Source organism: Nymphaea colorata, chromosome 1 (genome assembly GCF_008831285.2).
Source record: "Nymphaea colorata isolate Beijing-Zhang1983 chromosome 1, ASM883128v2, whole genome shotgun sequence".
Lineage (NCBI taxonomy): Eukaryota > Viridiplantae > Streptophyta > Magnoliopsida > Nymphaeales > Nymphaeaceae > Nymphaea > Nymphaea colorata.
In genome coordinates, this window is record NC_045138.2 from 25,101,209 (window position 1) to 25,171,392 (window position 70,184).

At 38.9% G+C, this 70,184-nt stretch overlaps 5 protein-coding genes and 1 long non-coding RNA gene across 6 annotated transcripts; 2 read left to right on the top strand and 4 right to left on the bottom strand.

Moving 5' to 3' along the window:
- Positions 1-10,336: 10,336 nt before the first annotated feature.
- On the top strand, positions 10,337-12,916 carry LOC116246142 (tryptamine hydroxycinnamoyltransferase 2-like). Its single transcript, XM_031617855.2, has 2 exons — positions 10,337-11,309; positions 12,184-12,916. Exons 1-2 carry the CDS (start codon positions 10,410-10,412, stop codon positions 12,574-12,576), a joined length of 1,293 nt encoding a protein of 430 aa, XP_031473715.1. The 5' UTR covers positions 10,337-10,409; the 3' UTR covers positions 12,577-12,916.
- LOC126409718 (uncharacterized) lies at positions 11,671-12,249 on the bottom strand. The gene is made up of 2 exons (XR_007572329.1): positions 12,124-12,249; positions 11,671-11,936 (listed from the first exon to the last, which is right to left on the bottom strand). It is a non-coding gene; the product is annotated as an uncharacterized LOC126409718 (long non-coding RNA).
- Positions 12,917-20,731: 7,815 nt separating the features above from the next.
- Positions 20,732-23,632, top strand: LOC116251074 (tryptamine hydroxycinnamoyltransferase 2-like). Its single transcript, XM_031625148.2, has 2 exons — positions 20,732-21,808; positions 22,997-23,632. The coding sequence occupies exons 1-2, from the start codon at positions 20,906-20,908 to the stop codon at positions 23,387-23,389; spliced, it is 1,296 nt and encodes a 431-aa protein (XP_031481008.1). The 5' UTR covers positions 20,732-20,905; the 3' UTR covers positions 23,390-23,632.
- Positions 23,633-45,108: 21,476 nt separating this feature from the next.
- LOC116245866 (tryptamine hydroxycinnamoyltransferase 1-like) lies at positions 45,109-47,815 on the bottom strand. The gene is made up of 2 exons (XM_031617458.2): positions 46,594-47,815; positions 45,109-45,663 (listed from the first exon to the last, which is right to left on the bottom strand). The coding sequence occupies exons 1-2, from the start codon at positions 47,488-47,490 to the stop codon at positions 45,292-45,294; spliced, it is 1,269 nt and encodes a 422-aa protein (XP_031473318.1). The 5' UTR covers positions 47,491-47,815; the 3' UTR covers positions 45,109-45,291.
- Positions 47,816-58,973: 11,158 nt separating this feature from the next.
- Positions 58,974-60,523, bottom strand: LOC116267928 (CASP-like protein 2D1). Its single transcript, XM_031649839.2, has 3 exons — positions 60,257-60,523; positions 59,648-59,756; positions 58,974-59,289 (listed from the first exon to the last, which is right to left on the bottom strand). The coding sequence occupies exons 1-3, from the start codon at positions 60,436-60,438 to the stop codon at positions 59,038-59,040; spliced, it is 543 nt and encodes a 180-aa protein (XP_031505699.1). The 5' UTR covers positions 60,439-60,523; the 3' UTR covers positions 58,974-59,037.
- A 2,939-nt stretch (positions 60,524-63,462) lies between these two features.
- LOC116264808 (probable beta-1,3-galactosyltransferase 3) lies at positions 63,463-69,199 on the bottom strand. The gene is made up of 11 exons (XM_031645220.2): positions 68,542-69,199; positions 67,018-67,108; positions 66,790-66,854; positions 66,463-66,674; positions 66,306-66,369; positions 65,549-65,621; positions 65,124-65,244; positions 64,956-65,043; positions 64,747-64,872; positions 64,558-64,667; positions 63,463-63,857 (listed from the first exon to the last, which is right to left on the bottom strand). Exons 1-11 carry the CDS (start codon positions 68,655-68,657, stop codon positions 63,709-63,711), a joined length of 1,215 nt encoding a protein of 404 aa, XP_031501080.1. The 5' UTR covers positions 68,658-69,199; the 3' UTR covers positions 63,463-63,708.
- Between the last annotated feature and the right edge of the window lie 985 nt (positions 69,200-70,184).

Sequence of the window (70,184 nt, forward strand, 5' to 3'; positions counted from 1 at the left end):
ATTTTTCGCGCTTTTGAGGTCATGTAGCTACAAGTTGCCAACATTTTCATTTAAATTTTCATTTTATGGCATAGAAAACAACTTAAAAAACAAAGAAAAAGAATTTTTTTTCTTTAGGAGTCATTTCAAGGGCTTCCTATCTTATGAATGACTTGGCAGAATAGTTCTCTCCTTCCCCTTCCTTCGCCCTCCGCAGTGTTGTTCATACCCAAAAGCCGTCAGCCTAATTTGGTGTTAATTAGAAAACAAGTAAATAAACTTATCCTTATGAAAAGTCTTTCTCTAAAAGATGGAAATTTGCTATAAAAATCTTCAAGTGAATTTCAAAATCGGAGTTGTATGCACATCATCATCCTGTTAAAAGCCGAGTTTACATTTCAGTTATATGGATATGATTTCATGTTCAATACAACACAAACTCAAGAAGTTTTGGTTCTGCGGGTTGGATTTTATAAGCCGAGGAAACAGATACTTCATTTTAAAATTATTTTAAAATATACTGAAAACCCATGTGCTTTGGCGGATTCTTTTAAGTTTTTGAACAAGAAAATCACACTCACACACACACACTCTCTCTCTCTCTCACTCACACACACACATACATACACACATACACACACACACATATATATATATATATGTGTGTGTGTTCTTTGGCGGATTCTTTTAAGTTTTTGAACATGAAAATCACACACACACACACACATACATACATACACACACACACACATATATATATATATATATGTGTGTGTGTTCTTTGGCTGATTCGTTTTAAGTTTTTGAACATGAAAATCACACTCACACTCATACACACACACACACACATATATATGTGTGTGTGTTTAATAAGATACAATCTCAAAACTTGAATTTGGATTGAGGATTGTCCACTCATGAGTACAAAAACCATTTCCTTTGAGAAACAAAAACTAATTGTCTTTCATGTACCTATTGAATAGAAGGGATCGTTAACCATAATCAGTTTTACGCTTTTTAGTAAGAAGTATAGCAAAGCAATAACAGATCAAATGACAGAAGCAAATTTTGCGTAGAATCAACTACGGTGCAATGTCATTGTAACATCCTCAGCGAAGCTCCTTCTTACAACTTGGCCCAGCTAGTCCACATGCATTTGATTTCCGGGCGACTCCCTAATTGACAGACATTTAGCATTTAAATGAGAATTTCGTAAAAGGTTGATAACGCTAAACCATTTCCTTCTCCCAGCAAGTTCTCATATTCGTGGTTTTGCTAAGATCAACGACATCAATGCAGAGCCAAAAAAGTCTAAACGAGGATAAGCACGAAGACTTGGTAGAATAAAAATCATAGTTGACGAACCCAGAGATTGGACTCCGATCGATAGGCGACCGGGTCAATGGGTCAGCGAGTTGACTAAGCAATGCGGCTGGGTTAAGCTATAAATTTTTGTAGTGTATTTTTAATGTAATCTTGTTGCGTAATCTAATGGGACTCCGCCCAGCATGGATCAACATAATCCTGGTTATAGTTGCTCAACAATTATAACTATGAATGAGGTCATGAATCTAAAAGCACTTGCTTAACTTGATATTTCTCTATCTTTCTCTTTGTACCAACCACCTGATTCTCCATGGGCCCCTGAATGTTTAGAGATTGATGGTGAAAATATATTTGCAAATGATTTTAATAATTTTCGTCTCCTAATGAAATTTTTTTTGGCTCTGCCCTACACCACAAGGCTCTAAAATGAAGTTGGTTTCGTTGAAATTGGATCTCAACCATTATGTGAACATGCTGACGAAAGTTTGTTGATAATAACTCAGAGGTGGACTTTAATTTTGCCTTGGAAAAGAAAGTCCACCGAGAAAATGATGTGAAGTGAGGTCATGACTGCACACAACAGCGACGATGTGGTCATCCTTTTACTTAGTCAAGTGCACCAAATGCTAGCCACAAATCATGGCAGTAATTCCAAAGTGGAGATGTTTTAATTTCAAATAAGATAGGGATAGGGCCGGCAACGCTAGGGGACCTAATTTTTCTACATAGCCTTCCCTTTCACACTATGTATTCCTCATTCTTGTACAAATCAGATTCAGTCTTGTATAGGAAATTTATGCGACGCTGTGTATCGGAGAGAATCAGTCATTATTAAGATATTATTTTCTTATTTCTTGACTTTTTCCATTGTTAAAATATTATTATTTTAATGGGTTGTTTGACAAAGAGAATAATTTTTTTTGTAGCTCTTTAACCCGGATTAGATTCATGGAACACTATGCTACATTATGGTTCAATCTTTGAATCAAATTCATAGACCATAAAAGACAATTTCTATTGTCAAACGACCCCTAAGATACAGTTTTTTTTTTTTCCTACCAAACCCTTGATGATGCTTCTGACACAGATGTGTGCTTACCACCACTTTTTTAAGTTTCTAACAAGAATTAATTGGATTGCCATAGTTGTTTTTATCATTCTTTGTAAATGGTTCATCTAGGTAGTAGCGGAATTACTGTGTGATTGGTGTGAGCCACTGCCCACGCCAGCCCATGAAATCATGTATCTTGGACTAATGCTCAGCTAGGTCCAGCCACATATGGTATCTACACCAAACCTAAGTTAGTGCCCTGCAAGCATTCATCCTCCTAAACTGGAGATCGGTTAGTGCTCCTCAACCAAAATTTTCGCCTCAAGGGTGCACTTCCTTTTACAAAACCAAGTTTTATCAATACTCAGATTTTCTCAAACACAGTTTTGATGACACCAGAAGACCCCCCAAAAACCTAATTTTGAAGGCAAAACCTGGTTTTTCTGTATCATTCAATTTCAGACACCCTATCTTTCCACATTGAAACTAGTTTCATGAATGAACGTATACAATGTCACTTTCTCTTTACATCACAACGATGAGACCTTGTTGAGGTCCCATAGGATGAAGACGATGTGTCTGATAGCGTTCCTCTCAGCAGACAGAATCGTTGATTAATAGACTCAATTTCACTTTTCTTGGTTCCGACCCAACTTGACTGCTCAAATTTAACTAGAATAACTTTCAAACTGTAAATATGAACTCCCTCTTCCACCAACATCAAATGGTCAAGTTGTTTTACTGATCGCTCTTGTTCAAAAAGATCTGTATCCTAGCTTTCGCGGTCCTTAATAGACTCAATTTCACTTTTTTCGTGGTTCCGACACAACTTGACAGTTCAAATTCAACCAGAATAACTTTCAAATTGTAAATATGAACTCCCTCTTCCACCAACGTCAAATGTTCAAGTTGTTTTACTGATCGCTCTTATTCAAAAAGATTTGCCTCTTAGCCTTCGCAAAAGTCTACTTTTTATTTTCTATTTCTCCTTGTAAGGAGGGCTCTATAAATCGAAATCGGATTCAGATGTGAATTTAAAAGTTCGAATGGGAATTCCTAGTGGGTTATCAACTTTTTATATATGCTAAAAAGGGCAGTGCACCCTTACTGGTTTCATAAGAGTCCATAGGAATATAGCTCTCTAGCAGGGGCAGAGTTAGGATTTTTTTCAGGGGCAGGCCAAACAGTTCATCGAAGGGGGCAGGCCAAACAGTTCATCGAACTTATCTGGGTCAAGCCAAACTAAATCCGGATAGGGCCAAACTAAATCCGAATATAAAAATACATCACCCAACCAAAATTTTTCAATTTTTGTAATGTAATTTTTTTTTTTTCAAGTAGTTGGAGGGGGCCACGTTCTAGGCAGGTCCCCTCCTCCCTCCGTCCTTGCTCACTAGATGGTAAGGCAGTCTATTTCAAGTGTAGTTTGTGTTAGGAAACCTGAGGTATCTGTCATGAGTCAGTCCACTAGTCTTTTGGACCATAAATAATTCAGAAGCATGCTTCATCAATCCCGAGAAGCAAGGGGGGCACACTAGGGCTACGGCCTCTCTTTGAGGCAGTGGAAAAATAACTACTTGCTCTAAATTCAATAACAAAAGTTTGGTTGAATAGTTTTAGATCGAGAACATCCAATTGAAGAAGTTACAAATTACGCATTTGTTACTGTTATAGATATCAATCGATTGGATTTGGACTAGGTATTAATCGACTAAACTGCTACACAACAGTCGGATATGGAAAAAGAATTCGACATTCATTCGGATTTGAATAAGGATTCAATTTTAAATAAATAGCCAATCAGTTTCCAATCTAAAATCGGGTTTAATTGAGTATGATGTAGACTTGGATTCATTTATATTCAGATCCAATTTGATCAGAATATGTGAACATCCAATAGATCGATTATGGTGAAAAATACATCCAATTTGAATCTGAATCATCCATCTCTAACTACCACCAATGGTTCATAAGCAACTTAATTATATGGAGTTGTTAGGTTAAACTCGGATTTCTTTCGCCATGAATTCTATTATCACCATGACGGCCATGATAACGTCATGACGCTTAGTTTTAATATCAAAATTATTGTTTCCCAGAACCAAAATATAAGTATATATGCGCCCTTTCAGAGCTCAAAACGTAGCGTGAATGATCACCTCATGAGAAAGCTGCAGCTGGTTGCCTCTCGATGCCGACAATGAGAGTGTCACTCTCGGTGCACACAACACATACACTTCAAAAGAAAAAGGCAATAATGAGTTGAGATATTTTAGAAATTATTTAAAAAAGTAATGTCGTTATTAGTCTTTTTACTTTTTTCGATTTAAAAAAAATTTCTTTCAAGAACATTTTTTGTCATTAACCATGGTCGCCAAGAGCAACCAAGTCTCACTCTGCTTCAACAAGCAAGAAAGAATTTATGCATACAATTCATAACGAACACATCTGCAACTGTTATCCCCAAGTAAAATAAATGCAGACAAGGTTTTTTGATCATTTCCCATTTAGCAAGTATAGAGTCATAGACTATTGAAAAAAAAAAAAAAAGCAGGCTTGGTGTTTGATACGGCAAAACCTGGTTTTCCGGTATCATTCACTTTCGAACACCCCATCTTTCCACATTGAAACTACTGTCGTGAATGAACGTATACAGTGTCACTTTCTGTTTCCATGTGACCTTGTTGAGGTCCCACAGTATGAAGACGATGCGCCTGATAGCGTTCCCCTCAGCAGACAGAATCGTTGATTAATAGACTCAATTTCACTTTTTTCGTGGCTCCGATCCAACTTGACTGCTCAAATTTAACCAGAGTAACTTTCAAATTGTAAATATGAACTCCCTCTTCCACCAACATCAAATGTTCAAGTTGTTTTACCGATCGCACTTATTCAAAAAGATTTGTCTCTTAGCCTTCGCAAAAGGCACGTAATTGATCCATTTTTTGTTTTTTTTTTGCTGCCTGTTCCCCCCAAAACAAAGTCCTTCAACCTTGCTAGTGGGTTATAAACTTTTTATATATGCTCAAAATCCATCATAAGAGTTCTTAGGAATATAGCTTACTGGACGGCAAGGCGGTCTATTTCAAGTAGTTTGTGTTAGAAAACCTGTGGAGTCAGTCCACTAGACTTTTGGACCATAAATGATTCCGAAGCATGCTTTGTCAATCCCGATAAGAGGGCACACTAGGGCTGTGGCCTCTCTTTGAGGCCCTGGAATAATAACTACTTGCTTTGGTTGAATAGTTTTAGATCGAGAACATCCAATTTAAGAAGTTGCAACTTAGGCTTTTGTTACTGTTATAGATATCAATCGATTTGATTTGGACTAGTACTAATCGACCAAACTGCTACACAACAGTCGGATACGGAAAAAGAATTCGACATTCATTCAGATTTGAATAAGGATTCAATTTTAAATAAATAGCCAGTCAGTTTCGAAAATTCTCATCCGAATAAATTCAGTTTCAAATAAATTATTTTTTATCCAATATCTATACATTTGTACAGAGTTGGTTCTTAACATGTCATAATCTAATCTAATTTCGGTTGTATATTTAAAAGTTTTAAACAGATTCAAACGTCAACAAAAAAAAAGTCAGATTAATGGTACCAGATTCAGATTTATGAATTTAAAATCGGGTTTAATTCAGTATGATATGGACTTGGCTTCATTTATATTCAGATCCAATTTGATCAGAATATGTGGACGTCCAATAGATCGATTATGGTGAAAAATACATCCAATTTGAATCTGAACCATCCATCCCTAACTACCACGAATGGTTCATATGCAACTTAATTATATGGAGTTGTTAACTACCACGAATGGTTCATATGCAACTTAATTATATGGAGTTGTTAGGTTAAACTAGGATTTCTTTCGCCATGAATTCTATTATCACCATGACGGTCATGACACCGTGATGACGTTTAGTTTGAATATCAAAATTATTGTTTCCCAGAATATATGCGCCCTTTCAGAGCTCAAAACGTAGCATGAATGATCACCTCATGAGAAAGCTGTAGCTGGTTGCCTCTCGATGCCGACAGTGAGAGTGTCATTAACCATACTGGTGTAGGAGAGTAAGACATACATGACCCGCTTCGCTTGATGGGTACTTGGGCGGTAGCCATAGGTTTTAATATCGCCAAGAGTGTGCAACCAAGTCTCACTCTGCCTTAACAACCAAGAAAGAATTGGTGCATATAATTCACAACTAACACATCTGCAACTGTTATCCCCAAGTAAAATAAATGCAGACAAGATTTTGACCATTTCCCAGTTAGCAAGTATAGAGTCATAGAGTATTGAAAAAAGAAAAAAAAAAAAGGCTTGGTGTTTGAATTTAACTTTCCTATACTCTAAACGTCTATTATGGCGAAAGCTATGGTTGGGAGTTGTTGTCAATGGCTTCAGCAGTGATGTAAGTTAGTCGCTTCCACCTTGTCTAGCCATCTGGGAAAAGAAGAAGAAACTTAAAGAAAAAGTGAAGTAGGTTTTAAGTGGGAGAGGACTAATGAAGAGGGGTGGGTGGGGAAGGTCCACAACGTTCCACATCATTCATATAAGAATTTCTTTTGGAGGTCTTTCCAGGATCCTGACTTTGTTTTTCAAATATTATCATGTAGGACTCATTCTTCATGCCGGCAAAGGGCCATTTAAATGCATGAATGCCAAAGTTTCTTGACCCTTACGGCATGTAGCTTTCACTGTAGTTGGTAATCTTAGTTTAATGTAAAAGATGACTTGGCTTTTGGTTTATTCATCAATCTATTGTAATTTTTTTATTGTGTATGATGCCATTGTTGAGCCCTCTTCGACGAATTGGACCGGCAGGGGATTAGAAAATCAATATGACAAATCATAGCAAAAGGAAAAGTTTAGTGCTTTCTAAAATTGAAAAATGGCATATCTTGATCTTAGGACCTACCACTTTCACTTGCAAGTTGGATCATGGTCGACCTGCTTCATCATTAGCCGTATGACCCACTTCTACATGATCCAGTAGATTGCTTGATTTGGTCCAAAGAGACAATGTTGAGGGAAAACCCATTTCGGATCCTCATCTGATTCAGGCGGCAAACCAATCAGATATGAAATCTGAACTCGATAGCAATTGGATTTGGTTTGCAGTTGAAAAAAGGAATTTAAAAGAAAACCCAACTCGATTACCATGCTATACTTGCTTGTTCTTATAAAATCCGATTAGGTGGATTCAGATTAGACCAGGATTACTGTTCAAATATAAATTAATTACCCGCAGCTAAACTCTCGATGGTGAACATGTTGGAGTCCATATAGCTACATAAAATAATGAGCCCTACCTTCCCCAGAAAAATGTCTTCATTTCCTCATATTTTAATTTGTTGCTTCAATCTCAGCTTTATATATACGATACGCGACTAGAGGATTGGGGGATGGGTGAAGGCTTCGGCTTTGGAAGTAGGACGGTAGAATGAAATTTTTTTTTTGTCCTAACTTATCTGAAGCAGTGAACTGTTGAGACCTTTTCTAAATGAAAATAGAAAACAAGGAAAAGCAAATTGATTGTGATACAAAACATCAAACAGTGCGGAGAAATTGACAGATCCGACAATAATTGCTTTTGCATAAAATTCAAAATTGCACAGCTAAGAGGATTGGTAGCATCTCGCAGCCATGGAAGGTCTGCTTTCACAGCGCTTTCTGTCTTCACTTGCCGAGTGAGGCGCCATCTCCACTCATTCTCTCTTTGGCCTTATGCTTCATTGACGCGAAGTTCAACTCCCCGGAGAACCGGCGCTTTCACTTCACTTACTGGGGCCATGAAAATTCTACTTTCTCCAAGCGTTTCATTAAATGTTTCACTGTAAATTCTGGGGCGGCTCTACCTGGTTGGACCGAGGGGCAGAGACAGGAAAGCCGATTTGGACCAAGGAGCGGAGACAGGAAAGCCGGCGGCTGGGTTCATGACCTACCCACTTTTGTTTTTCTTTTAATTCACACGTAAATTTTAAAACATTTCATCTATCCTAAATAAAATTTTTTAAAAAATTATATTTCATACAAATTTTGAAACTATAATTCAACCCCTTTATAAAAATTCTCGGTCACAACTAATTTAAGCAACTGTACACCTAACCCTATTAAAGCTCTATAGCGTCTGCTTTTGGGAAACAATGGATATGTTGTTGGAGCTGTTTTTTTGCATTTAAGAAATGAAGGAAAGAGCAACTAAAGAAAGAGAGCCACGCGCAAGGTTTAGTCTCAACTAATTTAAACACTCTACACCTAACCCTACTAAAACTCTGTGGCGTCGGGTTTTGGGAAAAAATTGGATATGTTGTTGGAGAAGTTTTTGGGGTTTAAGAAAATGAGGGAAAGAGCAATAAAAGAAAAGGTAGTGGCAGCTGCGAAGTCAAGGGTTTTACACCATTCATGTCAAAGTGCGCCACCAGCCAGTGTCTCTCCCAAGTCTACGTGGTGCTCTCAAAATTCCACTAGGCGTTCACTTGCAAGAATCTCCACTCTGAATGTTTTGGTGAGATGAGATTTTTCCTTTTCTAATCCAACTCTATGGGTAACCAATTTCTAAAGTATGACCAAACATGAAATAATCATGTCGTAATAAGTCTCATCGACATTTTAGACATTGCATATATATATATATATATATCTTGGTCATTCATCTTTCCAAGATGACAGGCCAAAAGAAAATGAAGAAGAAAAATGAGATAATATATTTTAGTCATCTAACATTAACTAACAATTGTTTTTCTATATGATTTTATCTCAGCCATCCATCTTGAAAAAATCAATGGCCAATATGATTCCACATGAATCAGGCGCCTAATGGTCAGGTACCCACAAATTGAATGGTAACAACACATTTAGTGGACATCAAACCTAAGTCCTTTGATCTGCAATCAAACAATGCGTTGGGTGGACTAGAATGGGTCCATTCTGGTTCATTTACGTATGGGTTGTTGGGATCCTTGGCAGCTTATGTGAACCAATCGACACCCTTTGTTTCTTTCCTTCATTGTTGATTCTATAATCTTCATCACTTTTACATCTTTCGTTCTTGGCAAACCAGTAGCTATCAAACCCTCAAACTAGTTGGATTTTCGACGACTTCTGAAATGAGGAAGCTTAATCAAAACTCATTGCCTCTTTTGAAAAGTATCTCAGTCTTGTAAAAGTACAACTATATTTTTATTTTTTTTTTACTTAATATCTACCATATGATCTCCTTTAAAAGGGGACATCTCAAATATACATATAAAAGAGAGAGAGAGAAAAGATATTTACTTTTTGTAACTGGAACTATCATGGCCAGCAGGAAATTGAACATGAGCAAAACTGCAACGAAAGACGTTTTTATTTACCAAAAGAAAGAAAAGAATTACATGTAAGTGTCAATCTTATGCTACTCACATCAAATTTCGGTATTAATGAAATCCAATCCTCGGGAAGGGGGATTTAGAACAAAAATCTCCATGATTTTCGCCGATCCACTTCATGACAAAACGCTTGAGGAACGGCTCCGATTGTTTTGGCCAATTCCCCTGTCTCTATCGTATAAGACGTTGCGGGAGAAACCTACTGCACATATGACGTCAAGCTTAAGTGGGGAGGGAAAGGAGAAGAGGGTGAGAATCACTGCCCTACCCATTCACGTTACTACTATTAGTATTTTAAGAGCTTTGCCAAGCACTGGTCCCATGGAAAGGCAGCAGAACTCCACATCTTAACTAGAAAGTACTGCAATCTTACTCTTTCCCACAGAATTAGAAGATTACTGAGTCTAAAGCTCAGCCATGTAATTCCTTGATTACTTCCTGAAAAAAAAAGTGTTCCTTGTGCTCCAATACGATGGGACTCTGCACAGTGCAAGCCTTCCACGTAAAGCAACTGGTTCAAATGCAGGTCCCATCCACCTACTCCGAGAAAGGTCTCTCTCTCTCTCTCTCTCTCTCTCTCTCTCTCTGATCTTCCATTATCCGAGCACTATATATATGACCATTGAGAAAGGAAACCAAAGCAAAGAGGGCTATAACGGGTGGAGCAATGGTAGCCATGGAAGTGAAGCATCTGAACACCACATGGGTCAAGCCAGAAACGAGGCTTCATGGAAAAATACCCCTAACCATCTTCGACAGAGCGTCCGCAGATATGCACATAGCGTCGATCCTGGTCTACGACGCCCCCACAGCCAGCAACACCAAGATCAAGCTTGCTCTTGCAAAGGCTCTCACCTATTACCCAGTGCTAGCTGGGAAGTTGTCCGGCCAGCCCCCGGTCGTCGTCCTCGATGACGAAGCCGGAGCGCCGGTCTCCGAGATGTCGGTGGAGGGGAATCTCGAAGACTTCCTTCCGTTCAAGCCTACCCCGGAGCTCTCCATCCTCCATCCTTACACCCAAGAGACTAACCCACTGCTCATGGTCCAGCTTACTAGGTTCGCTTGCGGCGGCCTGGTGCTCGGACTTAGCGCTAACCATGCGGTCGCTGATGGCCAGTCAATGAGCAACTTCTATGTCACCTGGTCTCAATTGATCATGGAAAAGGAGGTCAGCCCCATTCCTACACATGGTCGGTCGGTGCTCAGGCCCAGGGACCCACCCATGCCGGAGTACCCACACCAAAATATGGAGTTCTCCATGTCGCCGCCGAGTGATGATCAACCGCCTGAGATCTACGAGGGCGCCATAGAAAATGTACAGGTCCATTACTCGTATGACTTCATTATGAAGCTCAAGGAGAGGCCGGAGACGAAGCACAGCACCTTTGAGTGCCTGCTGTCTCACCTGTGGAAGAAAGTAACCGCTGCCCGTGGCCTGGACGACCAAGTCATCACCCGTGCCCGCGTGTCCGTGAACGGGCGACCGAGGCTGGGGGTCTCCGGCGATTATTTCGGAAATTTGGTTCTCACTGCATTTCCGGCCGCTAAAGTGAAGGATCTGGTTCAGGTAAGCTTGCATATGGAAAAGTAAAGCGTGTTGGCCACTAGGAAGTAGGAACTTTGGAGTTCATGAAATTGGATATCGTTTCTTCTTCTATTTTTCTTTTATCTTTGAAGCAAAGAGTTGGCGTTGACGAGGTGCGTAGAAAGAAAGTGCACGTACTTCTAGATGCTTCACTCACATGAAAAGAGGAAAGAACGTCACATATTTTAAAGAATATATTATATATACATTCTTGGTGCTAGCCGCCGTGGTGCTTCTAGAAATTTGGCCATCTCTGAATAGTCCTCCAACAATCCCCCCCACTAGGCTTGTTGCATATTGCTTTTTGGTTTTATATTGAAAAGTAAAGCAGCCAATAGCCAAGGATCGCCAAATTAGCTGTAGATCTATTAAACCACTACACGTAAAACTCTAATGCTAGGGTTCTTTTACAAGTTACATGACATTCCAAGTCCCCAAAATAAATGATCTTGTCCATGTTCTATATCCACCGAGACAAGAAGAAAGAAAAGTTCTTGCAATAATTCAAGCACGAAAGTGTCGTCGACGGCCATGTCCAAGTCCAAATTATACCAAACGGCTGCTGAGGTCAGAAGATGGGTACCGGTTCATGAATCTGGTTTCAGTCTGCTGAATAATGAAAAACATCCAATATCATGAGATTCACAGATTGGCAAAGATATTTCTACATTAAGCTGCTGTCTTTCTTTCTTTCGCTATATATTTCCCCATCACTTGTATTCTTCTTTTGCATATATATAGGCGGGGAAAACATATATACATATATTGCAATTAAAAAAAAAAAAAAAAATCTAACCTTTCAGATGAGTGGACAATTCGGTGCATTACATTAATTTTTTGGATTTTCTGGTTGCAGGAGGATGTAGGTTATGGTGCAAGGTTGATCAAGGAAGCTGTGGGGCAAACTGGGAGCGAGTATTTCCAGTCTTTCGTCGACTTTGGGGAACTTTACAAAGACAAGGCACTCTACCCTTCAGCAGGTCCAGACGGCGCCACTTTGTCGACTGACTTGGAGGTGGATAGCTGGCTGGGCTTCCAATTTCACCAAGTGGACATGGGTGGAGGTGCACCCCGCCTCTTCATGCCTTCCTGGATACCCGTTGAAGGTCTCGCCATAATCGCCCCCACGCCCTCGCCGGAAAAAGCTGCCGGCCCCAGTGACAGATGGAGAAGCGGCGTCGACATCACTGTGACCCTCCTTCCAGAGCATGCTGCCGCCTTCGAAAAGATTGCTTACTCCATAGACTGAATATGATATATCTTCATGTTTCATGTTTCGTGTTTCTTTTCTAATCTTTTCCAGTGTCATCTTGGCTTTAGCCAGTGAAGTCCGCAGAAGCTTTCATAATCCGTCCCATATGAACATTGACCTGAGGATGACAGAGCAAACGCAACTTTAATTCTCAGAAGATGATAGTGTAATTTTTACTATTATCTTCTTTCTATCTCTTTGTCTTCTAATCCAATCCCCAAAACCCCAATGAATCAAGTAGAAAAGAGAAAAAATATCTCACCTGATAAGAAAGAATTGATGGAATTGATGAGTGTTGACTTTGATTGAGAGTTACTGCTTGAGCTTGATGTTGGTAGCAGTTGTCCTATCTTCTCTCTCTCTTTCTCCCTGGTTGTGGTTGCGCGTCTCTCTCTCTCTCTCGCCATCTCTTTCTTGTCTGTTTTTTTCTGTGACTTAAGTCAATAATTGAGAAGCAAAAGGAAAAGCGAGTGAGAATGAAAGCAAGTAGAAATAAGTCACAAGGTGATAAAAGAATATTCAAATAAAAAAAGCCATCATTTCTCACCGCGGAGGGTCGATCTATGCAAATGTCACGTCTCGTGTTTGCGTGAATTTTAGATCGACGCTGCAACTGTCCGATCAATTGGGATGTGGGATTTGTATAGCTGACTATTTTGCAGTCTGTTCCTGCTTTCTGGCAGTTAATTTTCTTAGAACATTTTTGTAATTTTCAAACAAGCAAATTTTCCTTTTTTTTTGGTTTTCTGACTTCATCCTTATCCTTATAAGGATGGCTCTTTTGTTTTTGTTTTTGTTTTTTAACTGGTGCTATTTTAGGTTAAGGAGGTGGTGGCATTTATTATTATTTTTTGAAAGCTATGTACATTTTAGTTTTTTTAATATTTTCATAATTCACTTTCTCAAAAATCATTTTTATTCGTTTTTATGAAGATATTTTAGTCGTTAAACACTCTATGCATACAAGGAGTTATAGTGCTCCTTAATTTAGTCCTTCGGCCCTAAAACTTTTTTAAAGATACTTTCAAGTTTTTCAAAAGATTAACTTGTCAATTTACAATTTTGTCTTTACAAGAGAGAGTGAGGCAAGTGGTACATAGGGATAAAAAATGACCAAAATACTTTTTATAAAAATAATAAAAAGAAATTTTTAAAAAAGGTAAAAAAATTGTAAAAAAGTAAAAATGTCTAAATTGTTCACTCTTTTATAAAAAATTTTACATATGCTCCCTCTCCTTTTTTTTATACATATTTGTTGCGTGCACTCTTCTGTGCACCCACAACTCAAATCTCCTAATTCATTGTTTGGCCCCGCCCCGGCCTGTTTGTGATGTGTGTTTTTTTTTTTTTTTAATGTTCCGGTGACTATGAGTTTGCCGGACCTTTCACGGGTCGGGTAAGGACCGAAACAGTCCTAATCAAGGATGAGCAAATACTTTATGAGCTAATTTTAAATGGCCACGCGGCGTCGCATTTTGTCTCCAAACTTTTAAAATATCATTTACATGCGGTTTGAGAAACATGCGTCTCTAACTAAAGATAAAATAAAATAAAATTTTCAACTTCAGAATATGACAAGAATTTAATTGTTCAATTTTGATTCAAGTCGACTCAACCATGAACAATTGCACCTGCACGACCAAATCTGATATTTTAAAGATGCTTGTGTACAAGCTTGCCCTATTGGATTCTAAAAAAGAAGTTTTGCTTTCAAAACTTAGGTAGGAAAAACGTATAAATCCTAGCTAAGTGCGTTGCAGACGAAAACCTGACAAAAACAATGGCAGATTATGCAAAGGGACGCCATCAAATAAAGAAGCCTAGATTAATATTGCTATATATTTTGAAACTATCTTAAAAAATTTTAGCAGTATTTGCGCCTATCGGATCATCTTTGGATCAAACCCTTTTTTTTTTGAAGGGTAGCGACAACTAAAGGTGAACAACGGACTGGGTACTCCATGGGTAGTTGAGTACTCAACCAGGCCAGGCTTGGGTTGGTTGGTTGGCACCTACTCTCGCCCGATAATAAAAGTTGCCGGGCCGGGCAGTCCCAAATCGACTATTGGAGAACCGACTGGGCTGTATATACTAGAAATCGGCTCACTTAATTGGTAAATTGTCAATGAGTAAGAGTCGAAATATAATTTTTCAAAATTTTCATATAAAACAAGTGAAATTTTATAAAATTTACATGTATTTTTTTTTTTCATTTTTTTGAAGGGAGGCCGGCACCCCTGCGGGCCCCTGGTTCCACCCCTGGCAATGACTATCTTAAAAACTCTTCATGTGCTGTTAATGACACACTTAAAAGCTATTTGTGTGTCACCAATGACACCTTTATACATCACTCAGGGTTTTTAAATATTAAAATATGACATGTAGGTTTCAAGTGAGTGGACATTGAATTGGGTACCCCATGGGGATAAAGTCTATGTTGGCCCAATAACTAAGTGAACCGTGCTTGGGTTGCCTGCAAGGACTTTGGGCCACCCCGAGCCCAACTTTGTAGAGCTTTGGGATGAGCCATCCTGACCCCGTGCCAAGCCTTAGCGACAACTCTTCGGATTCGCGACCTCTCTCACTCTTTTTCACTCGAACATCTCACCTGCAATTTCAGTCGCCCATGGGATCTCAGGGATTGAATTTTTGATCTCCCAAAAAAAAAAAAAACTTGAAACTTAGTTTTGCTAATGTTTCACAGAAATACTAATTAACATTCATCTCCATTCATTATCTTTCTCTATTTTTTGTTAAACAAGCTTAGAATTGAGTTCATTTTCAGCCACATATGTGTGCCATAATAAGCCAAATTTGTGCCCGTCATGATTGACCCATTTAACCTAAAGGCCATTCAACCACAGCGGCTTTGCCACTATTAAGTTGTCGAGTCTGCCATGGATTGGTGGTGACTTAAATGGAGTTTTGTGAGTTGGAAGGCAGATGGGTAGCTCTTGAAAAGGCATATTCCTGGGGGTGCTCAGATAAAGAATGCTTCGTCTAGCCAAGTATTTTCCGCAATGAACAGACAATGTCCTTTATCTTTGGTTTAGAAATAGTTCCCAAACTAGCTAAAGCTTGGTGATGAGGAGTAGGGTGTTAGAGTGCCATGAATGAATGAATGAAGAATAAGCATCAACTTGCAAAAATAGAGAGAAATTAATAAAAATTCAGAAAAAAATCATGACTAATGTGTTCTGTGTATAAAAACACATTACACATAATCAACATTCATGATCCATAAGCCATAATATGTTACCAGCACATTAAGAATAAATTAATAAGGTGTACTTGATTTTAGAACGCTTCTCTTATTAGGGCTGGGCATCGGGCCGGGGCAAGCTAGCCCGGCCCATTAAAAAATCCAAAGATGAGCCCGATTACTGTATTGGACCAGCCCGATACCCGGCCTGTTAATAATCGGGCCGGGCCGGGCCGAGAATTAATCGGGCCCGGCCTGGCCCGATTGGCCAGCCTGATCTCTTATCTTAATGAGAATGGGAGCTTCCACTGAGATTTATGTTCAATCAGTACATGGGTCCACTTTTAGCGGAGGATATATATATTTTTCATATTTTATTGTTAGCTATTTACTTTCAACAAGGTCTGGTGAGGACACTCATTCAATATCTTTAATTTGTATAATAGTTAAATATATCAATATATATATATATATATATATATATATATATATATAAACTAATTTTGTGAGGCTGGTGTGGCGTGGACAAACACCAGCTGGCTCCAACACTGGCTGCTTGGATTACGGTGTCCTTGTTGACATACTCCGTCAACCTAACCTCATTAACGTTCAGCTTCTTTTTGAATTTATTTAACAAATTTGGCGTCAAATGCTTGACCTGCAATCAGTTCTCTACATGTTTTTGGTGCGAGCATAAAGATTGGTTCACTGCAAAAAATGTTGCTTCAATTAGGGGTGGAGAGCTGCAAATTTGTTTTTATAGGGCACTAAATATATAATTAACAAATTTTCAATTGATTTTGGGTAACAACCCTGGTCTCGGTCTCGTAGAGCTTTTCCATATAATTGGACCCAAGTCCACTGAAATCCAATATATAAATTCAAAGTTTCATATCGACCCCTATCCGAAAATGGTTTTTCTTTTTTCTTGGGCTCCTTTTAAGTTCTTTGAGAAGCATTTTCAGCCCTGACAATTTTGAGGCAGCTCCTGCAAGCGCTTTTGTCCGTTTCAAAGCCGAAGATATAACGTTCGGACCTGTGCCCATCAATCATGTAGGCATCTTGGCCAGTCTACGTCAGAATACTTTGAGAGAAAGTTGCTAGACTTTGAGATGTGGAGACAAATGTTTAAAGAGTACCCTTTCATGTGTGATCTTAGTATATGTTTCACATTGATCCAGTAGACATTTCTCGGTTTACGCATGAACTTGGATGCTTTATTGACCAAAAGTTTGGATCCTCATGCTTAGACGATGTGACATTTGTTGCAGTAGGCATGATTGTGGGTTTAAAGACAATCAAATTGGCCAAAAGATCTTGCATGCAGGTACCCATTTGAAGATCAGCCAAAATTCCATCTTGGGGATGCTTAATTAAACTAGTTCATAGCACCGGAGTTTCAGTTTTATTTAATCCAATCTAATTTATATATTAAGAAACATCATGTTTATCAAACTTTCAGTTGTTATGAATGTAAATATCATATCCATATGATAGATTTTGTAAAAATATCAACAAAAATGTTAATATTGGCCCGTCTGCATGGATACATACCATATGGGACTACAAGTGTTGCAGACAAATTACATTACAAATGCGACATACAACATAACGCTTACACATTGATATTTAAGCAGGAAAAGGGCTCTAACCTTCTGTTTCATGTGGAAAGGAATTTTTGCCATTTTTTAGTCATGGTTGCCGGGCTTGGACAGCCTGATTCTGACTTTGTCAAGCCTTAGGCCAGGTAACGCCTGACCTGCCCCGTCCAATGTCCTGCCTTAGTAAGAGACTAGAACCGGTCCATTTATATTCTTAATTGACTTGGACTCCTTAACAAGCCTTATCTTATTGCGCAGAAAACATGGGTTGCCAGTTGCGACAGAACATCAAGGGAGGGCGGCCGCTATTTATGGAGGCTGAGCCAATGTCGTAATTGAAGTTTGAAATGTTGACCTGTGACCTTGCGTTGATTCCATATACGACAGCCATATTATTGACGCATGAAATGTTTTCCAGAGATGTTTTCATTTTTTAGGACCTTAACTTTTCTATGACTTTAAACATTAAGTCCATGTATTTAAATTATAAGAATCTGGGATATACACCTTACCATATTTGATTAATGGACTACAGGATTCATCTTAAGCTCCGATGCATTTTTACCATCAGCGATTCCTTTACTGCCAGTAATCAATGTCTGTGTTCACTCCTTTTGATTCGTATTGCTATGCCATACTCGGATTTGGTTGTTGGTTCAGCCTTTGAGAATTCGAATCCGACTTTTAAATAAACAACTGAATCCAAACTTCATTACCATTTGCTAAGAACCAATTTTCATCGTATATGAATGTGAGATATTTATTTGAATCCGATGGGATGTGACTTAGTAAGTTCAGGTCATTCTGATTTCTTAATAACTGGATGTTAAATTAATTTCCTTTCAACATTAAACGGCCTCAAGATTTGGTCGTCGAGAAAATTTGTGGGTTTCAACAATATTGTCTCCGAAGTTAAAAAATGGTTTCTCTTATACTTTTTATGACAAAGCATATCACTATTCTTTCGTAATCCCTTGAACTGATTCCGTAACTTGGATCTAAGAAGCAAGCTTAGAAATAAAGTTGTATTGGGTGGTGGTTTATAAAAGTACTGAGGTTTGTAATCAAGAATAAACGGAAGGAGGCTTTTAGTGAAAATTATAATAAAAATGGTTTATTAAATAATGAAGATTTCTCCATTTCATATTGGAGCATACCTACCAACCTACCACCCCAGCAATTAAAGCTTCTGCTTTTCTTATGGCCCTATTCTCCTGCCGTCCACTACCAGCTGCATGGGTTATTTAATGGCAAACAGACGACGGACTGCCTTAAAGCGATGATACAGGCTGCCGATGTCCACAAAATATTTAGGCAAAGCTTATGCATGCATCATTGATTGAAGCCAAAAGAATTGACTCACGAGCTTTCTCTACCTTTCTCATATTCAGTTGTAGGGCTGTTTCAGAGGCGGAAGAAAAAATTCTCTCTCCTTCTCTCAAATTCATTTATGGTTAGTTTGGAGGGAGAAAGGATGATCTCCCTCTCCCTCTCTCTCTCTATCATATTCATTTATGGGTTTGGTTTGGAGGGGATAAGAATGATCTCTCTCTCTCTAACTTTTTGAATTGCAGAGGAGTTGTGGCCGCCATCCACCTGCTCCTTCTTAGACTTTAGACGAGCTCCAATTTTACGGGGGAGACGACTTTAATGGTAAAAGTAACACACTATTATGGCCTCATGTTTTATAAATATGCCCCAAAAATGGGGTATATAAAGTGTTTCATGAATCTTTAAGCATATTTATGGGACCGTGTAATTGTTACTAAACTAGCCCTTAATGTACTTGCACTCTTAAACACCTTCCAAAGATCTGGCAACCACTAGAAGGATTTGTTTAATATATGTGGAGACATTTTCTTTCATTGCAGCCCTTGTTAAGCCTGAAATATGTTCTTACACCTCACTAGTTAATGATATTCTTCAGCATGTAGGCAGGGGCAAAGTTAAGGGGGGCTGCAGGGATCATCGCCCCCCCTTAATTTTTTTTTTTAAAATTTACATATAATTTTAGAAAATTTCAGTTGTTTAATATACAAATTTTAAAAAATAATATTTTGGTCTCTGTCAAAATTTAGAAACTTTAATTCGACCTCTTTCATGAAAAATTTCTAGCTCTGCCCCCACTGATCTCTTTGATACTAAGTTGGTATCTTTCTTCCTTGTCAAGTTTTGCAGCAACTTGGTTCCATGAGAGCGTGAAGTGAAAGCACCCAAGTGTTTGATGTTGATCTTTTTCTCTCTTTTCGGTCAAGTGGGTGCCTTCTTGCTTGTCAAAATATTTTGCAGCATGGTTCGGTTCAGTGAGTGGATGAAGGTGAAAGCTAAGTAGGAGGATCTTGGAGAATTCTTTGGAGAGAAAATATCGTATGGCGTAGCTAATGTTTCTGCAAACTTCACATGAGAGAAATATTAAAAAACAACAAAAAGAGGATGAATTTATGATCTTTGATATTTATTTGTTGTAAATAACATACTTTAAAGGAATAGTTTTTTCCAATTTTGTGCGAAATGAATATGTTCCTCCTTTTCTTTACAAGGATATAAGCAGACAGTAATGTCCCGAGAACTTGAGTCTAGAATGTCCAAAGTTTTTTCAGAGAACTATTACGAAGTACAATATGTCGACTTGTTGCATGTGTGTATTAATAGAGAGTTCGATCGAGTCCCGAGTCAAAAACGACGAAAAGAATGCGCTCGCAATTCCAAGTTCGTGGCTGAAAGTAGACATGTTTGATTTTGAAGACTATATTGGCGATTAATCATTAATATTAAGCTCCTCATTATTCATGACAGTGGATACACAACAATTACAAATGCTAACTATTAATTTCTTTAACTGATGAAGATTAATCACAATACAAATTTCAGCGAATCTATAACCACCACGAGATTGTTAGTTTCAGTTGAATTATTGATGCTTAATTAGTTTCATAATTCATCCAGAGTACTCATGGAGACATTAGACAAAAATAATAATAATAATAAAAATAAAAACTAAAGAATAAGATCTGTTATTAGCCTCCCTGACATCAAAATGGAGTTGCGGTCTCCCCCAGATAAGTAAGCCTCAGCCACTTGATTCTAAATATATTAAAAATGTTTCCGATAATTATGTGCAAATCTACTAGATTTTTCTTGTAGAATAACTTTACAAGTGTCTTCAATTCGTACCAAGCAATTTATTGCTTTCATATCTAAGGTCAGAGGACTATTTAAAAAAAAAAAATCATGGTCCACCGCTATTGATCTTGGACTCTCTCAAGTTTTCAACACATACGTCTCCACTATAAATTGGACGTCATCACACTGAGGAAACAAACTCAACCACACATCTTTGCTTTCCCTTCTTCCTCCTCATCGATCATTATAAATAATAGGCAAACGATCGAATCGATCAATCACTCTCCCTCTTTCTCTTTGCAAAAAGACAAAAAAAAAAAAAAGTGGGGAGGGGTTTACCTATACAGTACGTAGTGAAGAGAAACCAAGTTCAAGTAAGCTGCCAAAATCTCCCGCAGCCATGGAATTGAAGTACCAGAGCACCACAATAGTCAAGCCGGAAGGGATTCTCCATAAGAAAGTACCCCTCACCATCTTTGACAAAGCAGCCGCAGATCTTCACATACAAGTGCTCCTAGTCTACAAACCAGGCACTGCAAGCAACGCCAAGATCAAGGATGCCCTCTCCAAGGTCCTCACCCACTACCCCATGTTGGTCGGAAAATTGTCCGGAGACAAATTCCCCGCCGTCTACCTCGATGACGAGTCAGGGGTGCCAGTTACCGAGACAGCCGTGGCCGGCGACCTCGATGACTTCCTGCCGCTCGAGCCCAGCCCGGCCCTGGCCGTCCTCAGTCCGGAAGCACAAGGCACGAACCCACTGTTTCTGGTCCAGCTCAATCGTTTCGACTGCGGCGGCCTGGTGATGGGGGTCAGCTGCAACCACAAGATTCATGACGGGCAGGCCATCAGCAACTTCTTTGTGTCATGGTCGGAGATGGTCCGGGACCAACCGGTTCGGGTGCTGCCCATCCATGACCAGTCCCTGCTGAGACCCAGGAGCCCACCGACGCCAGATTTCCCCCATGAAGAGATGGAGTTCTGCAATGTGGCAGAACTTGATGATCATGATGCACCACCTCCTAAGATGCTGGATGGCCCCATAGAGAACGTTGTGGTGCACTACAGTAGCGAGTTCATAAGGAAGGTGAAGGAGAGGGTGGGCTCGAAGCACAGCACTTTCGTCTGCATGCTAGCACACCTGTGGAAGAAGGTGACGGTGGCTCGTGGGCTTGGGGGGGAGGAGGCGACGAGTGCCAAGGTGTCCGTGAGTGGCCGGCCGAGGCTGGGCATTCCTGGAGCCTACTTTGGCAACCTGGTCCTCACTGCCTTCCCTTCTGCCAAGGCCATAGATTTGGTGCAGGTGAGGTTTTTATTTGAATATAGCTGGCAATTACCAAGTCCCTATCATGTCATCTCTTTGTAAACAAAAGAGCAAGATCCCGTCGAAGTGGGTTATCCCATGCATATTACATTAGCGTTGTCGTGATCAACTTTTTCATCGTTCACGCACCAGGTTTTCAACAAAGTAAACAAGGATTATGTAGATAAATTATCAGAGACCCACACGAACTGAATTCAAAATTCACAAGTTGTTGCCAGTAAAACTATTTTTTCAAGATTAAAGTAGTTTTCATTCATTTCTCCATAAATTTTTTCTGTAAATTAAATATAAATAAAATTTATCAATATAATCAATGTACAGAACTTTATGTTAACTTAATTTACATATTCTATATTCTCTTTCCCTCTCTCGTGTATGGATAAAAGTTATATATATATATATATATATATGTGTGTGTTCAAACCAATCTATAAGCGAGACCAATTTTTTATATATATATATACGTTGGTGTAAAATGTTCAAGCCAATCTATAAGCGAGACCGATTTTTTAGGTCTTTCCATTTTTCTATAATCTACTAATTACGTAATGGAAAAAATAATATTGAAAAAGAACAATTAAAAAAAGGAAAAGAAAAAAGCAGCTGATAAAATGAGGGAAAAAGGTTGAAAAAACCAGCCGGGAAATGTGACTAGTTCGGTATATATATATATATATATATATATATATATATATATATATACCTTAAAATGTGGGAGAATAAAACTTTAATTGACGTTCACAGGTGTATTGTACCCCACTTAAGTTTCGATGGAACCCCGACCTCAAAGACATGGACTTCAAGTCTTTTTTGAATGATGGGTTGTTAACTTCCTGATCAGCTAAAACTATGTGAAAAACTTGTTTTAGGGTCAACCAATATGCCTTCATTATTGATAGTTTTCATAATTGGAGTTATAGTTGAGAAAAGCATGCATCGATGGTAATGGATGAGGCCGGAATTTTATCATTTTCGTGGGTGTTTCAAACTTTTATCTAGATTCCTCCCTTTTCAAGGATTTAAAAATCTGCAACTTATTTTGGGTCCCAGAATATCTGTGCTTTCTTGTCTACTCTTAAATAATAGTCCAAAAAAAATTGAAGTTCCTGTTAATATGTATCATGAACAGCCGGGCCACATCGTTTTAATGGCAATTTCCAATTGCAGGAACCTTTGGGGTACATAGCGGATTTGATCAGGGAAGCTGTGGAGAAGGTTGGGAGCGACTACTTCCAATCAGTCATAGACTTCGGAGAACTCAACAAGGACAAGGAACTCTACCCTTCAGTGGGCATGGGAGGCAACACACTGTGCCCGGACTTGGAGGTGGATAGCTGGTTGGGGTTTCAGTTTCACGAACTGGACATGGGGGGAGGGGCACCCTGCGCCTTCCTGCCCACCTGGATTCCTGTGGAGGGCATCCTCATAATGATGCCTTCCCCCCTGAAGAACAAAGAACAAAAGTCTGATCAGAGGTGGGGAGCAGGCATAGATGTGATTCTCACTCTTTCTGCGGAGCACGCCAAAGCTTTCAAGCAGATTGCTCACTCGCTTGATTGATGGACCGATTGTGATCTCAACACAGAAGTCTTCCCCCTCTCTAAGTTCGTCGGGGTTTTTTGTCGCCTTCCCTTTGTTATTTCCCAAAAGAATAAAGAGATCTACCTTATGATGATTGTGGAATCTGTGGTTCCTCTACATCTAGAAGTGAAGTGTTCAATTCAAACTTATCATTAAGTCAAGGGTGGCGAAGTAGCTGGTATCTTGACGAAGGAGTCGCATCAAGCTTAATTTACTCTCTTAGTTCTTAATTTATAATCCACTAATTAGTCTAACAGCGGATAATGAAGTATATGTAAAATTGTGTTTAGTTCAATTATACGTTCCGGGTCATTCTAGTTATTTAGCACTCCAGAACAACTTGATTGTCACGTTAAAAATCGTCCACATCATTGTTGAGAGTGGGCATCTGGTTGCTCCCTTCGCCGCCAAGTGTGACAACTTCTTGGCGGAGTAGTGGGGAGCAGGTTGCTTCCTTCGCCGAAAAGTGACACACCTTCTTGGCGAAGTGTCAAATTCCCTCGCGACCTTGCAAGTCAAGGTATGACGTTCTTGGAATGATCTTTCGGGGGATAATTGTCAGTTTCACATTCTTGGAGATCTCACGAGAGAGAGATGACAAAAAGGTATTATCATTGAAAGTTTAATTTTCGTGCCAGTATCAATATGAGCGGACGCTTTACGAAAACTTGAGTCCAGAATATCCAAAGTTCTTCCGGGAACTGTTACTGAGGTGCAATAATTCATAGCCCAAAAACAACTGAACCACGGCTCCTAGCCTGCATAGAATATTCCATTGTTTCTCCAATTGCAGGAACCTTTGCGGATTTGATCAGGGAAGCGGTGGAGAAGGTTGGGAGCGACTACACCCAATCAGTCATGCGACTACTCCCCTTTTCTTTTTCTTTTCGGTGCATATCTGTTGCGTGCACCCCTCTCAAGCACACAACTCACTCTCGTCCTACATAGATCTTAGAGAACTCAACAAGAGTAAGGAATTCTATCCTTCAGTGGGCATGGAAGGCAACACACTGTGCCTTCTTGCCCTCCTGGATTCCTATGGAGGGCGTCCTCACAATCATGCCTTCCCCCATGAAGGACAAAGAACAAGTCGGATCAGACTTGGGGAGGAGGCATAGATCTCATTCTCAGTCTCTTCAAGGAGCATGCCGAAACTTTCAAGCAGATTGCGCACTCACTTGATTGATCAAATAATTGTGATCTCAACTTATAAGTACAGGGGGATCGAGTAACTCCCTCTCTCTCTCTCTCTCTCTCTCTTTCTTGTTTTTCAAAGGGAGAAAAGAGATGGATTTTTTAATGATTGTACTTATATTTGCATCTAATTAAGAGTAAAATCTTGTGGTTCCCCTACGTGATCTAAAGAAGCGTTCAATTCAAACTGAATAAGTCAAAGGTGACAATAATATCTTAACCACTTTGTCTAAAAAAACCGAGTTCTGAAAAATGGGCAAGATGCAAACAAGAAATTATTAATGTACAACAAAGATATACGTTCCCCCTGCTACATCTAAATTAAAAGTCTGCATTTTAAAGTCTTCAATCCAAACGGGTCTATCCCGGCCGGATAGTTGAAAAGGGCCATGCTTAATTTGACGTGATTGATAACACTTCAAAATTTTTTCAATTCAAATAGGTCTATCTCATGTAGTTGACTACCACCATGCTTCATCTGCAAGACAAGGTCTATGTAGTAAAATAAAAAAAAGATTGTGATAGGGCATCTACTTTTGAGGGCCCATTTTTCTTTGATATTGTTGAATGTGAGTCTTGACGACCACGTCTTAGGAGGACAACACTATCTTAATAAAATGGCAACTCCTTACAGGTCATTTGGTAACGGAAACAACATCTTGCTGTTTCATATATCTGTCTCAAAGATTGGGGCAGATTGATGGATGCAACTTAAGATTCCACACGATCTCTTGTTCTACTGGTTAAGTTCATACTTACTACAATTGACTGAATGAGTATCTAGGCATGATTAATTACTACAAGGAACCTTGAGTCTTACAGAACATGGCAAACGCCACGACCGAGAAAAAGATGGTCTGGTGGTGCCGATACATATTATATACTCTTATTGGCGGATGTTCCTTTTTCCTTCACAGTCTGCTGCATTCTGTCATGTTACTTCATCCTCTGATTATGTGCTGAATGCAGCACTGGATTTCTCCGCATGGCAATGGCTTTCTGTTGCAAGATGTCTTTCGATACCTCACCACAAGAGGCCCTCAACATGGTTTACGTTTTCAAATTCGTCGTTATTTGCAAATTCAATTTCGTGATCATCTATAAATTGACTATAAAATTGGAGTCGCGGCGAGCTTGGTCCCATCAGGAGTCCTCTGTAGACGCAACTAATGAATGCTAATCTTCAACTACATACATGTAATTCAATAGAACTTGTCCAGTAAACCAGTAAAGTACGGGAAGTTAGCATGACGCTAGTTATCATATACAGTAAACCATGCAAGTTGTGTCATTAGAAGGTCCTGTAATTCCAATAGAAACAGCATCATTAGATATGAGAAGTATTTTATCTACAGGTCCAATTGTGATGTCGCTAGACGAATGCCTACGTTGAAGAAAAACTGGGTTTGGAAAATAAAAGCAAGAATTTGAAGACAATCTGCTATCATCCATGCCACCATCTGATCCGTGAACAGGAAATTGCTCCATAATTTCTACAACAGAGCAACTTCCTTTTTCTTTAATCACTTTTGATGCCAAAGATTGGAACGCTTCCTAAAAGAGGTGGTTTTCTTGTTCTCGTTTGGATCTGAAAATAACCCTCTGCTCATGGACAATGTGCACCGCCATGGCTATGTTGTCTTATATAACAATCATTGGAACATAAATTTTAACGATAATTTGCATCAGATACTATACTGACAATGACCTCATCTTTGAGACGGAAAAAGAAGCTCGTCTACGATCAACGATCTTGAAGACCATAACTGTGGATCTTGCTATACTCTTTAGTTTCAATAGTAATGATGAAGTTGTTTCCTGGAAATTGCTAAACCCATATCTGCAAGATATTACTGATCAGAACTTTTTCCATCAATCAAACGGCCTCCGAAAGAAATCTCTATTGGGATGAATGAAACATTCATGGGTGTGCCTTTAGCAGGTGATCCTTTGAGGTTGTTCATGTATATATATATATATATATATATACAGGTCGATCGTAAGGAAATTTCTGAATCATTTCAATCAAGTTTCGAATCATGGGGTTGAATCAAGTAACTAACCGACTTAGTTTTTTGTTGCTTGTCACCTTCTCGGTGTTCAGAACAACATGAAATGTGCTCGTTTTGGGTTGCTACTGGCAGCAACACGAAGCCAGCTCTTTCCTGAACCACACCAAGCCAACTTCCACAGTTTGCACCAAAAGAACACACCTCGGTTGAGCCTGACCTGGTTCACTAAGGTCCACAATGTGTCAATGGCACTCAGGCTGAATCTGATCCGAAAAGATCCGCTTTGGTAATCGTATCTGAGTGTGTGTGGCCTGGTGGCGAACTGTTAAATTGCATAGCGATGTGCTACTGGTTACAAACAGTAGAATATCATTTGGAATTTGTATTTAGTCCAATTTGGATTTATTCTCTACATTTATAAAAACACATTGGAAATTTTGTAGGCTGAATGTTGTTCTCAACCAAGTCGACCGTGAAGAATTAATACATATGGAGCAATTTGTTTGAAGCAATATGGTGAGATGTATAAACAACACGAGAAATCACAGACAAATTTAGCAAATTAACTTCTTCGATTATGCTTATGCCCAAACAAAAAAGCCATAAAGAAAAAGGTACTATTTTTTCGGATTTGTAGTCAATGCTAAAAGGTACAGTTAGAAATAAGCGAATTTACCTTCCATGCCTCGGAAAGCAGGGTTACAGAGGATACTTTCTAATCCATTGCACTAAATGGACTATAGTGTGATCATTAGCCTATTGGATAGAGAGTGTGCAGGTGAAATAACAAAATCTTTATGAGTCAATAACTGCAAAAGGATCACGTGTATAAAAAATTGAGAAAACATTTGCAGTTCACCTAAAAGGCTAAATTGCTCTGTTTTATATGCTTTTCAGACAAATTTTTCTTTGTGGGTTGCATTAAAACAAAAAAAAAAGCTGGAACTTAAGCTGGTCCCAATATTGATAGTTGCTGAAATGCGATTCCAGATAGCCATCCTGTGGGTGGTAATAATTCATCTTTGTTCGATTTTGAACACCTAGTCGGCAAATATATAGCTTACCATAGATTTTATGGGCCCATTACCATTAGGTTATTATGTTGTCCAAATAATCATTTCGAAACATACTTTAGTGCATGGCATTTTCACCTGCTATCTTGTCTCCACTTTTTTTTTGGAAAAATAATCAGATGAAGTCAGAAATTGAGTAAGATCTCACAGCCAGGCACAGAGAGAAGAATCGTTACGATGCTGTTCTTCTTTTGAGAACACCTTATTCTTCCAGTTTCACCTTTTCACTTCAAGTGAAACCTTTTATTTGTGAAAAAACGGTGATTTCGCTGCCCAATGAAGTGTTAAAGTAAGGTCGTAATGATGTTGAGCAGGATTTAACTGAACAAGAGTTGTATCAATTGACAGTTCATGAAGGTTTGTTAACTGAAGGCCCTTTTATCCATGCAAGAAGGATAGCATGTTTCTATCTGTCTTACACTTGTTACGCCTATCGTACGATGACAGGGGTACTACTATAACTGGATTAATGGAGCTTACAGAGAAATTTGTCAAGCTCTGTACGTCCCCTTTTAGTATGGATACCAGAGACAAGTTTGGGAATGATGCTTACACACTCTGTGCGTGTGGATCTTTCTATGAAATAGAATATCAGATGCAACGGTTACAACAGTAAATGTGACAGATAATGAAGATAACAAGAATATATAGTTACATATTTGAAACAGATTTGCAACCGTTCAAAAATTTGAATTTCTATGTAATCCTAAAATCTCTCGCTGCTTGTGGTTATCGTCCAAGATATTTACGGAAGACTGACTCGTATCCTTATCCTTATCATCCCCTGTTCTCAGAAGTTCAACCACATCAACATCAATCTCAGTAGCTACTTTTCATTTTTTACTCTCTTGATCTATCACTGTCAAAGAAGTTCATGTTGGAGCTTTGCTAGAAATCTAGATAGCGCACAAACGAAAATGCAGAAATCGAAAAATAAACATTCATGATTCATGTGGTTTCATATAGGGCGGAAGAAGAACCTGTAGAGGCGACCGCCGACAGAATGTCGGCAGTTGTGGGAAGAACGGCTACAGTCCCCATAGAGTCGTTCTCTTGCGGAGGTAGCGGCGGTGGCGGCGGCGGCAATGGGTTTCTCTCCTCAGCCATAGCAGCCCAGTGATGGGGACAGACAATTCACGTATGGCTAAGGAGACCGATTACCCAGACGGTAAAAACTTGATGTGTCTCACACCATCACAAAACACATGTATTTATACTTAAGGGTTCGATACGGATATGGACCCGTATCGACGCAGGACTATCCAAATGGAGAAATCCCAACAATCTTCCACTAGTCCAAGTCGATATGAAGGGTAAACAAAATGAAAGGATTAGCCTTAAAATCCATTCCAAGGTCCCACCTTGTTGTCTTACAAAACTTCTCAACAAACAAATGAGAATACAAAATAAATAGACAACAAACTTAATGAGAATCAACAAACTGTATGTGATCACATTTATAAATGTTTGTATAATAGTGTGTTTACATTAAACTACACAAACCCATCCTCTTAACATGTTCAAAGAACATACCAGATGCTAGCGCTTTAGTAAGAGGATCTGCAACCATATTTGTAGTCCCAATGTGTTGAATACACACTAGTTGATTCTCTGTCTTTTCCTTAACAACAAAATACTTAAGTTCCATATGCTTACAAGAAGTAGTACTTTTGTTGTTGTTGGAAAAAGACACTGCAGCTTCATTATCACAGTGAACCTTAAGTGGTCTATCAATGGATTCCACTATCTTGAGCTGTGAAATGAAGTTCTTTATCCAAATTGCCTGTGATGTAGTCTCATATAATGCAATGAATTCTGCTTCCATGGTGTGAGCAGCAGTCACAGTCTGCTTTTTGCTCTCCCATGAGATGGCACCTCCCGATAGAAGGAAAACAAAACCAGTAGTAGACTTTCTACTATCGGTACATCCTCCAAGATCGGCATCAGAATAGTCAATCACTTCTAAATGGTCCACCTTGCGATATGTCAACATGTAATCTTTTGTCCCTTGCAAGTACCACATGACTCTCTTTACGGCCTTCCAATGTGCCATGCCTGAATTAGATTGAAATCTACCAAGCATGCCAACAGCAAAGGAAATGTCAGGCCTAGTACAAATCTGCGCATACTGCAAGCTGCCAACCGCAGATGCATATGGAATGTTGATCATTTGTGCCTTTTAAAATTCGTCCTTTGGACAATCATTTAGGCTCAATTTATCCCCTTTAGCTATGGGTGCCGAAATAGGAGAACAATTCTCCATCCCATATCTTTTAAGAACTTTATTGATGTATGCTGATTGAGAGAGACTTAAAACACATTTAGATCTGTCTCGACGAATCTCAGTGCCAAGAACAAATGAAGCCTCACCCATGTCCTTCATCTCAAAATGAGATGCGAGAAAATGTTTGGTTTCTGTTAGCAATTGAAGATCATTTGAAGCAAGCAAAATGTCATCCACATATAAAGACAAAATTATGAACTTACTCACACATGTCTTAAGATACACACATCGATCAATGATGTTTTCTATAAACCCAAAAGTCGTAATGATTTCAGAAAACTTAATGTACCATTGACGTGAGGCCTGTTTAAGTCCATAAATCGCTTTATTAAGCTTGCAAACCAAATGATCTTTACCACTCTCAGAAAACCCTTGAGGTTGATCCATATATACCTCTTCATCCAAATCACCATTTAAGAAAGCCGTTTTCACATCCATCTCATGTAGCTGTAAGTCAAAATGAGCTACAAGTACAAGAACAATCATCATTGACTCTTTAGCAGAGACAGGTGAATATGTTTCATTATAGTCAATGCTCTCCATTTGTGTGAATTCTTTAGCAACCAATCTTGCCTTGTATCTCTCTATGTTGCCTTTAGAGTCTCTCTTGGTCTGATAGACCCATTTACACCCTACGGGCTTTACTCTTTCAGGCAACGACACAAGGCTCCATGTCTAGTTTTTAGCCATAGAGTCAAGCTCTTCTTTCATTGCATTAATCCAGTGCCTATATTGTTTGTTTTCAACGGCTTCAATGAATGTGAAATGATCATCATCAACATTTATGAAATCACTAAGCTCTTGTATGTATACCACATAGTCTGCTGATATGGCAGATCTCCTGGCCCTTGTAGATCTACGAACAGGTAATTGATCATTTTCAATTTCTATGATTTATATGTCTACATCCTGTTCGTGTTCATCAGTATGATCTATACTTAATTCATCTGGATCTGATGCATTGCCTGTATGATTTGCATTCATGTCATACTGGGAGACAACATAATCATACACATTTATATTTTCTTTATCAGGTCTACTTTCAGTATCCTGTATTTCCTCAAAATTGAGGTTTTGTAATGCATCTAACCCAAATGAGCCATCTTCCAGGAACTTAGCCTTATCTGTTTCCACAATATGTGGTGTATGAGATGGACAATAAAACCTATAGCCTTTCGATTTTTCTGGATAACCAATAAAGAAACCACTGGTTGTTCTAGGATCAAAGGCTTTTACGTAGGGGTTATACAATTTAGCTTCAGCAGGACATCCCCATATGTGCATATAAGAAAGGGAGGGTTTCCTACCTGTCCATAACTCGTAAGGAGTTGTGAGAATAACCTTAGTAGGAACCCTATTCTAGATATGCACTGCTGTTCTGAGAGCTTCACCCCACAAAGTTAGAGGGAGAGTAGAGTAATTTAACATAGCTCGAACCATTTCTTTAAGCGTACGATTTCTTCTTTCAGCAACACCATTTTGGTAGGCGCTGCCTGGCATAGTGTATTGAGGCACAATGCCTTCTTCCTTAAGAAATCACGCTAATGGTCCCTCCCTTTGTCCCATCTCAGTGAACCTACCATAGTATTCACCACCTCTATCAGATCTGACTATCTTGATAACCTCACCGGTTTGTTTCTCTACTTCTTTCTTATAGTCTTTGAAAACTTGACACACATCGGATTTTTCAAAGATTAAGTAGAGATACAAATACCGAGAATAATCATTTATAAAGGTGACAAAATACTTTTCGCCTGTGTAACAAGGAGGGAAAGGTCCACAAACATCTGTGTGAACAATTCCTAACTTTTCAGTACATCGCTCGGCACCTTCTTTATATATGTTAGTTTGCTTTGCCTTTATGCAATCTACACATATGTCGTTATCTGTAAAATCAAGAGATCATAAGATCCCTTCATTTAGGAGTCTCCTTATTCTCTTTTCAGAGATATGACCCAAACGGCGGTGCCATAGCATGTATGAATCATCCTTTATGGTACTACGCTTATTGCCAATTATATTATGACTAGAAACCAACGATTCAGGAGATTGGATCTTCACATTCAACTTGTATAAACCATTACACAAAATAGCAGAACCAATTTCAACAAGATCTTTATAAATCAACATCTTTGAGTTTTCAAACTTTAAACAGAAATCAAATTTGTCCAGTCTTGATACAAAAATTAAGTTTCTACTATATGATGGAACAAAGAAAACATCATGAAGATCTAAAACAAAGCCAGTATCAAGCCTAATCTGGCATTCTCCTACAGCCTTGACATGTGAGCGCATTTTGTTTCCTGAGAAAATGCACCTCTCATGTAGTGTTGGTTCCCTTTTGCTCAGAAAGTCCTGTAAATTATTAGCAATATGCACAGTAGCACCAGAGTCAATCCACCAGCTATTAATAGTTTCAAGTGAAACAAATGACATGTTACCTTTTTCTCTAACCAATTCTTGTACTTGATGCAGTCTGACTTCTTATGCCTCTTTTTCTTGCAAAAGAAACACTTTATAGGGGCTAAGTTAGTCTGCGCAGTTTGAGAAGCAGTTTGTCCTGTTGACTTCTTCTTGGCACTCTTTTTCATTCAACTTTTCTTTATGCCAACTTTACCAGCCCCAGAGTAAGAAACCATATGTGCACTTTGCAACTTCTCACCCTTCATTCTTTCCTCCTCTTCAACACACTTGGACATCAATTCATTGAATGTTCATTCAGTATTGTGTTGTAATTGATCTTAAAAGGAGTATATTCAGCTGGTAAAGAGGTCAAAGTAAAGAATACCAAGAATGATTCAGAAATAGTCAACTTCATGTCATTCAATTGAGAAGCAATGTTCCTCATCTCTAACATATGCTGGCGAATGTTACCCCCTCCTTGATATTTCATAAATATTAACTTTGACATTAGGGTACTGGCTCTGACTTTATGAGAACTAACAAACTGAGCTTCAACTGCATCCAAGAACTCTCTCACCGATCTACAAGGTGGGATAGCACCACGTATGTTCTTAGCGACCCTTGATTGCAAAAGCAACAAGCTTAGTCGGTTAAAACGCTCCCACTTGTCTAAATACACTATTTCATTATGTGTACTTTCTAGTGTAAGAGGTGGTGGCTCAGGTCGCCTCAAAGCCATATCTAGATCCATATACCCCAATGTAAACACAACATTTTCTTTCCATTCAGCATAATTCGAATCATCAAGTAAAGGGATAGAATTTGAGCCATTAAAATAAATAGATCCAGGCACTGCAGACGACAAAAGAAATTCATAAGTTGACATGCATTATATGAGACAAACCATATGGAACAGTAAACCAAATAAAAGGCTATTTATGTCTACTATTTCCAAGACAAATACCCGGGGTCATTAGGATACTACTTTGGTAATATACCTAATACGCACATGTATTCCGTCTTAACTTTATCTAGTAAAACTAGGAAATGTAAATCCAAACTATAGTTAAGCACAACACCTTTGGGTGTAAAATGACAGAACTATGTAAGGATCTATTTTCCTATTTTACTCTACTTATTCTCTTGAACATAACACATTACCTTTGGGTAATTATGCTAATTCAAATGAGAATAAGTACAACATGAAACACTAATGTGTCTTTAAATCATGCGTAGTCACTTTGGTGAGGTATAACATGATTTAACTAATCATAGGCTCCTTACATTAGCGTTATCGCACAATTTTATGATCACGCAATAAAATTTAACCTTAGCATAATCTTAAACAAAAAAAAACATGATACAAAAATATAACATGTCACAATAACACATTTAAAATGAAATACACGAATCACATGAATCATTTCTGCATAATCAACTTAATGCTATCTAAATTATTCATTAAAGCTCCATAAAACATAATGAATCAGTCCTGTATCGATCTAAAATGATCAAACCAATCCATTAAACACCTTAAATGGGCATACAAACACATGTACCAGCTTCCTCTAGCTTAGAACCGGTCCCATATCAGTCCTAAATGGACCGAACCGGTAGAAAACTAGATGAACCGGTCCGAAAAGGGAAAGAACCGGTCTCAAACAACTCTGAATCGGTTCAAAAGGGCCCAAACCGGTTCTAAAACCGAATGAACCGGTCTGAAAAACAATTGAACCGGTCCAGAAAGGATCTGAATCGGTCCTAAAATGCCCGAACCGGTTCTGAAACGGCCCGAATCGGTCCTTAAATGGACCGAATCGGTCTCTAAAATCCTGAACCGGTCCTGAAACGAACCGTGTCGGTTCAGAAACGGACCGAATCGGTTCAGTTTATAAAATCAGACCGAATGGATACGGTCCATTGTTGGAGCTTTGCTAGAAATCTAGATAGCGCACAAACGAAAATGCAGAAATCGAAAAACAAACATTCATGATTCATGTGGTTTTATATAGGGCAGAAGAAGAACCTGTAAAGGCGACCGCCGACTGAATGTCGGCGGCTGTGGGAAGAACGGTTACAGTTCCCATAGAGTCGTTCCCTTGCGGAGGTAGCGGCGGTGGCGGCGGTGGCAATGGGTTTCTCTCCTCAGCCATAGCAGCCCAGTGATGGGGACAGGCAATTCACGTATGGCTAAGGGGACCGATTACCCAGACGGTAAAAACTTGATGTGTCTCACACCATCACAAGACACATGTATTTATACTTAAGGGTCTGAAACGGATATGAACCCGTATCGACGCAGGACTATCCAGATGGAGAAATCCCAACAGTTGATGCATGCCAAAAGCTTCCGGGTGAAGAACGATACATCTCAGGATATTTTGTTTGGTTCAGTAACTTCAGTTATATTTTGGTTGTCTATTGGTTCTCAAAAATATGTTTGCACAATCTATAGGGCAGGCCTTGTTAAAGTAATGTTTTCAGAAAGACTGAACATTCAACCGAAGTTTTAATGACAACTACAAACACGAAGATGAAATCGAACACATGAGCTGCTGAGCATGCATTGGATCTTACAGTTGAAACTTCATCAAGCTATCACTGTCATGAACAGGACACAAGCCATCACTGTCATGAACAGGACACATGCCATCACTGTCGTGAAGATGATACAGATGGGTTCTTTATTTTACCAAGGAGAAACTTCGCTAAATAACCGAGATGAGAATCTACGTTCAAACGTGAAAGCAAAACAATGACGAACATACGCGCAAGTTTTTCTATTTTCAGCACCAACTGGCTAAAGCTCCAGGTGCACACGTAGCTCCAGAAAAATGTCTGTATAAATGTCCCTTGCTCACTGGGGAGTCCGGAACATAAATCACAAGAGACTTGGGATTTCCATATAATAAAGGAAGGAGATCATGAAAAGCAAGAATTAAGAAAGAAGTTATAGCAGTAAACAGCCAAAAGTAAGAACCAAAACAGAGTATATCTACATGTTGGGTATGCTAAAAGAAGAAGAATGCAAAAGGGGATGTTGTTTGTAGTATCAGTATTTCTGAATTAACAGGATAAACAAACCGTCTTCTGACGGTAGCAAGCTAGCAGTTTGCTGCAGCAAGTGAAGAAATGTCCACCTGGAGCCACTTGGTGCCTCCACCTCGATAGTGATTTGTTCAAAGAACAAACAAAAATAAAATTCATTTGTATTGGTTGAAGCACGCTTCGTAGTGTGCATATGCGCCTGAATGCTCTTCATAACAAGCACACTATCTCCGCACTATCTTTATAAGACTATAAAGGTTATTACCTCGAGCGCATCTCAGTTGATGTTGAGAAAGCTTTCAAAGATTTGGTGTGATCAGTATCCGTTTCATAATTTCTTTAAGTGCATCTTGGTGAGTGTCTTGATTGACACTAAAACGTTCAAATGATATGAACAAATAATTAAATTGAAAAGGTTAGGCTTTTGCATTTGCTGCGGGCGTGCGGTCTATCTTTTTGCACTTTTTCTCGTTTATTGTTCAGAAAAGCACTGCACTTAGCAACAATAACCTTTTAAACTTTTCTGTTCCACTCGTGCAAGCTTAGTCATGCTTATCTTTTTAAGTTGTTCTCTATTAAATTAAGCCAAACTTGGTTGCGATAGTGCAACTTCTCATTAACGCCCTGACAAGGTCACCCGCTGACACGTCTTATTGGATCGTGAATTAGATTCTTCATGAAGACAACAACCAAATTAAAAGGAATTCTGCTTCAGTAGTACGATTGATCGATTTCTTATCACATTTATTTAGTGGAGACTGTATTTGTCTTACTGCCAAATATTCTTAAACAATTGGTGTTTCTAGAGAGCTGCAGACTATAGGAATTGTTTGGTATTCATGAAATAGGCTTGATTTGATTCGTTGTCCTTGTTAAATTCAAGTTATGGATCCGAGCAGGCGCTGTGGTTCGAGCTGCATCCTCATGAATTTAAGGATACGCGCTGTGGTTCGAGCTGCATCCTCAGCCAGAGGCAGTTCTTGAGACGTGAAGCCACCCCTTTCTTTAGCCCGTCCAGTGGATTCAGGCCTGCTTTGGAAACTATATAATTAGAGATGTCAATATATTCGATTTGAAACGGATATTCGGTTGATTTGATCCAAAAAATTCAGATATAAAAAAAAAATAATGTCCTTTTAAGAAATCAGATCGGATTCAGATTTGATAAATGACATCCAATCGGATTTGGATGTACATAAATATCCGATCAGACTCGAATACAGATTCGGATCGAATTCATTTTTAGACAAATATCTTGTATCTAATTCTATTAAATTTTGAAAATTGCCAAAATCTGCTTCAATATTCGGATTCAGATTTGATATAAATATAAAAATCAGATTCAGATTGTAAAATAGATTTTGGATTTGGATTCAAATATGACTTTTTTTTATTTGAATTCAGATCCGAATTCAAATCCTAATACGTGAATCTTTGAAAAAGCATATACGATTAAGGATACATATGATCGGAATCCGATCCGTTGACATCCTTATATATGGTTTCTACAATACACCCTTCAACTCACGTGTTGCACATGCTATCTTTTGTAGGTTAGAAGAGTAACATCTACGGCCATCAAACTGAAAACACTTTATCAACATGATGCTCAGGCCAACCAACTAAACTAGATCCAACACCAGTAGCCTGTAACAAAGTTCAGACCCAGTTCTGGAAATTTCTCTGGGCTTGGCAAGCAGGGGACTTGATCAAGAAACTTGTTGGTATGCGCCTAACTGCACACAAATACTGCCGCATAGTTTGATCGACACCGGCAAAAATAGCTGTTAATAAGTAAGCTTCTTTACGTGCTGCTAAGTCTAACTACCAAGAAATGAAGCTTCCCTGTCCGGGTGCAGTTTTAGACTGATGGTTTCATAGTTCATACTTTCTGGTAGAGTGGGTTGGTTCGGTCAAGGAAACTGAGTCCACTCCGTCTTCGCTTAACTCATGACTTAGCATCGTAAAGCAGTATTCCCACAAGTTTCCGGATCATATAATATGAGTGCACAGAGGAACCATTTAGTAACTGAAAAAAAAAAATCAAATCATGTTTTAAAATTTATATATCAAATCATGTTTTAAAGTTTATATTTCAGTCTCATAACACTTGAAAAACTTTACACTTTTAAGATTCTCTTTTTAAGTTTAAAAGTGTTTTTTGTTTATGATGAGAAAGCGTTATTCCGGTTCCATTTATCATTTGAACCACACTTGAGTTGAACTAGAGTTGGGGAACAATGGCAATGAACTATTATTTGATCAGAGTCGCCAATAAAATTGAAGTCCTCGTTACAAAGTTTATTTATTTATTTCTTTTAATCACCAAACGTGTTTACCTATTTATTTATTTACATATTCTGCATTATTTTTTTTGTATGGAGTCGGTCAATGTGCATTCCCATTTGCTACGCGCTGCTATTTTTGTTTCATCTTTGAAATTCAAAGATCTCACTGCAAAAGCGGTGCTCTATTAGTTTTAAAATCTCATCGTTCCAAGCAAATTCTACCATACAGAACGTTTTGCATCTGAATCACATTAAATATATATATATATATTATCATCTTCTCATAAACATAAATGAAAAAATATAATAAGAAAAATATTAAGAAAGCCGTAATATCGGGAACGAACACGGAATCTCCACGGTCAAACCGGGACGGAGTTGAGTGTTGAAAATGAAAAAATTTCGGTACGATTAAAATGGGGCGGCGGGACCCACCGGGGTAGGTGGGCTGCCTTGAGTTGAGGAAGGAACCAAGAAGCATCGGAGTGGGCCCCACTCCACTGACCCACGTTAGAGTGGGTTGTTGCCTGCTGGGAGGTCCCACTCCAAGTCGATGTCGAAGGCGAAGACGAAGACGACGGCGACGACGATGACAGGACCCCTCCGCACTTTCTCCCTGCCCCTTCCCACCCGGTCAGCCGTCGCCGGCGACGTGACGGCCGGGAAGGTCTGCCGTGAAGCACAATCCTTCCCTCGCTATTGATAAAGTTTGATGGAATTAGCAGCCCGTTGAAAGCGGTCAAGTGTCTCATAATTCAGACGCTTCTGTAAACTCTCTTCATCTCTAATGGTTTCATTTTTATGAGCGTCAACTCCTTGCACAAACTGGCTTATAAAATTATCAGGTTCTAGAACTAAGAGTTGATCTTTTGTTGAGAACCAATTAGTTTTACTATTAAAAGTTGGCTAAGATAACAAACCTTCACCGAACCAGCATCCGTTCTGCTGAAGAAAAGTTGTTGAGAGCTGAATAATTGAACGACGCCGGTGTAATAGCTGTCGAATGGTCAGGAAACTCCGGTTTTAGCGCGTTGATGGAACGTGTAAGATTAATTATCTTCACATTATCCTTACCCCACACATGACGCCAGACAACAAACAGTAAAGTAAATAGTGAACTTACGAGAAATATCTACCAAATCATCTATTATGATTAGCTTTTCTCTTTTGCAATTTCATATTTAATTTCTACGACTTATATTTTTTTTTATTTTCCTTGATTGATATCCTTCATACTTCAGATAATTCTTTCATTTCTGCTCCCTTACTCCCTAATCAGGGTGTCTATGCATGTTCCATGAAAGATGAAACTAATTAAATATTTTATGTTTGAATATTAATTTGGCAAACTTTCTATAGACGCATGTTTTTAGTCCAACTTCTATATGGGGGTGGATCATGATATTTATATTTTTTATGAGACAATCACTTTTGTTTTTTCTCATCTCCAAAGGAGGTTGGCACAAAAGCAAAGCGGAGGTGGCACTTGAGGCATCGAAAAGTAGATCATGATACGATAAAGGGTTGAGAGGAGACTTCGGTCTTCTTTTAGGCAATGGAAATCCCCGTTCACTCTATTATTTCTTTTTCCTCAATAGTTATTTTCTTACTTTTCTTTGATTTGATCGATCAGCTAAAATGATTAATTACAGCAGTGCATGGATCTGAAATGACAATCCTTTAATATACCGAAATAACAAGTGGATTCGCAGCAATGAAGATCTTAGATCACTATATGTCTGAGATAAGAGATCCAAGACTATCAAACACAACCTTATAGTTGCATAAACTCTAAGTCCATTAGTCACTTTGGGCGCTCTAAATTCGGCCATTGTTCCAAACCACTGAAGAAAAAGTGGAGTGATTAGATAGCCTGAAAGCTCCAGACCTTGAACTGACTTAATTGCATGTTAGTAGTGACCTAATAGAAGGTTCTAAGTTGTTCACACTTATAGCCCAATAGTGACACTTAACAACCCCGATTTTTTGCAAGTTTTGTTGGGTCCCATGCTTGTCAAAATAGCTTATTCCTCCAAAAGAAGAGTCTTCTTCGGTGGGCAGCGGTTTACATCCTTTCAATAATCAGAGTGAAAGCGGCTGCCATCGAAGCTATTCTTTAGGGTAACTTCTAATTAGCATTCAACGATAGGGAATTAATATGCAACAGTTGCCATATCTACCACCTGATATTGTGATTAAGAAAGATGATATTGTGATTAAGAAAGATTTGCCCCATAAGGTCTCAATATTTATCCCTTTGTTTAAGCTTGCGCTTTCGTAATCTTAAATATGTTTACAAAGTCATTGACAGACGAATCCATGCAACTAAGTGAGCGTCAGCTTGAGGACCTTCTAGTTGAAAGACGTGAAAGAGTCGGACTCATAGCCAACTTAGGAAGGAATGGTAGGAATCCACACATGTCTGCCTAACTCTAGCTTACCAACCCAAGGTCTTCTTGAAATGAATCTCCAATTCTCCAAAAATTTGCAGACTAGACAACCAACAAAATTGAAGAAATTGATTTCTTACACCCCAAATTGTTCGATCCCTTAATTTTAAGAAACTATAACATCTCCCTCTACATAATTATTCTGTCATCGATGCTAGTGGTAAGAGCAAAGGCGGATTAAACTTGATAATATGCGACATACTGGTGCATGAAATATTTTTGTGTGGTAGTATGGTTGATGAATAAAATACCTTCAATGCACACGGAAAAAAGAAAACCGTTTTTGCAAGGACAAAAATGAAATCGAAAAAAGTAAAATGATTAAAAAGAACGTTTTTTTAAATTACAAAAATGTCCCCTCTGCTCTTGCGCCGTATATGTGTTGCGTGCGCCTGACGGTGCACGCAACTCCCCTCCCACACGGCCCTCACCTCCTCCTTCTTCTCACGTTTTGAAAATTTAAATTTTACATTTTTCAAAAATTTTAATTTGGCCCCAGTAAAACTTTCAAAGAAAAATGGTTGGTGCTCTAAGGATTTTAAAATTTTTATTTAAGGCCTCACTAAAGATTTCATCTTGACTTTGCCCTTAGGTTGGGTGCAATTGTGGCACACGTACGCACATGAATTGCTTATTTATATGTCCATGCCTTACAGCTATTTTCTTATTTACATATGCCTTTTAAAATTTGAATATTGTTTAAATTATTATCGCCTCTTGGCTAAAAAGTTTTGGTTCAGCCACTGATTATACCTCTTACAAAGCAGCAGGTGTGTAAACAAAAAACAACATTTTAAAGATCCAATTAGGAACATGTCTTTTCATTTCTTAGTAACAGAGGATCTCTTCGAGGTATTATAATTGTCGAATACTTGGCCTTAATAGTGAGTAGAGGACTTCTAAACAGTAGGACTGAGTGTCTCATAAATATACTTTATTATTATTATTATTATGTGACAGTAGGACTTCTAATACTTGATCTTTGGTTATAGTTTACAAAAACAATAATACAAAGCTTTTTTTAGGTTAGAAAATTCAACAGCTGACTAAATTATTTACTTGTACATAAGTACAAGTAATATTATTTTAGCTATAACGCCAGTAAACGTCCATGTGGTTGTTGGTGGCGTACCCAGGACGTTGTAGTCGAATCTGATTTCGAACATTCAAATCAAAGACTTTTGTCCAGTACTGAATAGATCTTGCCAGATGACCCTTTAACAAGTTTTAGCCGATGATCCTATCAAACATTTTTAACTGTGTAAGCATTTAGCAGATGCATGAAGTTAGGCCACTTCAAGCTTTGAATCAGCTATAGAGCTGCTTGAAATTTCAGGTAAATGTCATAAGTCGCATAAGGGAGCATGTGACAGTGTCCTCCTTTCCCTTTCCGCCACCTTCCCCACTTTTTCTTTGAAAAAAATAGTCTTCCTCAAGAGAAATATAACAATTCCAATATGTTGAATAACTTCGTTTCATTTTTTTTCTTTTAATTTTCTACCGTTAAACTCGAGTAAAAGCCTCGGAGAACATCACATAGCTGGTTGAGATGAGGGCATATGAAAATGGCATATCTTTAGTTAGATTCCCGTGGAAGTTAGGTGTCTGCAATTTAAGGTAATGGGATATGTTACCTAAGTTGAAGGGTACAAAGATGCGATTGTTGATGTCGATGCAGCTCATGATCCTAGAAACAAGGGGAATGGAAGGGTTTTGGTGTGGCAGTAGGTAGTTAACCTCTTGTTCACCTGTAAAAAATTCCTTGCTGCATTCACAACCGCGTAAGACCCTGATGACATCGTCATCTTGTGTACAAGAAACCACTCTTGCTTTATAAAATGACTGTTGTATGTATGCCTGTTGCTTCTTTCTCAGTCAGTTTCCAACTAAGATTTAGGCATTGCGTGTTGGGAAACTTCTCCGTTCCCCCCAGTTTTGTTCTGTATATAAGCCTTCATATGCTGCCACATCTAATTGAAAGGTCTCTTCGCTTGACGACAATGAATACGACATTTCCAACCCACATCACACCCTTATAAGAATATGTGGAAGAGAATATGTTATTAAAGTTCCCACGCTTTTATCCATGCAATGATGTTCCAGTTAATTAACTATTTCAAGGTCGATTGCATTCAATATTATTATACTTTTGTACATTTGAGTAGTAGATGATTGTTAAAGTAAAATATGTTGTGTTCTTTTCTGCAACGTAACGTGGGAGGATAACCTTGCATTATACGAATAAATTTGATAACAATTTTCACCACCAATTAAGCAGTTAATAAGAAGTTTACTTGAAAAATGTCAAGTTAAAGAACTTAGATGAGTCTCAACCTTGTCATTTTACTATTTCATTTGATTTATTCACGTGAGGCTTGGCGGTTGGACCTCGCCTTCTTCTTCAACCAAAGGCAAGTTAATGAATTGAGACATCTACCACGACAAGTAGTAACGCAGTTTATACTTAGGAGATCTATAAGAAAGGTGTCAAGTTGAAGATCATAGATCAAATCTCAAGATCGGCTTATACATCTGCCCAACACCTATTTAGTGTAAAAATCCCACATCTCCCTAGAATCGATCGAACTCCTGACCCACTTGAGTAGGGAGAGTTGTATGCGCCACAAGCATACGCAGTAAGAGTGGAGGGACATTTTTGTGATTTTTTATATAGAAATGTTCTTTCTTGTCTTTTTATTTTTTTCGATTTTTACTTTTATCTTTATTTCTTTTTTTGTATAAACAGAATTATTTTCATCATTTTTGAAAAAATCAAAAATCATGCACCCATATAACGAGTTTCACCGCCACTTGAAAACACAGACTTCCGGCAAGTAAAATTCGTAATATACAGGTGTCAACCCTACCAAATGATTGAAATTTGGTAACCTATAAAAGCACCACCCTTCTTGCCACCTTTTAAGCATGATTCTCCACTACCAAATACATAAAATAACATTAATCATGCACTAAAAAAATGGCTGGATGCTTGTTAGTGGCTCTGTCTTGGTAGATCATCGATGTCCTGACCTACTTGACTTTGACTCTGTCATATATCATTTCAGCATATTCTAAGGATAACGGCATCCTATTTCAATACATTTCAGTCCGAAAACTTAGGTAAAGAAATAATACAGCAAGCTTTGTGGTTTTGTACATTATCGGCCAAGACATACTCGATCGAGCTAACCAGCTCGGCGGAGGAATTCCAAGTTCATTATTGCAGTCTGGTTGAGACAGTTCACGCGTCACCATGCTTCCGGTCAATGGTTGCAAGTGAGAGAAAATCATGATGTTGCTTCATGAAATAGTTGGTGCATCTCGACGTTAAAATATTTTTCTCAAAGCTCTATTCAATTACACACATATAATATGCATAGCAGATTATGGTGGCTTTTTATATATGTTAGTTGAAGTGCCCAACTGCTTCGAAGTTGCCATATTTTTTCTATTCCGGCCTACTACTCAACTTGGTCAATACTCTACCAATAAGGTGTCCCAACTTTCTGAATTTTCCAATACTTCCAATACAAGCTGGCACAGATCTGCTTTTTCAGAAAACAAGAGCAAATTGCTTTCATTTACGTCTACTGAACAAGTGGATACATATACAAATTTAAGGAAATGAAAGAAGAAGATAATTATAAAGCATTATCCAACGATATACCACAAGATTCGAGGCCGGCTTCTAGAGAAAAGCACAGCTACGTGCAATCTCTTGAGAGAATAAATCATAGACTCATATTGAACAAGGCCCCACCTTTAGAAAAAACCCGCCTGAATCAGGGGCGGAGGGAGGGGGGGCCGCCTACGCCATGGCCCCACCCCAACCAAATTTTTTTAAAAAAATTTAGTGTAAAAATTGATTTTTTTTTTTGTCTTTTTTGAATATAAGTTCAGTAAATCCAGTCTCCATTTGGCCCACCCTTGCAAAAAATTTCGGCTCCGCCCCTGACCTCAATAATGAATGTGAATGCAGTAGTAGACCAGGTAGACGACTCCTCTACGCAGACAAACCTCCTGGCTGTTTCTGTAATATACTATGTGTATCCTTTGCCACAAAAGGTTCCTGCTTGGTGATGTAGGCGTCCCTCCCTTCCATCCAAATGACCAGATGCAGTCAGCTACACGACAGCAAGATCAACGCATGATGCAACGCATGATGTCATATCAAAGATGTATGATACTCTTTTCTTCACTGACCTTAAGTAAAAAACAAGACATAGGTTAAAGAAGAATCACTTATGTGATTATACAATATATATGGAGAGAGAACGAGAGAGAGAGAAGACGACCGAAGTGGGTGATGAACTCTGTCATTGAAAGTGCATCCCACCGAAAAGAAAGAAAGGTTTGGTGGAACCTAACCACAAAGTTAAGTGAGAGTTGACATGAAGGAGTGCATCAGTACCTAAGAGGAAGATGAATCAAATCATGTGGGCGATGCAAGATCAAACGATATGAATGACGAATGACAAGAATAAGATGTGTCGCTACTTCGGTAGAAGTGAGTAATAAACGGAGACAAAGTTGAATAGTCGACCCAAGTTCTTAGGTGGCAGAGGATAAGATCTACGTCCTTGTATAATTCAACATGTGTGCCAAGAAAGGCGAAAGTGACCGAACCGAGTAGGACCTACAACAAATTTATCAAACTCATGAACTCTACGTTAACTTTAGTGCTGTTGATGGAGGTAGAGGGATACAGTACATGTGCCTGGCTTTATGGGAAGAGAAGAGTTATCGTGCACTGGACCAGAGTTGTGATAGAATGTCCAATGAATTGTTGGCAAGTTTCCTTATCATAAGCAAAAGGGAGAAATTAAACTGCAAGAATTGAGAAATCTTCCACGCTCAATTTTTTGGTGTTCTTGGGTTGGGAGCAGGAGCTCTGCCATTAAAGCTGGGGTATGAAGGAGTATTAATGCCAACAAGGATACAGACGCTGAAAAGAGAATTTTAGATCACTTTATTGATTTAATGCTTGTTAAATAAGGGCAAGAAGAAGAGAAAGAAAGAAAGAACTTTGCCTTGCACGTAGGATATTACACCTTTAAGATAATAACAACAACAACAGCAACAAATTAACAATAATTATAGGAATGAGCTCATGGTCGGAGGAGATCTGATCACTCGATATTGTGAGCTATCTGTCTGAAGGCTTCTGCGTGCTCCCGGAAGAGCGTCACGATGACGTTGATGCCGCCCTTGCCCTTCTCTTGTGAAGGTGCAGGGACGATGATGACCAGGCCTTCCATGGGGATCCATGAGGGCATGAAGGCGCAGGGTGCGCCTCCCCCCATGTCCAGCTCGTGGAATTGGAAGCCCAACCAGCTGTTTACCTCCAAGTCTGGGACCAAGAAGTTGTCTTCTACATCTTGTGAGGGCACCAACTCTTTGTCCTTGTTTAGCTCACCAAAATCAATGAACGATTGGAAGTAATCCCTCCCAAGCCTTGCAACTGCATCCTTGATTAACCTTGCTCCATAACCTACACCCTCCTGTTTTTGGCAAAAGGTAAATTTTCGACTCAAATAATCATAATAGCAGATGATGAAGACATTTGTGACATAGTGGAAACTGTGTAATCACTACTCTATTATGAAAAGAAGCATTATTGTTGATGTGGGTGTCATCATGTCTTCGTCGTTTTTTTTTTTCTCTCTTGATTTCTTTTCTTTATGTTGAGGAATCCATCAAGACCAGGCCCCTTTTTGTTTCCCACCTTTAGTGGCAAACGAGGAAAGAGTGGACCAGCATTCATAGGTGGGAACTTTTGATGAGGAGAGGATCTGTTTTCTTCTTATATGGAGTTGCTTCCTTTTGTGCTTCTTGTCTGTTGGTTGATTTTCTCAAAAGGGCTTCCTGGAGAAGAATTCCACTCGGAGAAGCAAGTAAAAGAAAACAACCAAATTTGGTAAGGCCAGTAAGGAGTACCTAACAGTGCAAACTAAGCATCACTTTTAATTTTTGCCACAGGAAGCATTGTTCAGCAGTTGCGTCGACCAAGTTCGTGACTTTCCATCTGCAGCAACTGTGGGGCCATTTACAAGAAGCGTGACCAAGTTCACGAACTTGGTCGCTCTTGTCTGATCTCCACTTATTCGACTCTGCAGAGTCATCTGACGCTCTGCCTTACAGTCTGTGACAAAACTCTTTCACGTATAAAAGGCCTAACAGTATGCATCATCCCGACATAAACAATCATGACTAAGATCTTGCTCTTTTGACTAAAGGTCTACCAAGTTCTCGAACTTCTACTGCTTTTTCGAATTAAACACCGGCTTTTCGTGATCTTGGCAAAGCTTTGAAGTTCATGATCTTGGCGAATCTAGAAATTGACGTGGAAAACGAGAACATGGAGTACTGTAAAAAGGAAAAGGATGGGATGGGATCGGAACAGAGAGACAAACGACACAACAAGTGCTCACCTTCACAAGCTCCTTAGCCTTGGTGGTTGGGTATGCTTCCAAGACCAGGTTGCCGAAGTACTCGTGTGGGATGCCCAGCCTTGGCCGTCCATTGACGAGCACCCTCACGCGGGTGACCTCGTCGTCCCGAACCCCACGGGCAACGGTGGCCTTCCTCCACACATGGGAGAGAATGACCTCGAAGGTGCTGTGCTTGAGGCCTGGCCTGGCCTCCATGGCCCTCTGTTTCAGCTCCCTGATGAAGTCCCACGAGTAGTTCACAATGAGGTTTTCCATCGTCTCGATGTCCGCATTGTCGCCGACGGGTGGTTCCTCAGAGAACTCGGTGTGCTCATGGGGATACTGGCAAGTGGGAGGATCCCTGGGGACAAGCAGACTCTGGTCGTGGATCGGTGGGTGCTCGAGTTCCAAGCCCCGCACCAGCTGCGCCCACGACACGAAGAAGTTGCTCATCGACTGCCCGTCGGCGATCCGGTGGTTGGCGCTGAGGCCGATGATCAGCCCCCCGCAGTCGAACCTGTTGAGCTGGATCATGAGAAGTGGGTTCGAGCCCTCCGGGTAGGGGTGCAACTCGTTCAGGCTAGGGCAGGGCTCCAGCGGGAGAAACTCCTCCAGCTTTCCGGCGACCGTCGTCTCGAAGACGGGTACGCCGGACTCGTCGTCGAGAATGATCGAGGGGGAGTCGGCCGAGAGGCGTCCTGCGAGTTGGGGGAAGTAGGCAAGGGCCTTGGCGAGGCCCTGCTTGATCTTGGCATTGTTGGCCGTCTGTGTGTTGTAGACGAAGAGGACCGCTATGTGGAGGTCGGAGGCCTGTTTGTCGAAGATGGTAAGAGGGATTTCTTTGTTGAAGCTCGTTTCTGGCTTCACAAATGAGGAACTCTGGTGGGTCACCTCCATGGTTAGAGAAAGAGAAACCAGAGACAGAAGTTCAGAAGGAGAGAAGATGGGGAGAGAAGGGTGACCTTTTCTGGTTTATGTTTTGAGCTGCTCTCCTCTCTTGTTCCACTGTCCTATTTATAGTCTCATATCCAGTCATGTAAAGAGAGCGGGTGAAAGAAAGAAGGAAGAGGAAAAAGAGAGAGAGAGAGAGAGAGTGCGTGCGTGCGTGCGCGTCGAGAAAGAGAAAGGGCCACCAACCACAGAGGCAATGAGAGAGAGCGTCTAGAAGAAAGGTAACTGGTTCGCTTTGTCAAGAGTGAAGACTCGAAGCAGCAATGTTTGAACAGAGTTCGTTAGAGACGGCCATGAAAGAGAGTTGCACACGTGAGGAAGGGGAGTTAAAAGGCGATGGCGAAAAGACAAAAAGGGGGAATCCGGAGACGCCCAGCTCCTTCGTCTCGGGCAGTGCGGGACCCACTTCCCTATCGCCCTCTTGGGCCCACCATACAGGTTTTCTTTTCTAGGGGCTCAAGCCTCAACTGCATCCAGATCGGGTCAATATCGGTTCCGAACCAAATCCAGCTACCACTTTTCGCATGCCTCCGATATCCAATGCTTCACATGTTTTACCAGGATGCTCCGTTTGTGAAATGGGCAGGACCCGATCCAGTACCTAGTTGTCTAACCATGGTTGTTCATCTCAACGTACACTAAAACCAGATGAATGACTCTAAAAAGCCATAGCCACCATTCATTTTTTTTATATATATAGACCTCGCACTGCCTGAGATGTTAAGAGGCCACCCAGAGCCCCCTATAATGCATGTGGTTCACATCATAATTGACTCACTCACTGAGTTGGCTCAGGAATTACGCGAGCCAACTCGGATAACTAGTAAACCTAGCCACGAGTCAAGGTTGGCCCGATTAGTCCCTGACTTTGCCTTGCTCAGCCCGACTTGCCCCGACTCGGCCTAACGATCATGACTCGCTCGATTCAGGTTATTTTAAAACTCAACCAAAGCAACGAGTCAACTTGCCAAATCGATGAGTCAACTCGCTGAATCGGTGACCCAATCATCAGCCGATCCGGTCTGAGCTACGGGTTTGCCAACTATGGTTCGTGTTGCCATTGTCTCCTATATGATAAGACAATGCATGACGCTATAGTGGGGACAGAAAAAATTGGCTGAGGGGCATCAATAGGTCTCTAGTTTAGTGGTATGGGTACCTAAACCGCATTAACATGGGTATGTTGTGGGTAAGGGTAGGCATCGGGCCGGTGCGGCCCGGTAAAGGCTGGTCCGATCCGCCCGGTCGGGCCGGGCAGCCCGGCCCGATAACCTGGGTCTCGGCTCGGGCCCAGCCCCGTTTAAAAATAAAAAACTAATTTTCAATCATAAAATATTTTTTTAAATATAAAATTATATTTATTAATAATAAATATATATTATTAAAACAAAAAAAATTTAAAAAATATATTTTTTAAACGTAAACGTGCCGAACCGAGTTGGGCCAAGCCGACCTGGGCCGGTCCGGCGGCAGCTCGGCCCGACGCCCACCCTTAGTTGTGGGCACTATACCTTGCTGGACCTATGTCCATGTCACATTAAAAGATTTCAAGCCTTGGCATGGGCAGTGACCCACACCAATCACACAGTCGACCCACACCAATCACACAGTCCATCCACCAGGGCAGAGCAAACTCAATGGACAGGCACTACAGAAAATTGATCATTGAAATAAAAGTATCATGCTCCAATGTATTAGTTATCATTTTCAAGATTTTCCAAAATGAGATGTCGTGTGATCCATAGCTCTTCCCAAGAGATTCAATCCAACAAGAATAAGAAGTTAAGACGTCTTATTTTCCCTTTGCCCCCACAATATTATAGGTTGCATCGAATTGCACATGGTGTTATGCCGATGTCAATCAAATGAATTGACACATGTGGTCCAACCATCCATGCCAAACCCGTTGGAGCTACTATCAAGAAAAATGATTCATGAGGAGGGTAGGTAGCTTCGGAGGTACTTCTTGGTGAGTAGCATGAGTATTCATCTTGCCAGATAAAGCATTCACCCAACACCTTACCCTCTCCTCCCCTTGAAAACCCGACCCCCCAACAGCATTTGCCGCTCTTTAACAAACCCTCGCATGCACTTATAACCAGCTATTGTGTTTGTCAGCGAGCCAAAGTGCTTGTGAAGCCACTTGTCCCCGACAGGGTTGGCGCAATGACTGAGGCAACGTTGATGCAATGATTCGTGCAGTTTTTATTTTGAATCTCCAGGCGTGTCAACCCATAGTGCTGCAAAAAAAAATGCTACCAACATGCAAGTTGAAGTATCGCAGGAGCGGCATCCCGAGACACTAAAAACATGACCCATACCTGGGGCAAGTTGTGGCCCGAGGCCCACTATGTTCGGAAACAAGCTAAGCAACATAGGGTTTAGATATTGACCATGCAAAACAACCAAATAATTGCAATACCTCCTACTTGTTTGCTAAATTCATGCTCACAGTATTCTTCTCATGTGCTGCAAAGGAGATGAACATAGCAACAGTCATGCATCTGCCCCAAAGGTTTGTAGATCCATAAACACTTGTCAAAGTGGTTAATGAATCTAACCAACTTTCGGGTTACATGCATGAGACAATAACATATAAACAGCTATGTTATCATTCTCAAACGCCTCCAGAGGATAAGAGGAAGAACTATTCATGATTTCCACTACTTACTGGGGCTGGGAGTAAACTCAAATTCAACCTTAACCCAAGAAGCACACGTACATGTCCAAAATCAATCTTTGGAATTCACTTAGTTACGAGCTTCTCTTACCAAACAAGCAGATCCATTGTAGACCATGTCAATGACCTTGGTTAGGTTAACCCTTTGAAGGCATTTAATAAGAACAATTTATTTTTGGAGTACTTGTTCATCGAACACATGCATGTTTCAATTACATGTGATTTTCTATATATAAATACATTCAAAATCAAATCATATTCTTTAAGACAATAACGTGGTCTTTTCAGATGATGTGCTTAAAAAAAAATACAATGTTTCTTCCTATCGAATTGAGCTTAAAGTGATTGTATCGTTAAAGGAGGTGAATAAATTAAAAGCCCGGGGTTACACGTATTTACCTTATTGAATAGCTTGTTCAGAGGCAGAAAGAATAACCAAAGGCGTAAAGAAATGCGGATTTAGATAGGCGTTTTCAATGAGAAAGATCTATGGTCCTACTCATTGATCTTTCCTTTTTTCTGCCAAGAAAAATGTCGACCACAATTAGATGATTGCAAAACTTGTGGCTGTGCAAAGGTGTCGGTTAAACGATTAGTTATTTTGATCCTTGGAGCAAGTTAGGAATATCCACCAATGTATAAATTGTCGGTGTGGGAGTGGTTATTTTCGAAAACCAAAAACATATGGAAGGGATTGATTAAATGATTAATTGTCATTCATTATGCCTTCTTTAGCAATTATTCCAACTGAATTGGCCAGGCTGTAGATTCTATGAATCGACTTTTAAAAAAAATAAACAGAATATATGAATATATATATATATATATATAACTAATAAAGATAATTAATCATCCAATTAATGAGGCCTATTTTGATAACACAGCAGCAATTTTCCATATTGAGACGTGGAATAGCACCATCCTTCATCTCGGAAATTTATATTTTTTTTAACCAAATTCTGCAAGTGAAACAAAATTGTAGTAAAGAAGAAGGAAAGCAAATTCCCATTGATATTTGGATCTCCAGTATTTATTTGTCCCCCCAAAGAAGAAGAAGAAGAAGAAGAAGAAAAAGACTTTGATAACATTTGTCGGCAATGACAGTAAGCGATTTTAAAGGCCGCAATTTTTGCATGGGCTGCCGTAGACATCTCGTGAGTCGTCTCGATGGCCATTTTCTTTGAAAGCAATTGAACCACCACGACAGCGAGTGAATGGTCATTGGCTATTCAGAGTCATTCAACCGCCAAATTCATCGCAATGGATGGCTGAAGAAAAATGGCCATTACATTTTTCTTTTTATTTTTTTCTCAACCTCCATATCCATCCATTACAATGAATAAAACATTTTACATATGTGACTTTGAATATATATATATATTATTCAAACCATCGTAACTTTTAATCATACTCATGAAATCATCCTTCTAGCAAAAGTATACGATTCTTATTTAAATCTTTGATATTGTCATTATTGTATTTCAGAATTATTCTCTTGGGGTTCTGCTATCAAAGATCAGGGTGTTGGGAAATTTCCGATGGGGTTTCCGTGACATTCTATCTAAAACAGATTGTCGGGACATCCTTCTCTTTTCGTCATACACCCACAGATAAAGTTAGTTATGAGTGAAATAAATTAATTAGTCGACCGAATCTCAATATTGACAGTTCAATGTTTGTTTACACTGTTGTTCTCAATAGTGAACACATTATAAGGTGAAATGTCATTATATGCGGGGCTAGGCCAAGAATTTTTCATGTGAAGTCAAATTATAGCTTCTAAATGTTGATAGGGGTTAAATATCATTTTTTTAAAATTTTTATATAAAATAAGAAATATATATAAAATTTTATTTGTAAATTTATTATTATTTTTTTAGAGGGGGCAGATTCGCTCCACCCGTGGTGAAACGGACATTTTGCATTCTCAATAAACATGGGTTCTCGCTTTTCACGCGAGTCAAGCACCTACTCGTGTAGGTTCAAGGAAATCAAAGCATACACACGGATAACTTTTCAAAATGCCTATAAGATAGCGACTAAAAGAAATCTCGGGATGTCAATAAATCTGATTTCTAGATTCAACATGAAAAAAAACATTGATATTCAGAAATGACGTCAGGTCAAAATCTTTACATTCAGATCAAATTTAGTTTTTAATGGATATCCTATATACAATATCCATATACTTTGGAAGTATATTCTTGACATTTGATAGTTTAATTGTGATTCCATTTCAAAGTTGGATTTGGATGGTTAATTCTGATCTTCACTCCAACAAAGTATAGTCTTTTTTTTCTTTATATTTGAATCCGAATATATAAACATCCAAAAAGTTGGACATGGTAAGGACCATTTGTGGGAATTTGTTCAACAGATTTCCTAAGTCACCGGACTCTTTTATTTTACTGTCGCACCGGAGTCCGCATTGAGTCGGGTGTGCACCACACATGGGTGCGGCTTCGACTCACACCCGAACCAGTTAAAATGTTATATTACTAAATTACTTATATAATATATGTTGTTTTGATATTTTTCTATGCAATGCAATTATTCAAGTATGTTATATACATTAATAACTAAATTGTAATAATATGTTTATTCTGTTATATATATAATAAATTAAAAATAATAATAATAATAAAATATCCCCGCACTATTATCCTCTGTTTCATGGGGAAAATGTATTTCTTCGTCGAATGTACAAATAATCAATGGAGTTAGGCATTTATTTGAACTAAATACTAAGCATAATAAACAGACCTGCATAATAGCTGTGCATCATCATTCCCTACCCCAAAAAGCTGCCGACATGAGTTCAGTGTGGCATAGTTGTCTGACTCGCTGATATGAGCCGCAAGCCGCCCAAATCGGCTAGGATCATCCATCCATTCGATTATGAGTCAAGGATCGCCGAGTCAACTAGGATAATCAACTAATTACATGTTCTTTTTTGTTGTGCGCCGCAAACTACTAAAGTTTTTTTTTTTTTTTTGAACTTTACTAAGTATATTCGAATATGCATATTATATATTATTTGGTTTTATTTGATGATAAAATCAAATATGAAATCCTAATAGACTTATCTTTTTCATCTATTTATAAAAAAAAAATACACTATAAAAATTTATGACTTAGCTCACCAAGACCCGAAGTCAACTCCCTAACCCAGTGAGCCAGTTTTCAGCGGAACTAAGTCTGAATCACAAGTTTACCAACTAAGATGCCAGTTTTCAGCGGAACTAAGTCTGAATCACAAGTTTACCAACTAAGATCCCTTATGCCATATGCCAAAGTTAATAGAAGTTGGTTGCACCAAAATCCAACCAATAACATTGAATGAGTATATACATCCCAAAAGTTCGGTCATCAGATTCCATATTGATTAATTAGTAAAAACTTCTGCTGGTAAGTACCAGAAAAATAATAGATTTGTCCTCATCAAATCATAAAACAAAACATTCAGAACTGCTTGCTTCACCTATAGAAGTGATCACAAGTTGTCATGTTTCCATGTGAATCTTTTTATATTAGTGAATTATTTCATTAAAAAATATTCTAGTGATTTTTATTTAGTTATGTACCTCACGGTTCATATAGAAAATTAATAGCTACCAAACCCGTACTGTGGACCAACTAGTGTGATTAATCCTACTATTTGACAATTTCAACTGAAATCAATCTTCAGATTAAAATATGAAGAGCATGACTATCCGAATTCGTCTATGGAAGGTCGTCGATTCATTAATTATATATCAAGAGATATAAAAGGTTGCTTACTTCTTTACAAATAAATTTAAATGCTTAGCTGAGTTCAATAGGTTGGACCAATTAAATACGAACTCAGTATAAGAAAACAAAGAATCTAATCGGTTGAGGGATTCCGTGTCGTACTAATTAAATATGTAATAGACAAGCATCAAATGACACTAATTTCTCCTTAAAAAAATGGTGAGAAAGAGAGAGAGCCGTGTATCCGAGAATTGACAAAGTCCGGAAGTGAATTTCAATTTTAATGAATCAAACGCTTCCCCATGTTTCTAAATATAAATAAACATCACATTTTTTTAAAATTAAGTGACACGATGTCCCGACATTTGCTCCGTCGGGTGAGCAGGGTTTTCTCGTGTTCAATAGAAAGCTGAACTCTTCACCCAACCCCTTGTACTTATTTATGGTCAGTATAAGGAGACAAGCCTGTAGTATCATAATAATGCATCCTAATATGCATTAACAAGTACTATTTGTCGCTAATGGGGTACATGCACGGACAATTTGTCAAAAATGTCAGAAAAGCTTTTATTAACGTAACTTTTATGACGTTTTGTCATATAAATCAGAAATAATTTCACCTAAGTTAATCTGGCTATTGCTGACGTTTTCCAAGCATAAGCAAAACCGACGTTTTTAATTTGTAGTATATAGGGTTTCTTAAATTAATTTATATATCAACTAATATGGGCTGTTAAACATATTGATCATTAAATTGTCAGCCGCATAGCGTCTTCACTGGCATTTCGTTTCAGTAAAACTTCTATGGATGCTTCCTCCCTCTTTTGTGACAATTTTCTTGAGCCATTGGATAATAAAATTCTTGTTTCCAATTTAGTTTTAAAATGCTTGTATATATGCATAGTTGGCAAACTCGTGACTCGAACTCAGATCGGCCGATGACCAGGTCACCGGCTAAGCATGTTGACTCATCTACTCGGTCGAGTTAACCTGAATCGGGCGAGTCAGGACGAGTCAAGGCGGAGTCGGGCCCAGTTAGGGGCAAGTCAAGAGCGAACATGGCCAATCTGGACTCGAGACCAGGTTTTCTAGCGATCCGAGCTAACTCAGGCGATTCCGGAGCCAACTCGGCGAGTCGGCCAAGTATGTATATATGTCTCATAGTTGAGCTGCCTATGGTTGAAAGAAAGATTTGTTCTTCTTTTTCTCAACTGTTACTGAATTTAACAGTTTAGGCTGCAGGACTTTAGGGTTTAGAGCAGCACTATCCATTGCCCTACATTTCCTTGTGCCACCTAAATGTCCTGTGTAACAACAGTGTTCAGTTGATATCAGTTGGGTTATTAAAGTATTTGTGCAGGAAAGATGAAAAAGACTTGTTTTGCTATGAACGTTCAAACGATTGGCCAACAAATTCATGAGGTTATGAACATGAATCTTCTGTTGAGCGATGTCTATCACATCAAGGGAAAGAAAATGCAAGTGTATTTGACATCTTTTTATGAGACAAGTTTTCCAAGTATGGATCGATGCGACCCCGGATACATATTGGCGAATTCAATGCAAATAACGATGGTGTGCCAATATTAATGCTTTTATTCAAACTTGATCTGGTAGATGTCTGGCCAACCACGGCGGAGAATACAATATTTCTCCAAAATATTGCTGGTTTCATGTACAACTAACGTTAAATAGGAATGCTTTAAAAAAAAAAAATGCCAGTGGGAGGAGCAGATGAAGGCGCCTACCTCATTATCGACTATAGAATGTGGCCATCTGCCTAATTAGATCCACAATATCTGTAACTCGTCCCTGCATATTCAATGCAGCTACCTAAATATTTGACGATAATTAACGATGCACCTAACTTTTTTATACTGTTCGAACATAACTAGCTTTTGTCGAATTCCAACTGTTAAATTAGAGAAAGTTACCATATTTCCCTAGCTTCATGAATGGACCCCCAACTTGATCCGGCCTTTACTGAATTGGACTTAATTGTATTCCATATTCATTCTATATTCAGATCCAACCTCGGTCTGTTTAAATTTATTTCAAATTCGGGTAGCGTAAGGTTTTGAGATGAGAGCTTTGTCAAACCCCGGTCGAATATACATGGATGATATCAGATTCAACTTAGAGATGCCAATATATCTGAAATGTCTGATTGGATCGTTCTAAGATATAAATATGGAAAAAAAATTAGTATCTGATTAAAAATTGGATCGGATTCGGATTTAAGAAATGACATTCGATCGGGTTCGAATTTGGATATACATAAATATCTAATCAGATTTAAACTGACACTCAGATCGGATTTAGTTTTAAATAAATGTTTTATATCTAAGTCTCTTAAATTGAAAATTTGGATTCAGATTCTGATTGAATTCGGATTACTAGATCAAATTTTGGATTCTGATTCGAATTTATGTATGACATATTTTTGTTTGTATTCGAATATGAACTTGTGAATATCCAAAAAAGTGGAATCCAGTTAAAGGTATATGCAGTTCTAGTCTGATACATTGATATCTCTGGAACTGCATACCAAACCTAAATCTGATTAACAATCGGATCTCGATTTCCTTACCAGGTCCGAGTTCCTAGATTTAAAATCAGATTGACAGTTAGATATACTAAATTCCCTTTACACCTAAGTTTCGCTTGCATAAGTAACTTTGTAGCATTAATTTTTAGAGAAAGAAAATCATCCAACTGATTTAGAAATGCAGTTTGGTGGAGAGGAAGCTAAAAATGTAGATTGAATAGCTTAGATCAAACATCTACCACATTGTTCTGCAATTTTAGCCCTTTTTATTGTTGTTCCTCTACTAAAGAACTAAAGCATGGATTGGTGGTGGTCGAGATTCCTTGCTGTAGTAAAGAAGAAAAACGCCCCAGTATGTCCTGGAATGCGGATGTTGGATTTCACTGCTTTGAATTGATTTTGGAAATTTCGGCGTGAACCACAATACTCATTCTCTTTAGGTTCTTCTGGTTCCTAGATTCCCCTGTATTGTCATCAAGGAAGAGAGGAGTAGTCGTTTTGCTGCTGCTGTTCAAATTTCACATTTCACAAAGAAACAAAGAAAGATTGTGGAAACCTGAAAACTTTTTGTTGGTGTGGAATAAATCCAATATGTGTAACGTTTAGGCTAAGGCTCGAGAAGATTCAGTATCAAATTCCTCAAAATCCAAGCGTATTAGATGGCAATGTTAAATGGTAGGGAGAGGGAAAGAGTGAACACGGAAAGAGAGAGGGAAAGAGTCACACGGAAAGAATTCTTCATTCCATGTTAACAAAGCCTTACCCAGCGTAAGGTATTTATACAAAATCAAATGCTTATCTTTTCTATTTACTCGTATATACGACAAGATGATAGATATGGCAAGATAGGGAATCACGGCTAAATCTGTTTCCTGAAATCACGATGTTGCTGATTCTTATCCAGAAGTTGTGTAACGTCTAACAGGCAAAAGTGCAGATTTCATTGATCCTCTGTTCTGGGTCTTGGAAGATGCATGGACCATACGTGCAAGTAGATGTCTCTTTTGTGTGTATGCGTGTGCATCAAGAGAGAGAGAGAGAGTTGGGGATGCAAATAGAAGATATTCATTCCGCAGGTTTTGCAATTTTCATCTGTACCAAATCTGACAGACGATGTATTTAGCTGATTTGAGTCCAATCTCTTTGCATGCTTGCATGTATGCGTGTCTGTGTATTTATGTGCGTACATATCAAATCCTAATCTTACTTCCTATGTCTAAGAAAATTACATCCAGACTGGAAATCTTAAGATGCTTACACAGTTCTTTTCCATAAGATGAAAACACATAATGATCAATGGAATTGGCATATTAGGCAGTCTCGTCACTGTCATGCGGACTGTCGTGTTCAGACCTTATCAAGGTGATGCCAGCAGGGGAACGCCAGACGTTCCATTCCTTGCATTCTCCGGAACGGGAATCAAATGAGTTTCAATCTGTGCATAGTCGATGCTACAGGTGTCAAAATTTAGAGTTTGTGAGGATTAGCCACGGTCTTTTACCTCTCCCTCAAGATGGTTCAGGTCTGAGTTTCCCTTGAAACTAGTTCAAGAAAAATGCAGAAACTTGGAAATTGTGGAAGACATGGCACCAATGTTTCTGTTTTTGGTTAACCATTCAAGTTTAGGTGGATTCCTACAAGATTATGCTGGATTCCTACAAGATTATGCTAAGTGATGTACACGAAATATCAAACTCTTGACCTCCATCACCGGTTCGAAGCTATTGTCTGTAGAAGGCGCCAGTGAGCTGCATAGACGTGGAATGTGCTCGTGTAGAAGAACGATGCCTCGTTTCAGGAATGATTTCTTACAAGTAGTTTTCCACTTCACTTACATGACTAAGGTGAAGGCCATGACGAATTACAGAAAAACTCATTGTTTACGTGGAAGTGGGAAAACAGCAAAAAATGAAATTTTAGACAGAAAGACAAGGGCGTTCACCAAGTTATAGCTAAAACAACACTTTATGCACAGCTGTAAAATTCAATCAAGTGGAGCCAACACAAACGCGGTATTTGCTATCATCAGCAAATTTGAGCATTTTATAAGGTCAAGCATCAATGGGAGCTGCAGGCTATGCTCTGTTCTTGTTCTGTCGGTGATGAGACTAAGACTACTGGAGTAGAATATGATTAAAAAAATGAAGGGAGCATGGGCAGACTCCCAACTGCATTTGCAGTAATTTCTTAAAGCAAGAAATTTTCTGGGTTAACGGACAGGCGAGGATGGTTGTAAGCTTCTCTTCTTCTCACTTGCCAGTCTATAAAAAGAAATAAAAGGTCTGCTGCAGAACTCAGTTTTATGTGTTGTTCGCATAGTGTACAGAGGATACGTTTGCCTTTTTGTTTCAAGACTCCCTTGATAATATTACGAGAAGTCTCTCTCTCTCTCTCTCTCTCTCTCTCTCTCTCTGTTACTTTTGTTGTTGAACATCAATAAGTAGTGAAGTTTAAAATCAACATTAGACATTTCTACATGTAAAAAAAAACTATTGATTTCAGTAATCAACTCATCTACCTACAGTAGAAATGTTTACATGTTCTCATCTGCCACTTCTTTTGGAGCTTCAAACTTACTAAAAACTCTATAGGCTGAAGCTCCAGATAGGACAATAAAACACAACAATGACATAAAATGGAAAAGCAAAGACACCTTTGCTTTACCACAGAACTCCCCATAGCTATCACAGGCAGTGCTCCATGAAACAACTCTGTCACCTTTATAAGCTAAGTACAAGACCTCCATCGCTGCAGATCCTGAAGTGGTCATCAGATATGCTATAATCTGGAAGCATTGTACCCATACAAAAAATTGATTAAACATCAAAGGAAAAAGAAAAATAAATTGTTACGTCAAACAGAATAATTTAACGACTAATTAGGCAGGTAACTTTGACTAATCATGTGCCACAGAATGTGCTAAATTTTATGGTTCCAAAAGCACATAAACTTCAGGCATATAATAGCTGAACGGAGACCTACTGTGTGATGATGCTCAAAAGGAACAAGATGAGAGGTCTATTGGTGTAATACCAGAAATCCAAAGAACATGCTTGTGGGCAATTATCGGGTACGTGTGAACAACCAATTAACAAACATTGCCGCACTGATGAATTAGCAAAAAAACAGTGAGAAATGAAAACCTGGTCCAACGTAAAGAGGACCCAATTTTTCGCTGAACTCCTATGACACGACAGTGGCACTGCAACAAGTGTATATCCGATTGCCATGGCATTTATGATGATCATGTACCTGGAGTAAGAAGGTCGAAGTCAGTTGACGTCACACAAGAAAAAGTTTTCACAATCACAGCCTTTAGCACATTATTTCCTCCTCGTCCACATCTCTATGAACTACCGATTTGTAAGCATTCATCTGATCGAATTTGACAGAAAACTAGACCTAATTGGGGCCACTGCCTTCTATCATGGCAGATTCGTGTGCTTATGAACCCACTACTGGGACATTAATCTCCAATTGATTATCTATCCGGCATTTGCTCATATTGGGGAGGTGTTAGCTGTATATGATTATACAGATTGAATCACACTCCCAATACTGTGAGATAGTGGCCGTGGTTTCACACATTTAGTCTGTGAAACACAGCCTACATTGCGCCGCTATGACTGCCGCTTAAGCTGTAAGAGAAACAGCTAAAATGGTTGTATAGAATGGTCTGCAGAAATATACGTTTTCTTGAAGGCAAAGATGAAATATACATTTCCTTGAAGGCAAAGACAGTTGCTACTTACTCCAGCCCGGACAAGGTGTCGTATTTTAGCTCGCCATAGATGTTAACCTGCTTGTTGCTCACCATTAGCCATAGAGAAGCAGTGCAGAGAGGAAAAACCAGGAGTCTGATGCAAAACTCGATTAGTTTCAGGTTCAAAAATGACATCAGAATCATGGGGGTATCTTCCATGGTGGTTTTCATCTCAGAAGAACCACCAGAGAAACAGAGAAAAGGTATGGTATAAAGGCCGTGCTTGTGACTTTTTTGGCTTTAAACGATGGCTTGATTTGTGGATCTTAATTTTTAACATAGTGGTGGTTTCACCTTTTTGGCTTTTTGGAAATCCACATTTGCTTTTGATTGGAATAGGCAAGTGGGTTAGGTGGAAGTGTGTCTTTCGCTGGAAAAAGTGGTGATGAGGAATGGTGGATGTGGGTGGGCTCAGGTCATGTTACTCATGTTTGTCTGTGCGATCAGATCCTTCGGGTTGAAGAAACTTGATATGAAGGACAATCATAAATCCTTCACACTTCTTGAAATTTAGGCCACTGTGAGGTGCTGGAACTGTAGCAGTTTGTTGCTATTTGCTTCTTGTCTTCCTGGTTTCCCTTTTCTGTTGTATGAGTTTGTTCCAATTTGTTCATGTCTTGTTATCGACAAATCTTTTCATCCCTTTCGCTTAGGCGTTTGAACTTATTCTTTGACAATTTTCAATTGAAGTTGTTGTTTCTTCCATTGAATGAAACAACTGCCTGCTATGATTGAGAAAGGAAGGCAAATGGTAGAATGGGAGAAGAAGCCTCTCAGAAGACAACATATTTTGCTAAGTGCATGACCATGATCAAAACGATCAATTTGCTTCAAATTTTGCAGCTTTCCACAACGGATTTGTAAATCACAATAATGCTAGAAATTCATTAATTCTCCGTATTAATCATAGAATCCCTTATTTCTTCAACCTTTCGTATGGAGCTAAAACTAAGTCACAGGAGTTCTCATTGAGGGTGACCCACCCGGTAGGGCAATTTAGAGGCACGGGTATAAGGTATCATGTACTTCGCGGGCTCGAACTGGCTCAGATTCAAACTTGAGCCATTCTCTTTTAACGCTTTCATTTTTTGTATGAAATAAGGTTGTTTTTCTTGAATGCCTTGGATCATCCCCCAAATTATTAACTACAAACTTATTTTGCTTGGAATATATATATATATACACATACTCTCTCTCTTTCTCTCTGTCATACTCTTGTACTCGCATTTTGTAACATTTCTGTCCCACACCCTTGTGATTTGAGAGTTAAAATACTAATATTTCCCATAAATATGGGACTAGAGAGAGTAACAGAGCCACAAAATCAGTATCATGATGTTCTGGTGAAGTGTCCCAAGAAGCTGAACCCGTTTGAAAGAGGAAATTATTTATTACATCTAATAAAAAGACATTAAAATGTGATTAAAGAGACGAGGTTTATTTAACTTATGAAACTTGCCTCTAGAAACTTCAAAATTAATATTTTTATTTATATCTAAAAAACCACTATCAAATAAAAAATGCGCTCACCCACAACCATAAAGTCCCGTGAATAACACCTTTGACGTCCCTTTTCTTGTCCATTGTGTAGGGAAATTATTCGAATCTAATAAAAGTAAGCAGCCTGCTCCCTGAATTCTCATCCCCAAAAAGAAATGTTTTCTTTCATGCTTTATCGAGGTTCCCTCACGAGATTCAACATTCTACTCTGCACCTTCACGGTTCTCCATATTAAATTACTGTATATTAACTAATAAAACAAGGAGTTACTTTTGCTTAATGGTTAAACTATAAACATGTAGAATCAGTCAGTCACGGTGTTATTAAATGCCAACTAGAGTAACATATTATTGCTCGATATGTTTGGTTCATTGAAAGATACCTCGTAGGTCGGTTACATAGCCACGCTTTAACATATTTATAACCCTTTTCCTTTTGTTACTGTCAGAAATCTCTCTCTCTCTCTCTCTCTCTCTCTCTCTCTCTCTCTCTCTCTCTCTCTCTCTCTCTCTCTCTCTCTCTCTATCTATCTATATATATATATATATATATATATATATACACATTGAAAGGCTAGTTTTTAGCTCAAGTCATGTTCCTGACTGTATTTTGACTTGATCCTCCTGTTTGACAGTTGTCAACGAAGTGCAATTTGCAGTAGAAGAACAGAGAAAGTATAGAACCTATTTTTCAAATTAGATTCATGCTTTTTGAATTTGGGTCCAGAGAGCCAGATTAAGAGATATTGTATGCAAAGCTTTAAGCACAGGTGTAAAAAGGGCTTCTACGTCAGGTTTCCAATAATAGAAGGAAGAAATTTCAGTAGACAGCTATGCGTTCACATGTTAAAGCCAACCGAGGACTTCCACACACATCATTAAACCAGATGAACGTGGGCACCACCCAGCCTGGACTCGAGAGCAGTTGTCGAAATTAAGATTAAAAGGAAATTGTAAATGAAATATTTTCACACACACTCACACACATAAATGGAGTGAGAGAAATTATTTGGTACATCTAATAAAAAGACAGGCCCTGAAAAGTGATGGTACCAAGAACAGGATTTTGCGGCGAAGTCTTTTGGTCCAGTGCAGTTTTCTCTTGTAGACAGGGAAAGAGCCTCATTCATATAATCAGTCTATGACTATATATACTTATTGACTTTATATACTTATTATAGATTCAACTTTATATACTTACTATAGATCCCATAGAGCCTAGATATATTCATGACACTTAATTTTTTCATGGACATTAAAACTGCAGTATATGCCTTCATCAGAGTTTGGACACCTGTTTGGTTTTATGCCACCAACCGAGTGGCAATTGGTCCATGTGCAATTTTATCTTGGAGAAAGAGAGAGATTCCTATATTCATATTGTGAATTTAATATAGATTGAGTGGAATCTAGATATATTCATGACTTCTTTCTTTCCCATTGGCATCAAGAACATAAAATCTGATTTCATCCGAATTCGGACCATAACCGTTTGGTTTGGTCAATTTCCATCTCCCTCCTGCATTTGCAAATGTTGAAGGCATCTTTGCTCAAACACGGAAAGGAAAAGGAAAGGCAAGGAAATTAGAACAGTATACAAGCCAAGAGATCCAAATCGTCTCGCATACAGCAATACATCTCTCCGCAAAACTGCTTCAGGAACAAACTTAATGATTATTGTGCAATCGGTAGCCCCTGTAGAAAGAATTATAAGTTGATATCTATGGCTGTAAAGAATGGTTACAAGCATCTTTTTTCTCCGGCTGCTCCAAGTTAGGGCTCTTTTCTGCCAAAAGTAGAAAGGACCCCTCATGTCTGCTCTATTTGATACAGGAGAATTACATACATTGCTTGCAAAAGATGAAAAACTACAGAAAGAGCTTTTCTGCAAGGCTTCTGCACAGTGTGTTACAAGGCCGGCCAGCAATCTAGCAGCTCCAACTCAGAAAACTGCACTCCACATTGTACTCTCACCTTCGCCACATCGTTGATGAACGTCCTTCATTCTATCGGCAGAGTTGCATATGCCACTGCATCTCCAGTCAAATGACGCAACACAGATATTTCCAGCTTGAGCTTTCCACTCACAATCTGCAACAAAAACCAGCAAAAGTTACTAGTAATTAACACGTATATTTCTAGCTTGAGATTTGCGCTCAACAAAGTTGCTTGTAACTTGTGAATAGCTGAACCATCCAATGTCACAATGCAAATGACAGAAGCCATGATTTATATAAGACTCAAAGGCAAGTTGGGCACATGCTGAGGTAGTAAAATCCAGCGAGGAAAAGTGCTATTCCAACATCCAAACAGTGTATACCTTAAAGAGCTTATGAACCAAAAGAATCCAGCTAAAAGGATAGCAAGGCCCTATGGATTGGTTAGTGTGATCATATTCACCAACGACAAAATAGAGTAAACAAAGGATGATGACAAACTGTGAGCATATTTTTGTGGAAGAGTTAGGAAGGACAAAAAATATGGCAAAATTGTTGTGACAATTAATTCTCATTTCACATAAGACTACTAGAAGAGAGCATGTGAACTCCAGGACCATCAAGGTAGGTTAGTAATAATGTGATGTATGCTCCACATTGAATAAAAAGATCTGCAGCAAAAGAAATATTTGAAGTGGTTAAGTTGAACAGGCAGTTCTGACTGCCACTAAAAGAATCCCTTGATTAACTTGCAAAATGATATATGCCAATTCACTTGAAAACCAGCAGGTGCTATTGCCCATGCTGGACAATCAAGTAAGAATGAAGTCAATTAGTTACAAGAAGGAACTTACCAGGTGGAGTACCACAACACAGCCTGCGATCGTCGATGTGTTCTACATCTAATCCTATAAACCAAGAACCCAGCGAAACATCCTCATTTGCATATTTGTGCAGTACATGCCTGAAATTCAGATGTTGCAATTACTGTGTTAAAAGCATGATACCACAAAAGATGTAGCATACAGTGATTGCTCACTTACTGATTAATTGATATATATGTGGCCAGGTCCTTTGAAATCGCATACAGTTGACCAGTTGCATGCCTGAAATATTTGTTACCCTCCTCACCAAATTTCCAGTACTCAGGCTCATGGTATCTGACACCTCTGATAATACCAATTTCAAATAAGACACTTAAACAAAGCCTTATAGCAGACAACTGCCATCCCATAAACTGAACATAACTTACTTCTGTGCAAGGACAGGGCCAGACTTCATACACCCTATATAAACTCGAGGCTTTGATCTGTGAGTAGCCAATGTTGTTCCTAGTGTTGCTGCACCAATATCAAAACACATGGGTCAACATATTGAACACATAAGGCATGTGACATAAGAGTATGAAGTAAGTCCTTACCTATGTTCACATGGACATCATCATCAACCTTGATGTAGAAATCTGCATCCCACCTTGCAACAGCAGTAGCAAAGTATGTCTTTGTCTTTGCAGAGAGTTCAAGATATCCTTCAACATGGTCCTATGCATCAGAAAGGTGCATCAGAATGTCCTCATAAATAGATATGGTATCCACTGTACCAAAAGCTCTAAGAAAGAGTAGATGTGATAATTAAAGACAAAAATGTGGATCAAACTATTACAAGGGCCAGAAGATACAAGTACTGATATCCTGCAAAAATAGGTAACTGGAAGGGAGAAAAGGCAAAACATTCCAGAACACCAGAATTCTCAAACCGAAGTCACCAAATCTGCATTTTGCAGCAATATAATGTGTGTCTGTGTGTGCATGTGTGTGAAAGAGAGAGCAAGAGAGAGAGAGATACCAGCCTGAGGAAATCCCCATGTTTACTGTCTTCAGCCTCAATGGCTTTATCCAAAATGCCACCAGGTGTAGCACTGCATACAACAAATACATTTCCAGTTGTAAATGTTTTAATTCATGAAACAGATAAAAACCTGCCAAAAAGTGCATAATTGCGAAGATGTAAATTGTAAAGTAAGCCTGTCGCCAATACAGTTAAAGTATCAAGCTTAAAAGCAACTAACCACCTAACAAATAGACTAATCTAAACACTTTTGTGAACCTGACAGCTTAAAAGCTATACCAAGAACTTGAAGATGAACATATCCATCATTTTCAAAAATTAACTCGATAATTTTAGACAGGCTCTAGGCTTGTAGCAGGCTAGCAGCTACTTTCCCAAGACCAAGTAGACCCACATTCATGCTGACATATAACGACAAGGAACAAATACCTCTTACACATTGTAAAATTCAACTTTAACCACCAAAATGAGGATAATTACAAAATGACAAGGCAACCTATATAAGTTAGTTGTGATAGCATGCTTGATTGTGGAATATCATGCAAGAATTTCATGATTAATGGTCCAAATATATGACCACTCTCGGAGAAAAGTACCAATATGAACCACAATAAGATTGAACTGAAAAAGGAAAACAGTTGCAAAGTCTCGGCTCATAAAGAAATTTACAGAATAAGATAAAGAGCGACAGATAAATAGGTAAACAAATATAAACTATCTCATATCTAAAAGCTTAAGTATATGAATTGATCACCTATGACCAATCACAAAGCGCATGATGATGCCTTTCTCTTCCTCAAGCTTCTTTCTCTTTTCACCTGATTTTACCACATTCAACACACCGGTTCCATTGAGTTAGACGACAAGTGACCACTACTGCCCAAAAGAGAATAATTTACTAAGCTACCAACCTTGTGGCATCCAGGTAGCTCTAACTGAATCTCTTCGTTTACGGCTACTGAAGGCAGTATTTATTCCAACAACCATTAGATATTGTCTTTTTCCACTTGTCTGTGCAACCTTTGGGTTTTCGGAAATAGGAGAACCATTGAGTATTGACTCATGTGCTGCCCTTGCAGCTGCCAATTCCATCTCCAAATTTGAAATTGTCTTGTCCAAGGTTCTGCAATAATCACATTTTATGTGAAATTTGAAGTATGCTCACTGTTAAAGACAAAAGAGAGGCCTCAAGTATTCCACATGATGTTCAATTATATGAAAGGACTTGCTTAACTTACTGGATAGCATGATGAGTCTTTGAAACTTCCCCAAGGATATCTTTTGGGTCTCCCTTCTCCTGTCTCTGATGAAAGGGTATCAATAGAAGTTGCATATTGTTAAATATTGAAAAATGTATTTGAAAAGACTGAAATTGGGAGCAGAAAATTCAATAACATTCTGAACAAACCAACCAACACAGACCATAAGGAGAATTGACAACATGAAAGTAAGAAGGAGCTGCTTACAGCTTGATGGTCACACCCTTCCGAAACCAATTTAAGCTTTTCCTCAACCGTGGTCACCCTAATGTCTTTTGCTTCAGGTACAGTCCACATCCTATTGCACATTGTGTGAAAAAGAAAATTAGTAAATAAGACTCCTTTCAATGATCTCCTCCTTCTCTTAAATGCTTATCCTTTATGAGAATATAAGTATTACTTGCATGATGACTCTGTTTCCGTCCATTAACACAAGGCTCCAACAGAACATTACAATCAGAAAATCATGGATATGAGAATACATGAAAGAAAAAGCAAGATCAAATAAGGTATTTAGCCCCTTCGTTCAGTCAAACTGTGGAGAGAGTTGAAAAACGTCAAGTAAAAACTATGGTTTAAAAAAAATGGAAGGGCCAAAAGGCGTTTCCCAACATCTGAAAGAAGAAAGAAACAAAAAAAAGGATGAACCTTAATGCAAATTTACAGAAGAATGCCCATATGCAGCAACATCTCCAGGACATGAAAACATCTCCCATGAGATGGCCGAAAAGAAGAAGCCTTCTAGAATGACAATGAGTTCAAAATCATCATCGGATTTCCACCAAGGACATCACATCAAGATACTTGACTATCTCTTCACGTCATCCACATGAATTCTCTTAATATTCCAGTTCGCTAATTGGTTGAGTGGGACATCGCAGTAAACAAATGCTAAACTAACAGAAATTTAGTCAGTGAAAGTTCTGCTGACGAATTGAGATCTGCAATGCACTTTCACTACGAAAAGATAGATTGGGAAATCAAACTCTAACTCCAGAGTAAGTAAATGATGAATAATTTAATTTCCAGTTGCCTGACTCGACCAATGCACATCAGTGGATTTGCAACAGATGAAAACGCTCCGTACGTCCTAATAATTTCTCATTATGTTTAATATCCTACCCAACGATTCACCAAGTTTCTCGTCAAAATGAACAATCATGTGCCACGATTGATTCGCATAATGAATTTTTGGCGTTTAATCATCTAAAGAAGTTCGGCAATCACTTGCTACACACCTTTCAATATGCACACAGAACCAAGATGAGCTTTGCGATGGGCTTAGAAAGAGAGGGAAAAAAAACCAAAGAACTAAAGAGTAGCAAAGTGCCAGATCTAGTCTGCTAAAGGGGCGATAGTCTCATTAAGGATTTGAGGAGTGAAAAGATCGGACTTATCTTTAATCTATCCAACACTAAAAGACTCTATTTGCACCGAAACTTTAGCAAATGAAGATCAAGCGACTCTCAGAAGATTAGTACGAAATCTAGGTCAACCACATATCTGTTTCAAGAAAATAAGATCAAAGTTCAAAGACGCCATCTAATATTTCCCACCAGCTAACCGACAAACCTAGAGCTTAAAAAGAAACATTAGCAAACACAGAACGGAAACCCGAACCATACTGAAGATCAATGAAAGCCGCAACCAAAATTCATGTAAAGAAAATAATGGTGGTATAACAAAAGGGAATATTGAAGAAAAAAAAAATGATAAGAAGGGAAGACTTGCCTGTTGGTAAAGAGCAGTCCAGCACAGAAGCTCGCCAGACAGAGGAAGAGAGTCCATCTTTTCGAGACCACATTCCGGGAGAAGGATGCTTCAGATCCTCTGCTCTTCCAAGACATCCTATCTCCTTCTTCTTCCCCTAATCCTCATTAAACAGCTTGACCCAAACAAATTCTCCTCTCTATTTTTCAAAGGAAGCACCCACTGCAATTGGGATATGGGGAATGAGGATCTGGCGTTCCCCAAGATCCACCACTAGCAATAATTCGCGTTTGTGCCAACGGCGGCAAGCAACCGGAAAGTAACGATGATGATAGAGAGAGCTTAGCCTTTCTATTCTTGGATGTCTTTTCCCCTTTGTTTTCCGGAACAAGAATGGGGAAAATAATTAAGGGGAAAGATTAAAGGTAGATGGGGAATTGGGCAAATGTTCAGGTGTCCCCACCACCAAAGAAGAGAGTGAAAAAACCAAAAAGGAAGAAAAGGGCACAGAGGCGAATGCTCAAGGAGATGGTCTGCAGATTTTGGGGGTGCAAAACGACGGACTCTTGGTCGCTCGGCTTCTGATAGAGCTCCACCGCGACGACGACCAAGCGAAGAGAGTACGACAGATGGGCGAGGAAAGCCACCCACCAACTAGGCCTCCAACCTCCTATAATGACTCTATCGTCCCCTCTCCGGCGCCGATTCAAATCCTTATATATTAAATCAATCTCTATTTTTGAAACTGGTTCGGCTCTGTAGCTGATGACTTCCTAAAAGAAGATAAATCAGATTAAGCGTATCTACGGCAATATTTATCTCCTGAGAAGGTACATGGTGAACACCGTCCAAAACATTTTTATCTAATGTGTATTCTGGGGAAAATAAATGGCAAAAAGTGCGTCTCTGGTTTGGCCCAAATACAAACATGTCCTATCTACTATTTTTTTTTTTTTTTAATGAGCTGACATGGGACACAGTAAAATTGGATCCTAAGCAACCCATTTTTAATTCATTCAAATACAGTCGGTTCCACCTACCGTCCACAAGTTTGTAAGTTTTACCATTTGCTTTACTGTCCCTTTGTTTACCATATTAATTCGCTGCATGTCTCATATTAGATTATCTGTATGTATCATATATCAATAGGTCCTGACCATTTCAAGAACATACATATATGTATATATATATTCCCATATGGGCGTCAATTTGAAGGCATTTGGTAACCAAACACAACAATCTTCAAATTCTTTGTAGATCAAAATTGTTCGCCTCCGTTGTATTCCAGGTGACTTTGACAGTACGTGGATTGGCTGGAAAGCTGAAGGCCTCCTTCTCTGTAGCAGATGAGTATCTTTGTGCAGTAGTTGGAATAACTTTCACCTGATCTTCCTTGTGATGCTTACTTCCACCCCATCTTCCTTGTGATGTTTGTTTATTAGGGTTGCTGGTTATAATTGGATGTGAAGATTACTGGACACATCTCTTGTTTAAAAATGTGCCACTATAGAATTTAGAACATGCTGACTCGCATTCGCTTCTACGACATGACCCTCATTCAGCTCTTTTCCTTTTTTGTTTACTAAACAAAATCTTCCTCATGTTCATAGTTTGTATCTACTTCTGGTGGTGCTGGTGAGGATCAAGCCAAAGAAATTAGCTTT

What these genes read in the sequence shown, in the direction of transcription:
- LOC116246142 (XM_031617855.2), top strand. Translation starts at nt 10,410, where the DNA reads ATGGTAGCCATGGAAGTGAAGCATCTGAACACCACATGGGTCAAGCCA. An exon ending in AAGTGAAGGATCTGGTTCAG is followed by an intron (nt 11,310 to 12,183) that starts GTAAGCTTGCAT and finishes TTCTGGTTGCAG; the next exon opens with GAGGATGTAGGTTATGGTGC.
- LOC116251074 (XM_031625148.2), top strand. Translation starts at nt 20,906, where the DNA reads ATGGAATTGAAGTACCAGAGCACCACAATAGTCAAGCCGGAAGGGATT. An exon ending in AGGCCATAGATTTGGTGCAG is followed by an intron (nt 21,809 to 22,996) that starts GTGAGGTTTTTA and finishes TTCCAATTGCAG; the next exon opens with GAACCTTTGGGGTACATAGC.
- LOC116245866 (XM_031617458.2), bottom strand. Translation starts at nt 47,490, where the DNA reads ATGGAGGTGACCCACCAGAGTTCCTCATTTGTGAAGCCAGAAACGAGC. An exon ending in AGGCTAAGGAGCTTGTGAAG is followed by an intron (nt 45,664 to 46,593) that starts GTGAGCACTTGT and finishes TGCCAAAAACAG; the next exon opens with GAGGGTGTAGGTTATGGAGC.
- LOC116267928 (XM_031649839.2), bottom strand. Translation starts at nt 60,438, where the DNA reads ATGAAAACCACCATGGAAGATACCCCCATGATTCTGATGTCATTTTTG. An exon ending in GACACCTTGTCCGGGCTGGA is followed by an intron (nt 59,757 to 60,256) that starts GTAAGTAGCAAC and finishes TTCTTACTCCAG; the next exon opens with GTACATGATCATCATAAATG. An exon ending in TCCTCTTTACGTTGGACCAG is followed by an intron (nt 59,290 to 59,647) that starts GTTTTCATTTCT and finishes CAATGCTTCCAG; the next exon opens with ATTATAGCATATCTGATGAC.
- LOC116264808 (XM_031645220.2), bottom strand. Translation starts at nt 68,657, where the DNA reads ATGTCTTGGAAGAGCAGAGGATCTGAAGCATCCTTCTCCCGGAATGTG. An exon ending in AAGGGTGTGACCATCAAGCT is followed by an intron (nt 66,855 to 67,017) that starts GTAAGCAGCTCC and finishes CCCTTTCATCAG; the next exon opens with AGACAGGAGAAGGGAGACCC. An exon ending in GGCCCTGTCCTTGCACAGAA is followed by an intron (nt 64,873 to 64,955) that starts GTAAGTTATGTT and finishes TGGTATTATCAG; the next exon opens with AGGTGTCAGATACCATGAGC.